General features: G+C 39.7%; 3 protein-coding genes across 4 annotated transcripts in view; all 3 read right to left on the bottom strand.

Annotated features, from left to right (window-relative positions):
* LRRC75A (leucine rich repeat containing 75A) overlaps positions 1–12,937 on the bottom strand; it is a 57,312-nt gene extending 44,375 nt beyond the window's left edge. The window contains exon 1 of the mRNA XM_026708495.2: positions 12,102–12,937. Within this exon, the coding sequence (XP_026564280.1) occupies positions 12,102–12,407 (306 nt within the window). The 5' untranslated portion in view covers positions 12,408–12,937. The remainder of the gene's footprint in view (positions 1–12,101) is intronic.
* A 5,105-nt stretch (positions 12,938–18,042) lies between these two features.
* On the bottom strand, positions 18,043–38,318 carry TMEM248 (transmembrane protein 248). Its single transcript, XM_026708731.2, has 8 exons — positions 38,233–38,318; positions 37,654–37,841; positions 24,303–24,479; positions 23,351–23,636; positions 22,441–22,591; positions 21,882–22,065; positions 21,485–21,628; positions 18,043–20,290 (listed from the first exon to the last, which is right to left on the bottom strand). Exons 3-8 carry the CDS (start codon positions 24,459–24,461, stop codon positions 20,270–20,272), a joined length of 945 nt encoding a protein of 314 aa, XP_026564516.1. The 5' UTR covers positions 24,462–24,479; positions 37,654–37,841; positions 38,233–38,318; the 3' UTR covers positions 18,043–20,269.
* A 3,817-nt stretch (positions 38,319–42,135) lies between these two features.
* Positions 42,136–61,659, bottom strand: NCBP3 (nuclear cap binding subunit 3). 2 transcript variants are annotated; one of them, XM_026708516.2, is made up of 13 exons: positions 61,436–61,659; positions 60,506–60,571; positions 57,311–57,416; positions 56,089–56,214; positions 55,748–55,873; positions 54,224–54,297; positions 53,680–53,788; positions 51,789–51,888; positions 50,773–50,879; positions 49,361–49,652; positions 45,786–45,943; positions 45,250–45,414; positions 42,136–43,964 (listed from the first exon to the last, which is right to left on the bottom strand). In XM_026708516.2, the coding sequence occupies exons 1-13, from the start codon at positions 61,616–61,618 to the stop codon at positions 43,729–43,731; spliced, it is 1,848 nt and encodes a 615-aa protein (XP_026564301.1). In that variant the 5' UTR covers positions 61,619–61,659; the 3' UTR covers positions 42,136–43,728. The 2 variants fall into 2 exon arrangements, with proteins under 2 accessions (XP_026564301.1, XP_087784717.1); XM_087928591.1 differs by lacking the exons at positions 60,506–60,571; positions 61,436–61,659 and adding an exon at positions 57,564–57,953.
* Between the last annotated feature and the right edge of the window lie 10,430 nt (positions 61,660–72,089).

Raw genomic sequence — 72,089 nt, 5'->3', positions numbered from 1 at the left:
TTTGGAGAGTATCGCAGGTTGAGAATGTTCACAATAGATGAATCATGCCACTGCAACATCACACCAGGATCTGCATATCACACCAAGAGTATACATTAGAGTGCAATATGAATTAGGTCTCTGACTATATCAGTGAATGCAAATAAAGTGGCTAAGCGAACTATTAGAAATTCTAGATTGAAAACTTAATTAGTCCTACAGATGACTTTTTCAATAGCAGATCTGATAGCCTGTTTACTAAATTCAGGTTTAATATGAACTAGCTGATAACCCGGCATTGCCCAGCTATTTATTTATCCCAATCCTGTATTAGACAGGAAAAAGAATGAATTATATCTACAGTGTCAAATCAAAGTAACTTTATTTACAGGTTTTTAAAAGTATAAGTAGAGTATACAAATTATAAAGGAAGCTGTAGGTGTAATAGCTCTCTCTCTCCTCCTATAGTGTAGTCAGGCCTCATGTTGCACTGTCTCTGAATGTCTAGATGTAGCAGCTCTCTTGCACAGTGTCACAAGTCTTCTATTCCTCTCCTCGGGGGTTTCTTGTCTACACCGGTGTTTCATTTTTGTAGTCTTTGATTGCACTTGGTCAATCGTCTGACCTTCCCTTGGAGACATCTTGGGTGTGGCTGTTTCCTCAACCACTGTGGTGAAAATTAGAGACCTAATTGCTCTGACCAACAGCCTTGGAAAAATTCTACACGGAATAGCTTTTGAGGTGATTATCTGCATTAGCAGGCACCTCCCCCAACAACTTGCCCTCTTTGCTTGAACCAGAGGGAGCCCCCTTGTTTTTTGTAAGAACTAATCCCCTTTATCAGAGGGAGCCCCCTTGTGGAGTACTGTGAAGCTGTTACTATGGCAACTCCACTGTGCTGTACAGTAGAAGCCATTTTAAGGCACGCACAGGCACACACACACACACACCAAGGAGTGTTAGGGGTGTCTTACCCCCCACAGTATTTTTTTCCAGAGGGTAAAGTCATCTGTGTACCATGTTTGGTTGAAATTGCTCAAGGCATTCCAGAAGTATGCTGGAACACACACACACACACACACACACACACACACACACACACACAATATAGAAGATTAACCCAGAGTATTTTCAATTGCCAAAAAATTTGCTCAGCAACATTTCAGGACTTCCACTAATATGTGGAGCAGAAGACGGGATGCAAGAAAACAAAGAGTCTCAAAGTTAAGTATGCATTTATTTTATTCCATCTGGAACCTGATTCACTGAGTTTCTCATAAGAACATCTTAAATTTTAAAACATATTATTAACTTCCTAGAGGCCACAACATGGATATAACAGAAAATCTCATTCTGGTCCTTTTTTTTATTTAACTATCATAGATGTTTAGAGGCAGAGCAGAATCACTCCACATATAAGGGGCTTTAGGAGAGGAGAATAGTAACCAATTCTAGAGGGATAGATATGTTTGTGGTGGGTACATTTGGATGACACAACAAGCCAGGCTTGTGCCTTAGCCTGGAATGTGCCAGGTTATACCCTCTGATTCCCCTGTGCCCAGTTCAGAGTTTTTGTCATTACTCATTCTGTAAGCTTGTTATTTACTGCACACCACTGTTGGGTTGTGCTAGTTTGTGTGTATGCACCACACATTCCTTTATTGTACATCTGTGTAGGGGAGTGGTATCTGTGTGTGTGTGCACATGCACAGAAATGCAAACACTTGAATACATCCTTTACTGAATGTTTGCATTTTTCCCTCTGAAAGTTTGCTTTTCTTTTTGTTCTTCCATTTGACTTTCATTTTGGGTCATTTTTTTGAGCTAGTGCCTGGGGAGGAAAAGCACATTGGCCTTATCTCTGAAATAACTCTGAACAAAGACATAATTGTTAGTTATACAAACTCTTCAGGATAATTGAGCCAAAGAAGCCAGAAATCATGCCTCTCCCTAGCCTTGTGGTTTCTTCCAACAGCCTCAATAGCTCTTTCTAAGTCATATAGGACAAAGTGGAAGATAGATGAGGGAAAACAGAACTTTCCCACCAGTACTTAAAAGCCTCAGATTTGTTTGCATATGAGGCATAGATGTATTATCAGATATAATGCAGAGCAAGGATGTCAGAGAATTCATGGTAACAAGCCATGCCATGTGAGGCAGGGAAGAATGTACTTTCGACATACATAGCAAAATCAGAAGTTGCCAGGTGGCAGATGGTGTTGTGACCCCACTGCACAAACCAACAGGAAGTAGGAAGTGCAAATGAAGATGGCTTAAGTACCCTTGAAACTTCTCAGAGGAATCCTCCCAATCCTCATCAATCCATCTATATATATATCTAAAAGTGAAATACCACTCATGCATCAACACAAAATCTTCAGAACCATAAAGCCTACAAACCTGAAATTTGTTCCTCTTGGCTTCTAGGTACTCACTAAGAAAGGATTTTTTGAAATGATCATCACAGCATTAGTATTTTGTATATTATTATTAACACGCTCTGATGCTAAGGAGTTCTATCCCACTCTGCACCTGAAAAGAAATCTGTTCCAAATGCAAAACACAGGCAGAGGAGAGGAGTTTCAGTTTTAGTTTCACAGCCCCAAGCAGCTTTAGTACAGAACAGTTGAGTGAAGCCATGCCCAAGATCCTTGCTGTGTCCTTCCTGCTCACACAGCAAATACAGTTTCAGTTTCCAAACAGCCCTCAACTCTCTCACACACTGACAGGATGTTAGCCAGATGAATACCGGTGGATGCTGGTAGGCAGAAGCAGATTTTTTTCCTTATTTTTCTCCCCAAAAACTAAGCCCAACCACATAGTCTCGTAGCGTATGAAGCAAGTTGTAGCATAATGAAAACATTTACTTAATCTCTAATTTCCTGACAATGGTTAGCTCCTATTCTTCCCCAAGTTTTCTATGTATCATTCTAGTCATATTGAAGCCAATTAGAAAACCAAAGTCCTCCGGTTCTCCTTGTAGTTTTTGGAATAGCCTTGGAGAACCCCAAACTGCTTAAAACAGCTAATATGATGAAGTTTATGACCACCACTTCAGATTCTACAGTAGCTGGACATAATAATATTTGCATTCATACCACCCACTCAATTACATTACTGAAATAGGTTCCTAAACCATAACCTCACAAAATAAACATCTGAGCAATACATTAAACCACATACATAACAATAACCAGAATAACATTAGTCGTGTTTAACATTTTGTGTGAAAACTTCTAGGCTTTACCTGACCCAATTAAGCATGTTGTGTGAATGCGGCCTACCGGCACCGTCTGCTAGCTTGTCCCTTCTTTTACTTAAGTATAATAAGGGGCTCTCCCACCTGAGGATGGAGATTGTATCACATTTCATTACAATCCCAAATCATTCTACCAGCAAGGATTTCTTTAGTAAGAGCTGCTGCTTATAGCTGAGCATTTCATGGAAGGCAGAGAATAGTATATGGTCTCCATTCAAACTCACAATGACTCCCCATTCCCTGCTACAAGCTTTCTCCTACATTTTAGGGAAATATCTCTGAAAAGTTTCAGGCAAGATAGGTGTGCCTACAAATCCCTTTTTTTTTCAGGCAGAGTTTAGCAGAATGTTTATCAAAGCAGATTTAGATCTGACGTAGAAAAAGGCATATGGTCCACGCAGTTCTGGGATTATATCATTTCACCAAACAGCTCGAAAATATAAATTCTTCCCAACACTGATTCTTTCTGGCCTGCCAAAATCTAATCTGCCTAGATAAAGATTGTTTAAAAACAAAACAAAACAGGAATTCTTCCAAATCTAAGGCGATCCTTACTGAGGTTCCGGGTCTCACACCACCATCTCAAACACATCTACTCCAGCAACTGCAGTGCTCCATAGTTTATCACTATCAATTCCTTCCACAGGCATTGAGAGCAAAGGAATGGACACAGAGGAGTAACAGGTAAAATCTCATTCATACAACTTCACTCACCAATCTGATAAGAATGGATTGTGATCCTTAAAAGCTTGCATGAAAATAAATTTATATGCTAAGATGCTCCAAGGGTTTGGGTTTGGGTGGAGAAACAGAGACTGCAGCAATTAACAAATGCAGCTACCTCTTTTAGGAACATCGAGGGAAGTTGATTCTTGCAATGTGGATCCAGGAGTGGAAAGGCACAGTTTTTGGGGCATCAGTGGAAAAAACTGGACAAAACAAGAAGCCAGAGAGGTCTGTTATATGTAAGGGGAGGGGGAGGAACTGACGGGCAATTTTCTAAGAGAAAGATCCTTTCAAGGATCTTTATCCAGGTCAATTGGTCACTTTAGCTGCAGAACCTTTTTTTTTAAGGGACTGAGAAATTCCACCAGATCTCCCTTATTCTCTGTTATGGCATCCGGGGAATGTCTGTTCAGTTTGTTCAGCACTGAAATATAACCTATTCCAATATTTTGGCACTAGGGAGAAAAGGAGTGGGTGGAGGAAGGATACCAAGCACTTTTAGAAAGACAGAATTTGAGGGGAGGATATGAAAATATAGTTACAAACCTTAATTTGATTTTTATTACTTATTACATAAAACATAATTCATGACACAACAGATAAAATTGCACTATCATTCCTATTCAGAATATATTCAAGTAAATAGCTAATAGGCCAATCCTTTACTCATTATTATGTCTTGTTTAGTTCTACTGGATTTATTCCCAGGAAAATATATTAAGTGAAGAGAAACAATCTCCAGAATTGCAAAATTAACTTATAGTTAATTAGTTAGTTCTATCCCCTTAGAGTAAATAAAGCTCAAATATTGTTGATAGGATAAAGAGGGAGAAAAGAACTTTACATAGATTTTCTGCTGATATTTTCTCAAATTTCTAAATCTGGAAAATGAAACTCTCAAAAGAAAAGGGGAAACTTCCCCATGTCCCTCTTTATCTCTTTATTCTGGCAGCAGATCCAATTATGTAGATCTGTTTTTCTTGCTTGGATGTTGCTGACAGAATGCTACTATCTTTTAATTTATGACTTTTCTTGCCCTTATCTTAATTGGCAAGTTTTCATTAAATGTATAGGTGATCTATACAGGGTAAATATGCTCACAATTTGAGCTTCTCTTCAGGTGACTATATTAGCAGAAAATCTATGTTTCTTGATCACAATATGTAAGTGGTTCCTTACTGGACTTCTGAACACTGTTCTAGGGTAACAGACTATAGATTTTATGGTGTTTTTATTAAATGATATAATACAGTTATTCTATCTAAGATGTTTTGGAGAGACTTTTACCATCCTGTAGAATCAAAATAGGTCTCAGATGAATCTCTCAATACAATCATTTAACCTACGTGTACCCAATTTTAGATTGGAAGCCTAAACTTTCTGCTCTTATTGTAGCATTTTTGCATATCTCCTCAAAACAACCAGTGCAAGTTAAGGTGTCAGACAAAGTGCAAAAAAAACTAGGTTGTAGTCCACCTTTAGGCCACAGAACCACACTGAGTAATCAGCTCTCTTGGAGATTTTTTGTTGTGTGGAAAAATACTAGGAAGGACTACAATGTACACCTGAACAAAAAGTGGGTTATAAATCTAATAAATGAAAATTTCATTTCATAGTTGGTTCCCAAAGCGACGGTTCGGACTTTGGCTGCACAAAATAAAGGTGTCTGTAAAAATGCACAGAATATGGTCTGTTAAGTGTCTGGAACTTGTATTTAGAGGAAATATTTTTTGTGAGCAAAGCATGCCAAATATAGTAGAGATAGGGCCATAGTACAAAATATTTATTTTATAAAATGACTAACCAGAAAACCATATCAACGAAACATAGTTATTTTCTGCAATTCTGTTCCGGATTTCATGCCAATCCAAAGTCCTTGTCCATACATTGTTAACACTGTCAATTAACAGTGCTAACAAGCACCTAGGAGATATTCAATTGGTGTACAGTTTCCAGGAGAAAGCCATGTTTTTCTGCCCTAAATGCCCATTTGGCAATTTCATAGAAAAGCATTTATCTAACCATATATTTTATTGTTTTTTCTAGATGTCTAGGTGATCACTTAAATATGGGCCAGCACTGTGCTGCAGCTACCAAAAATGCCAATACAGTTCTAGGCTGTATGAACAGACGACAGCATCAAGATCACGAGAAGGTAGAACATTTCTAAGGAGAAATTTCCTGACAGTGAGAACAATTAACGAATAGAGAAGCTTGCCTTCAGGAGTTTTCAAGAACGGACTGGACAACCATTTGATTGAGATGATATAAAGTCTCCTGCCTTGAGCAAGGCGGTTGGAAGTCCGAAGTCCCTTCCAGTCCTATGATTCTATGTTCATGTAGGTCCGTGGTGGCAAACCTATGGCACACGTGCCACAGGTGACACTCAGAGCCCTCTCTGGGGGCGTGTGCACCGTCACTCCAGCTCACCTCCACCACGCATGCACAGACGCCTCCTGCCAGCCATCTGGTCTTCGGGTCTTTGCCATGCATGTGCGGGGTGCATGTGCAGGGAAGGTGAATGCGTGGGGCATGTGCATTGCATTTTGGGTATGCACACACATGCGTGTGCACGCACTCACGTTGGGCACTCAGTGCCAAAAAGGTTCGCCATCACTGATGTAGATTACGGTTACCCAATCTATATTATGAATTTCCTTGTAGAAGCATAATAGAATAGGGAGATAAAATAGCTTCCATGAAAAACTTCCAAGGAAATGTACAAACTGTCCAGACACCACACACCCACACCAAACAGTTCCTGACTAATGTTCAACTTGCCACTGTTTTCCTTGTGAATTGCTGCATCCTCCAGACCTACATGCTAGAACTGAAAACTCCCATTATGCCCACTATGGCCTGCAGTCTAATCCTGGAGGCTAGCATTTGTACTTGTGGATTTGCTGAGCAAACATAAATCATCACAGTACAAATGACTGCAGGTCTAGCTACAGACTGAGTACATGTGAATATAGGTACATATGAAATCACCACTCATCTCAAAACTTTGCTCCTGTTATTTCTTCACTTAGGTTGAATTCTGATTCCTTCTCCTGGAACAGACATTTGTTCCTGTCTCTTTCATAGCATTGTTCCCTTAGTATTTGACTCATTTAAGTGCCTTCAAGGCTTCAACGGTTCCATCTTTGACTTTCTCTCCATCTTGTTCCTCTCTTATACTCCTCTAAGAGCTTCCAAATGCTTCCACTTTCACACAACTGATGAATGGGCTGGTAGAAAACCAGCCTACCTAGCAACAGCCAAGCTGGCTTTCTGATCTCCACCCCACCTCCCAATCAGCATTTCTTCCCAAGAACACAAAGAATTAAGGCACAAGATGGTGTGAGCATCTTGCGACAGGCATCTGGAAGATGATGGGATTTCCCTGATGCGTCTCACATTGTGTAACTGCAAAATGGATAGAGCCCACAAAAATCCCTGCCCCCGCTTTTAATTATTTTTATGCAGTCTTTTGCTCACCCTCCCTTCATTTTATTAAGAATTAATTTTTTATTTTCATCTGATTTGACAAAGAGCAAATTTGCACAATGGTATACAGGCTTTCCAACTTTCACAGTACATGCTCTGGGCTCGGCCTTTTAAACTCTTGCCTACCCAAGAGATGAGGGGAAACAAGTAGCCAGCAGCCACTGTGTCAGGTTCAACACCTTAGAAAGAGCATTTGTCCTGGCATTTGGAATAGACATTGCCCAGTTTATCAGCAAACATTGAGAATAAATGGGCCAACTGCTTCTAAGGGTGCTACTTCACATGGGTGGGGCAGTTTTTGCAAACTTTTAAACATTCCACACCTTGGAATCTCCAACAAATAAAGCAAATAATCCTATAGCTAGACTGTGTCACTAACAGCATTTGAGGAGCACTGAATACAGAGGTGAGATTTCAAATACGAGCTGGAAAACTGCTGTGCTATAATCAGTCATAATTTAATGCAATCACAGCAGGTATAAGAATACCTGAAATACATGAAAGAGTCTTCCCAATTGGGGATTATTCCTTCCAAGCAACAATCAAAACACCAGGAACCATAAAACCAAATTAAAGCAGCCGCATGGCCACTCTATAAAGGGAAAAGGAGCTTGCAAGGGGCATCTATGTATGGAGTTTGCTACAAGTGGGGGTGGGGGGGGCGAAGAATAAAATAAGATTAAAGGATACTCCCTCCCATATATACACACATATACTTTGAATTTTAAACAGCTTAGGTGAGGAGAAAGCAACTTAAACCTATGGGCACCAATTTGCCCACAGTCAGCTTCTATGGTATTTGTTAAGCTCCTTGCTCCAAATTATTTCTTTCTTAAATATTTCAAGTTTTAAAGAAATGGAAATTTGGCACATTGCAAAGTCCCAGCATTATTTCCAACAGACATTTGGGTCCCCACAGGAATTCTTAGAAAATAGAACCAATGAATGCCTGCAGCTTAGTGCTCTTCTTGGGAAGTGTGCTCATGTGGAAAATTAATGTTTTGTAGCTGGCCCCATTCATTATGACAGCCCCTCTGCAAATGCCCAAACATCTCTCCCTCATGGAGGTATTTTATTAACACATTATCATAATTCAACCATTTCCTAGCCTTCATCGCAATAATATTAACACATCTGTTGCAATCCAAAGTTTGGCTTTGGTCCCAATCAACCAGAATAGAGCTGGAAGGGACATTGGAAATCTTCCGATACAACCTCTTACTCAAGCAGGAGATCCTATATCATTTCAGACAGATCGCAATCTAGTCTTTTCTTAAAAACCTCCAGTGATGAAGCACCCACAACTACTGAACTTAAGCTGTCCCACTGGTTAATTATTCTCACTCTTAGGAAGTTTCTCCTTAACTCCAGATTGCTTCTCTCCTTGAGTAATTTCCATCCATTGCTTCTTGTCTTGCCTTCTAGTGCTTTGGAAAATACGTTGATCCCCTCTTCTTTGTGGCAGCCCCTCAAATACTGGAATACCGCTATCATGTTACCCCCCTAGTCCTTCTTCTCCATGAAAGGAGAAGTATTTCTATAGAATCTATCTTCTAAGGATCCCTGTAGCATAGTGTTTAAAGTGTTGGAAGACTTGGACTTGAAAGACAAGGAGGAAGTCTAGATTCAACTACAAAGTTCAGAAGGTGAGTGAACTGTCACTGCCTCTCAGTCCAATCTACCTCCCATGATAGTTATGACCATAAAATGAGAGGGACTTTCATGTATACCAAGTTCTCAAGGTAAAAGCGTTAGACATATGTAATAAAATACATAAAAGGAAATGCATTTATTCAAACCTCTCTCACAGCCTTAGATTAAGAAAACCATAAGCCTGCAACAGGTTCCAAGAAAGGGATTATTTTTTTTTGCATGTAAACTGAACAAGGAAGTAATTCTTAGGCTCAAAGAAGAATAATTGATGACACTCTTTCCAACCATTGGACCTCACAATCCAATCCCCACAATGGCCAATTCTCCCCAGACTCTTGGCTAGTACATTTCATTTCTGAATGGTGGTTTGCAATAGGTCTTCCATGGCTTGAGACTAGCATAACTGAGCAAGTGTTTATCACTCACCAAAATATCTGCACACTGTAATAATCAGTGGAAATCAAACAAAGTAAGACAACTGGAGGAAAGGGCCCTCTGAAATGTTTTTTGGGGGGTTGGAAAGTTCTTCTGGGGCAGTAGGCCTTATAGTTTTCCCACGTTCTAAACAGCCTGTTATTTTTCTAGGATTTTTTTTACAGCTTTTATGATTCTAAGTTAAAAACTCTTTTAAATGGAACTTGATGCCTAATGATTAAACAGATACATCTATGTAGTTTTCTATAACAATGTAGGCATGTTTTCCTATTGCCTTTTTTCAGACTGTTTTTCCATTTTAGTGCAGTCTGGAGGGGGAAAAAAATCTATCCTAGAATTGATGCTTTAAGAAATTCAATAAATAAGTCTTCCTAAGGAGCAATTTCCAAGCTGAATTCAAGAAACCACCCACGGAAAGGGGTTTTAATAGCCAGACAATCAAGAGATTTGGATGTCTCTGATACTGTCAGTTATTATGGTTCCCACCAAAACAGAGCTTATTTTGTTAATACCATCATTTGTATTCCCTCTCTGGAACATCCAATTCAGCTAAAGCTGGTGACCCTTTGGCTAAGATTTCCCAAAGGAACATAACAAATTAAAAAACAATTTTTGCTCTGGAGGAAAGCTGGAAACTATAACAGGAGAGGGACAAACAGTATCTATCTGGGAATTCTCAGCATCCAAAAAAGATAATTTCCATAAATGGGGGGGGGGGGATGGGACGGGACGTTGAGGTTAATTTTAAACAGGAGAAATTAATTGTATTAACCCAACTTAAATGAAATGTACTCCTGTGGGGCTCGGTGCACTGCAACGGTGCAAGGAAATATGCCAAGTAATCCACAGGGTTCACTAGGCCAGTCCAGACTCCCTTTAATTAATTCTCAGCAAATGTAATTCAATTACTGCCAAGAAACATCGGGCAGCAGATTTAAACATGTTGTTAATCTCTATATTGTAGCAAAAAACCAAAGAAAACAGAAAACAATTACACCAGCATTTGCATTTGATCTTGGCAAATATGGCATAAGATTCACTGGCCTCCAATTCCCGCCCCCATCTTTATAGCTGATATACAAATAATCTTCCATATTAGAGTCTTTTCCCCCCTGTATATTCACTTGCGAATCGAACTGGGCTACCTCTGCTACTGAAGAAAAATGTGCAATCAACACATCTAGATAAGAAAGAAAAACCTGAACATAGGGAGTGCCAGAATTTCTCTCTGTCAGATGCCGAACATAATCAATCAAATCCTTATAATCCTTGCTACTCTTTTCACATACCAGGTCAATTGATATACATCGATAGGTTGCATGTAGGAATTTCACTGAGCAGATTCTGCAGTCCAACTGTTTTCAACCCATCCATCTGCCAAATGTTACGCTTTAAATCTGGACACTTCCTTTATTATTGTTTTTAGTGCTGTGCAGAGGTCTGGATTCGAAGAGAAAAAGGTAATCCAAAGGACCCATAAATATGCATGTAGCATTTGGAAACTCTTCAGGTTCTCTTTTCCTTGAATCATGCAAACAGCTGTGGAGGGGAGCCATGTAAGCCCAAGGGAAAAATATGGCACCTTTAAGAAGCTGCCAACAGGTGCTACATGTACACCCACGGATGTTCTGAATCACTTCTCCCTTCAAATCTGGATCTCTGCACAGCCCTTAAGTGCCAGACAGGAAAAGTTTCCCAGATGATTCTTCCCAGGGGTCCCCAATCCCACCAATGGTAAGGAAACAATGACTGAGCTTAACCATGCTTTATTGTGCCACAGATTTTAGACATCAGAAAAGCTTGGTTTGCAACTTTTACTGGTTTAGTCAAAGAACTGGACTCTATCACAGCTTTGAAGAGAATCTTCTTTTCATCTCCTAAGGTGACTTAGCAGGAGTTTCAGCATAACTGAGACTGGCTCCTACGGTCAGCTCCAACCCACCTGGGTTTCTCTGCAGAGCAAGAAAATGCAAAAATGACTATGCTGTGACAGAGCTGAGAACTGAACGGGTGCAAAGATAGCTTTGAAGAGACTTATGTACAAACAATATTTGCTCACCGTGGTACAATATCCTATTTTGATCTTACCAAATGTGGAGGACATTCTTTTCAGGGACCGCCAACTCTTCTTCACTCAGATTAAGTCATTGAAATCCCCTTTGAAAATCCCTTCAAGAACTGTATCTCTTGGCTTATGTCCAAGAATCTTCCTGGCTCCAAGTCAAATGGAGAACTTTGCCAATCCGTCCAGTTTAGGATGTAAATTTCACATTGGCTAATGCCTCTCAGCCAGCAACTATCCCATCTTAACCATAACCCACTCCTAAATTCTCATTTCCAAATTCCTTCACTTCAGTGGGTCAAACCCCAATTCCATTTGTTCAATTAGAACAATTCTCTGGCTTTCTTGGTGAAGTAAATACTAAAAAGCCAAGCACCCTCAATATGCCAAGCAGGAACTAAGTAAGGTCCAGTCCATGCATCCAGACATCTGCTACTGTTGTTGGAGAATGTCAAACCCCCCACCCCCCCGATTCTTGCTGAGATCCCACCCTCTTACCTGGCGCAGGTGCTTCAGCAGATCAGTCGCCTCCTCGTGCCTGCCTTGTTTCACCATCCTCAGCATATCTTGGATCAGGACGATCCGGCGATGGTACGGGGGGAGGCTACCGCCGCCAGCCCCCTTGCCAAACTTTTCACTCGATCGTACTACGAGGGACGCCAAGAAGTTTCCGCGCTCCCGAGAAGGCAAAATCCGTCGGCGGCTGGCGGAGAGGGGACCCTGGGGGCTGCTGCCGCTGCTGCTACCGCTACCGCTACCGGCGGTGCCGGGCAGCGAGCAACCCTTGGTCTGTTTGGCGCCCATACTGAAGCAAAGCCCACCCTTCCTCTCCCTCTCCCGGCCTTCAGGAGGACATCCTCGGCTCCTGCCCAGAGAGAGAGGCTAACGGGAGCAGCCGCAGCGCCGAGAGGACAGAAAGGACGGCGTCTCCGAGCATCTCCTGCCAGCAGAGCCGAGGGATGGAGGGATGGACGCCCTCTCTGGCTCTTCTCACGGGGCGAGCTGCCTACCAGCCCGGCTGCTCTCGTCCTTCCAGCCTTTCGCTCAAGAACCTCCCGCCCGTCCGCCTGCTAGCTCCGGGCGCAACTTCAGGGAAACTGTTGCACATCCGGACCGAGCGCAGAATGGGCGTCGCCGGAGTCGGGAGGAGGTATGCGCGGGCCGGGCGAGGGGAATCGCAGCCCAGCCGTTCCGAGCCGCCAACGCCGAACGAGCCAGGCCGTCTCCCTCCTCCTCCTCTGCTACGATCCGCCTCGAGCTGCAGCTGGGCTGGGCCAGTCACAACCCCTTCCTGGCTGGTCGCGTCTCTGCCTGCCTGCCTGCCTGCGCGCTCCCGTCCTTCTGGCTAGCCTCCTCGCTCCGCCTGCCGAAGGGGGTGAAAATACACAGCCACCGCCCCCTGCTTTGCCCGGGAGCACGTGACGAGCTTCTCTCTCTCTCTCTGAGCACGTGCAGAGCGCGCGTCCTCTCTGGCGCGAAAGGAGCCGAAAAACGTCGCCGGTGGGAAGGCGGGGGAGGGAGAGGGAGCGACCGAGCAGGTTCCCAGCTCCGTTTCCGCCGCCAGCGAGGCAGCGAGCAAATGCCTTCTGGCTGCGCGCCGCTCGCTGTCTCCGATAAGTGCCGTCTGGAACAGCGGCTGCACGCTCTGCCTCTCGAACTCCCCACCCGAAGCCAATTTCCCACCGTGCGGATCGGACTGGCAAGGGAAGCGGGGTGGTTTGGAGCAGCGGAGGTTTCTGTCCAGCCCCGCCATTCGATTTAAAAAAAGAAAAGTATCCAAGAAACAAAACAGGTCGAGGCTTCCGGCGTCGCAAGGACGTTGTGATCTCTCCTAGCCCCAAGACTATGAGAGACACAACAGGGGGCCGTCTGCCAAGGGACCTTAAGACAAGAGGTAGTACTTTGAGTAGGTCCAGTGACTATGGAGATTGTCAGTCGTCCAGGTCGGGGTTGTCCCAAAGTGCTTTTTCAATAGGCAACTGGACTTTCTGTTTTTCCTTTGAAGACTTTTCGCTTCTCATCCCAGAGGCTTCAAAGAAAAAAATCCAGTCCTGAAGAAGCTTCTAGGATGAGAAGTAAAATGTCTTCAAGGAAAAACAAAGTCCAGTTGCCTTTTGAAAAAGCACTTTGGGTAAGGTCCAGTGAGTTCGGACAACCCCCTAACCCTGCGTTGCAGAAAAATAAGTACTTGTTGCATGACTTGTTAACGCTGAACCACTTGACTTAATTGCTAAGACAATTTTTGGTTTCCCCCAAGATAACTTAACCAAAATTACCCAAACTCATTTTAGCCTAGATTAGTAGATCAGGCTACTCACTCTGTGCATATCACCATCTATTTTATTCAGAACCTGTCTTTTCTCTGAATGTTGGGTGGGTGGCATATTGACTAGTTTTAGTCTGCTACAATCAGTTTATCTGGTAGCTTTGACTGAGAAATTAGCTAAAATCAGATAGTTTTGTGGGCAGATTGCTATTTCTTATCTCTTAAAACTAAGAAGTTCTATTTGTAGCCCTTCAAATAACTCAGGATGTTACAACCAAAGAGTTTTCCTTCAGAATATTGTCTACCATTCTTTGTCTCTAACTTAATGGTTTAATCTTACAAATCAGTGAGCCACCAAAACAACACTTTAACCTTTTGAAACCTTTGGGTTTCAAACTCCCCAGAACTGCTGGAGAAGTCTGCAGTTTTCCTGCAAGATGTCAAAAGTGATTTGATATTTGAATAAGCTAGAAATTAGGATGTGTTTTTTTTAAACAGATTTCTTCTAACTAGTCTTAGAAGAGTTCATTCAGCATTGCTGTGTGGTTTAGTGCTCTAACTATAGTGTTACAACAAGCCTTAGAGAAGAGGCTTCTCTTACTCTTCGGTTTCTTGCAGATTTGCAGTTTCTCTGAGGTTTGCTTTTAAAAATGCTATTCCAAATACCATGGAACCTCCTTTCACTTTCCTAGCCAGACTAATATATTGCTCATACTTATACACAAGAATCTAGTGAACTAACAGTTAGGACTAAATTGGTGTTAGACAAAGAGTTAATGGAATTCAGGGGCTGCTGGACTTGGATTGCTTGTGGGACTATAAGGACTCCAGGCAGAGTCCTCTCTCGATTCTGCCCCCACTCTCTGCCTCTTCTCTAACAAAGACTTAGCCAACCTTGAGTAATGTTAGAAAGCAGTATTGGACTTGGATAAGAGAATTACATAAAACTCAGCAACCTTTGCTAAATAGTGAGATTAAAAGGGCATGTGAACAAGCCACTGGTAAACCACTTCCGTGTTGGTCCCTGGAAACAATATGGCTGTGTTCATGGGTACAGAACCATATATTTCATGTTTATGAAACGCAAATCTTTATAGGACAAAAGCTTCCAGTTCCGGCATCTACTCCCCATTCTGATGTCAAATGTACCTGCAGAAATTACTTTCAGAATCAGTAAGAAACTTATGAAAATATTCAGAGGCTGACACAAAACTATAATTATAAACTGTTACATCACAATTAATATATGATCCTTTAAGATTCTAACTATGACAGTGTTCTGAGACTCAAATACAATTGTGTAAATATAATCAATTATGAAATTATACTGAGGTTTAAAAACATTAATGCCATATGAATTCCAGGATCCCAGAGGATTCTCCCCCTGGTTTTCAGAGGAACCTATGGAGTTGAAGTGAAATAAGACACCCAGAACACTTCCAGAGAAAGAAAAAGGGCAAATTCAGCCAGGAATAGTTTAAGAAACTTTATTAAGGTTTACACCATGAAAATAAGAAAGGCAAAACAGGTATTTTCCACTCTTTTTTGCATCAACAAATTGTTCTCTGGCAGTCCTGTGTAAGGTAGCCCATTCTTCCTAGATAAGAGAAGGTCAGATCATTTGACCTTTGAAAGGACTTTTTGAGAAATCTATCGGATAAGGTTGTTTGGATTTACTCTGAGTTGAACTTTATCCATCCACGTCCTGTGGTTATCTGTAATGAGTTTAGCCTATTTGTCCCAAGGAATGGACAGAATTCTCGAGACTATGAGTTGTATCAAATCCATGTCCTTCCAGGATGGCTCAAGGCCTCCCAGGAAATTATCTAGTCATGGTGAATTCATACTTCAATGAGGTTTACCTCCTTAGGAAATCAGTTCTGAGCTGTTTCCAACTTTCCCTTGGGCATGATTGTGGAGAAAATGGGTAGGCTGCAGCTTCAGAGTGCTTTAAATCCAAGGTTTTCTGGATCTTTGAGTATAGGATCAAAACAATATTGATCACCCCCATGGTGGGACTAGGGTATAGCCATCCTGACCTTCTTTTGATTTCTTGATGACCTTTGATACAATCAGTCATGGTATCCTTCTGGATGTGCTTGATTTTACGAGTGGAAGACATAATATGATTCCTTTTCTCCAAGTTGGCTCCAGATGTTCATGGGGAAATGAGAATCATTGACCCTTGCTTTGTGGGTACAAGTTCCTCACGACTTGATTCTTTGTGCCCACTTAACATCTACAGTACATCACACCACTAAATAAGGTCACTGGTATAGAGTTAGTTGTCATCAGATATAGCCAGATTGTCTAGCTATCTCAAGAAATATGGATCAAGAGCACCGAGAAAGTTATCAAGACTGAATAATTATGAATTTTGAGGCCTCTTGGATCTAGGGATTTTCTCTGGTTCTGAATGTAGTGCTATACCCCATTGGCCTTACCATTAATTACACTAGTAGATCTAGTATACATTTTGAGGGTAGTCCTAATCTCATAATTCCTCTTGAAAGATAAGTGGCAGTCATGGCTTGGGGATCTCCACATAAATCCATCTTATGCATCAGCTACTCCAATTTCTGGATCAGGAGGTTGTACTCAGTCCCTCATGTTTCAGTTCCATTGTCTGGATTCCCTTGTGCTGTATACTGAAGACACCTTTGAAACTACAGCTGGTCCAGAATGCAGCAGCATTAGTTATAGCGGTATCTTGGTATGCCCACATAGCACTGCTACTTTGAGACTACACTGATTGCCAGCAGGTTTTCAAGTGCAAGTCGCTGGTTATCAAAGCACAGAGCCTGATTATTTGCAAGATCACCTATTTCTAATTATTTGCACCTGTTGAATAAAATCTGATAAGCTTGGCGTGTTCAGAGTCCTGTTACACAAGTAATCTGGTGGGACTTAAAAGGCATGCCTTCTCTGCTGGTGCACCTGCACTATGGAATCTATTCCTCAGAACATCCAGATGGCCCCAACATTAATTTTTGTAAGGTTTTGAAGACTTGTTTATTGCCCCAGGCATTGGATGAGGTCTTGTGAACGTATCTGGATTGGTTTTGGTTGCTGGATTGCATCTGGCAAAATTTGGTTTTATGTTTTTGTATTATTGTATACCACTCTGAGTTGCCTTATCAAGGGCGCAGTTATAAAAAGTGACTAAATAATTTCCCAGGAGCAACAATATGGATTCTTTTTCTATAGCCATAACCAACGATCTCAGAAGTAGATGATATTTAGATGTCCACCATTTAGATGTCCAATGTTTGATTTAGCAAGTCCCTTGGATGAAACCGCTGAAAGAATATTACGAAGGTGCTTTATCTGGATCAAAGCCACAAGTGGATTGCAGAACTTCCAAAGTAGCAATGTTTGTTAATCAGGAGTTTATATTGGAATCTCCCATTTCATATACTAGGTTTTTCCTATTCCCCTGGGTCACCGACTAAGCAAATTTGGGACTTGGGCAATGTTGTCCAATTGTTCCAGACCAGGAATCATGCACTTTCTTGTAACCCATAATGCTGCAGGCAATGAAGTAGATGCTAAAACACTCTGCTTTGAAAAAATTCTCAACTGCATTGTGTATTTTCACCATTTATACCCCATTCTTCTGTGCACCAAAAAGGGACTTCGGATATCTTCATTTGTAAAGGGGGGTTGGTCCAATTCATGAAAAGTGTTTTTTTTTCCAGTGAATAATAAGCAAAACCTGAAAATTGATTTCCCATATATATCTTGCTGCAAAGTACACAGAGCTGGTCAGAACTCAGTAGGGGATGATAGCCAGATGTTTTAAAAAGAAATTTAATGTTTTTTTGCTATTCTGTGATTTCTATTGCATTAATCGTAGTTACTATTGCTATTCCTAATATTTATGTTTTGTAGTTCTGCTCATTTTAATCTTGTTTTAATCTAGGTTTATTTTTGTAATAATTTAACTATCATGTGCAGAGTTCCTGTCATGGCGTGGTAAAAAAGCACAACATAAACACTGAGAAACATTTTCATTTCTGTAATTGAGAAATTTGACATAAGATTTCCTTTCAACAAGCCTGACCTGAACTTCTTCTAAGGAGATTCATCTGTTTCTCAGCTATGAAGAGTAGACTATAACACGAACAAACAGAATGAGCCCACTCATACTCAATAAAATGCTTCAGGTTCCCATTTTGTCAGTAGGATTGATAATAAACTTTATTTTTGCAAAGCAATATCCACATCTTACAAACACAAAAAAATTAACCTAGGAGAAAAATTGCATTAACAAATCACTGACCACCAGGCTCAGAGACAAATTAAATGCCATTTTAATTCTGCTGAGAAGACTGTAACCTGCAGTGGGAGGCTAGGGGGAGGAACCAACATTGGGAACCTTCATATACTGCAGGGTTTCCCAACCTTGGCAACTTTAAGATGTGTGGACTTCAACTCCCAGAAGGCCTCAGCCAGCCATGCTGGGAATTCTGGGAGTTGAAGTCCCTGCATCTTAAAATTGCCAAAGTTGGGAAACCCTGATATACCGTTGGCCAGAGACCAACAGAAACGACAAGATTCTAAAAGAAAATAAAGAGAATCAAACTGATTCAAGTAATAAGCGAACATGAAAAAAGAAAAAAAGGCAAGATCAATATGATCCAAACAACCACTGCAATATTCCATTTGTACCCTCTTGCCTGGATTATTTTCACCAAAATCTTATAAGCCATTGTAGCCCTCCACCGCCTGAGAATCATTCCTGAACCGTCAGTAGTTCCTATCTAGAATGGACCATAGAAGCAAAAAGTAGAAATATAGTATTGTTTTTTCCCTCCAGTTCCAGAATCTATTTCCCAAGCTAGCACATTTAAAATCATTGGAAGGGAATTCTATTAAAAAATGCCACGCCGTCTTTCTTTATTTCAGCCCATTCGCTATTCAACATTAGAATTTGGACGTCTCCCCCACCTTGGAAATATATCCAGGTACCAAGCAAACAAATCAACTCAATAAGGAATCTTTTTTTGAACAAAAACAAGTGATGTGTTATTTGACGGAGACATTTGAAAAGGACCTCTACTGTGAGAATCATCATAGCAGAAAGTGCAAACAATTGCCAATGCGGGAAGATGCTGCTACCAAAAGAAGAAAATGGAAAAGTCATTAAGGCAATTAGCAGCGTTTTCAATGTAATGTCAAGATACAATATCCTATATTCCTTGAAAGAAGGAAGCTGACCAAAATTCTGAATGCTAAGAGTCAGGATGGGGGGTGAAGAGTTGCAAGGAGTAAAACTTGTGCATGTCCAGAGCTGAACAGAGTTCATCTGTTCTCCATAGCTCCAGACAGTTTGTCACCTTTCTTCACAAACAAATCTGCAGAAAAGTGCTTCAGGATGCATCAGGGCAATAGTTTGGCCCATCCAAAGAGACCACCTTTCCTTTTACATCATTAGACACCCTCAGAGCCAAATCGTAATTTTAGAGAGCAACAAGTAATCTATACATATAGAGAAGAGTTTCATTTCCCAATGCTTTCCTACATTCAAATGGTGCAAATATCTGGACATTCAAATACTTTGTGTTCCATAACCTGGAAGATTCTAGTGAAGGCAAAACTTATTCATCATTGATATACCGCAACTATGTCATGTAATTTATTAGTATATGCAACCCAACACAAAAGGTTTCTCTGCAGACAATAGTCCCAACTTGAGATCAAACATGAACAATGGATAATCAGTCTATTCTGACTTAGAAAGTTTACTGCTGCTTCAAAAGAAAGAATTGGAACACTGCCTTTCTTGTATTTTTTTTTCCAATCCAAAATGATGGGCATCATTATCTTTCTTAACTAGTATTAAAATGTGATTGAATGCTGGTTGTTTGTGTATGTATTTTTCTAAAAACAAATCTAGAAAAGTGGGTAACTTTTTGCAAGCAGGGTGAAAATGGGAAGAAAAAGCAACCCTCCCTCTCTCTTTCACACAGACATATATACACACACGCTTCAGTGGAACCATCAGTGACTTTGGAATTGTACCGTCATAGTAGAGATGTGCACTGTCTGGAATGCTGGATAGATCACTGGGAGAAATAAGGTGCTTTGTTTTAGACACCCACAAAGGCATCCATACTGTCCCAATGCAGTAAGACATCTTTCCAATTCTCATGTAGAGTCACACAGACACAAAACGTTCCAATGAAAACAGAAAAGGACTCCCAATAATCTTAGCTGCGCTGGCATAATCTGGTCCAAGGATACTCTTTATATAAATAACCATTACAGGCACTTTAAAAGTCTTTGGTTGGAATAATCCAACGTCTCATGATAAATCCATAACCAATCAGGACCCATTTCTGGGTTCAGCAGGCAATGATTGCAGACTTGGTCACTTTTGGAGGAAGGAGGCTATGGATCATGCTTCTGAGAAAGCAACCTGGAGTTGTGGGAGAGAGAGAAAAGGAGACCATATGGTCAGATTTCAGCTATCAGTTGTATAAGGTCATAACAAGTCACTGTGTGATCTGAACTGGGAAAACGATGAGGGAGAGATGACATATGGAACGCCTCTTAGATGGACTTTGACATATGGAGCTGCTATAAAGTTAAGCCAGATCTTGACTTGTCGAACTCCATAACTGTCTCTGTTGTCACCAGACAACACGATCCCCTTGAATAGATACATCCACATATACATACTCATACACACATTCTGTACACCCCATGACATATCTTATTATATTTGTAGAGTGCCTTGCTGAAAGCTGTGGTTTAATTTTGCATTTAAATATATTCCTTTCAGGAAACCAGAAAATGAAAAGAATTAACTCCACATAATATCCCCAAGTTCCATATTCCCCTGGAAACAAAAGGTGTCAGGGAACAACAGAATAGTGCTTCTTTTTTCATGATGTTTATAATTAGCCTCACCCATCACAGCAGACATTTTATGCGCATAGCTCCCTTTGACAGTCAACATTCCAGAAACGTCCTCTGGAATTGCCTAACAAAGATTCTTCGGATTTTCAGCCATGGGTACTTGGAAATGCTAGGTAGGTTTCAAATCCGCAGATTAATCAATGCGGTTCACAGTATGCTTCTAGGCAAGTCATGTTCTCTTAGCCTGCCTACATTGCAAGGTTGTGATGAAATTAAAACAAGCACACATTTGTAAGTCACCTTGTATTTTTGGATAGGGAAGAACATAAAACTGTTTGATAGAAGTCAAAGGTATCTAAACAAGCTGAAGTGAATGGCAAGGAACAAAAAAAACTAAATTAGTTGATCTTTAAGCTTCTTTCCAACTCTGATTCTATACAGAATTCTATAATTCTGTATAAAACACAACCAAAATAAAATAGGCAAGGGTCAAAAAATTGAGAAGCCCCAAGTAGTTTCTTGACAGCTATCTTGTCTTCCAAAGTCTTCTGCTGGTCTCCCTATTTTTAAGAGGTTAATCTATTCCAGAATATCGAGAGGGTGGAAGTGCCAGTGCATTTCAGCCAATGCATGAATGCACCATTAGGGCTTAGATGTGTTTATGAATAATTCCCAAAATGACAATAGTTGCTAAGGAAGCAGGGACTCCCTCCCTCAAGTTAGCTCCTCTACAAATAACGTTGGCGCTTACCTTTTCAGGACAGAACTCCGAGCTGCTTTGTCGCAACTTGATTGGTCTGCCTCTGATGACTGCGTAGCAGAACATGGTGATGACCATCACAAAAAGAAAGTAACTGGTGTGCATTAAATGCAGATTAATTAGGGAGCGGTCATCCTGAATGGAGAAAGAGAAAGCATTTCCTAATGCTGGAGAGAAACTACAGGCAGCTGCCTTGGGAAAGTGCAGGGACATTGCTGAGGCAGAACAATTCCAAACAACCCCCTCACCCCACACATACATTATGGCAAGATCTGGACAGTGACACAATGGACAGAGCATGTGCACTTCTATGGAGAACATGTCCAAATCTTGCTCATACAAGCCTAGTCACAGTTCACAGCAAAGTGTAAAAAAAAAAATCACTTACATCTGGAACAATAACCGTCAATTTGGGATTTAATGCATGATAGACTTTGCCAATGGCTCCCTTGTAACACCAGAAAGGGTTGTAGTCTTGGGCATATTTTGTGTTGGAGTCCCTTGCAGTTGTGACGATCTTGTACCAGAAAGTTGCATTAATATATGTTTCCGGAATACAGTGTGGTGGCTGACTGTAGAGCAACACACAATTTTGAGCTGTGTATCCAAGTCTCCACCATCTTTTCCCCCTGGGTCAACCATCCCCTTCCCATTGCTTTCCAGTTTGTAAGTGCATGCTGTCCTGAAGTTGGATTACTCCCTCTTTTCCACGTTCCTCCCTCCTCCATTTATCCCACTCCTGCAAAATATACCTATCACTATTTGGGGGAAACGGTGGTGAATAAACAGAGTTCCTATTTGAGACTTCTAGGAACACATAAATTCTTCTTTAAAAATTTAAAACTGGAAAAACTACCTCTGTGTCTCGTAAAATGGCAAACCTGAAGGCATGAAAAACTGCTGTGAAAAGCTTCCCCGGGAGGAATAAGGATTGGTTAGAGCCTTACACTGTGACTGGGAAAACTGATGCAGCGGCTGTAACTGTCATGCAAGTGGTGAAGACAACTTGGTCACAGCGGCCATGCAGAACGCAGTCATCTGAATTCCAGGCAGTAGGTAGAGTGAACGTGATGTTGATTTCCTCATGAGCTTCTCTACCTTTGGGGGTGGAGTGAGGGGAAGAAAGGGAGAAAGTATCTTACGTCAGTTAAGACTTTGTTTAAGTACAGGTCGCCCACAACTTATGAGCACAACTGAGCACAACATTTCTGTTGCTAAGTAAGAGAGTTGTTATGTGAATTTTGCCACAGTTGCTAAGTGAATCACTGCAGTAACATAGCTGTTAAGTGAATCTGGCTTCCCCATTGTCTTTGTTTGTAAGAGGGTCACAAAAGGCAATCACATGACCCCGGACACTGCAACCATCATAAATATGAGTCAGTTGCCGAGAAATCAAATTTTGATCACATGACCGTGGTGATACTACGATAGTCATACATGTGCAAAACGATCACAAGTCACTCTTTTCAAGGGCCTCTGTAACTTTGAATGAATTGTTGTAAGTTGAGGACTAACTATATTACATCATTTTAAACCAGGAGAAAGTTTGGGCTGTAAACAACTGTCAATAAACTGCTATGAAGTAGTTGATTCAATCCCACCTCAGCAATTATGGAATGACAAAATAATGACAAAATAATGGAAGTGGGTGCCCATACAAAAAAACCAAAAAAACTGTATGCCAAACTATTCAATAAAGGCTGTTCCTTTTTTATCCTTTTCAGAAAAATGATTTCTAGATAAAGAACATCCATTAAGAAGTGCAGAAATGGATCTTTATTCATTTGCTTTTAGCTATTCCTACTTTCTCCCACAGGGCTTCGGGCCCTTAAGTATAACATTTGAAATAAATGATACCTGAAAGTCCAATTTGGTGACCAAAAATGGTAGAAGATAAACCTGTGACATTCCGGGAAATGCCACCAAAGGGTCTGAGGGGGTCCAGTGTCAAAGTGATGGCAACGGAAGTATTGACAGGACCAGAATCTTCAAGGGTTTGTGGTGATGGAGTGGAAGGACGAGCTTGGCTGCTGGTCATGGCATTCTCTGGAGTTGTGGTGTCATTTATGAGGTGCTTTAATGTTTCATTCTCCGAAATACAGAAATCCAAATCATTAAATCGCAGAAGGAACGTGTTCCAGTCCTTAAACATAAAGAGATATATAGCCCTCACATACAGCCCTCACAAAGCCAGCATGTATGTTATATTAACAAACAGCAAAGTTAATTCAAGAGCGCCCAATCTCACCCAATAACAGCAATGATTTAAGAGATACAGCCATGTCAAGATGCTGCACTTCTGGTTAAATGAACGTCGCTGGGGCATCTTGAAAGAGATTACAACTTGAAACAACTACCCTTTAATTAGTTATGGGGAAAAGTAACATAGGAAAACGAAATGAGGCACAATGCTAAAACCATGAATTAAGATGCTATTAATCTGTGCAACAACTGAGGTGTGCTTCCATTTTTACAATTTTAAATCTGAATTGCTAAACAGTTTAAAATCAATTCAAGAATGGCACCAACAAAACAGATGGCCTTTACTTCTGAGGCAAGACTGACTAGCCTCATTAAAATAATGTGATAACTTAAACATTTGGAGTGTTCCTGTCTCAGTCCGAGGTTGTCCATATTCGTCAGACACTCATAATGAGGAGTCCTCCTGGTCATATATAAGCCACTCATTTGTCTCTTCATCTCTTGTGTCATCCTGAACTCCCATTAATTAAGCTACATAATTTGTTCCATTCTATCTACACATTCCTTCCTGGAGGATATTCAGATATAAACTTGATTTGTACTTTACCTCTGCCATTTCAGGGGACTTGATCTCTTTGATCTTAAAGAAATAACCCAGAGTCAGAAAGGCGATGGCCATTGCGCTGACACTGATCATAAAAACCACAAGAGGTGGGCGGCTGCTGATGTAAACCCTGAGGTTCTCCAGAGGGTTTATGTTGAACATTATTCTGATCAGGCCCACCTGCAGAACAGCAAGAGCACAAACTGTAAAAAGCATAACAGGAAATAAGGCCTTTGAGATAAGTAAGATGCGAGAGAGAATCTTCTGAAATCTCCATTACTGCAACGTTTGTTTCTGTTATTAAAGGTGAGGAAGGAAATTGCACTCTAGCAATCTGTGCTGAGATTGCTGGCAACTGGAAAAGAGGACGTCTCCTGCCTTGCAAGCTGTTCGGTACAATTGGCAGCAGCGAGCGTGTCAGCTGAGTCACAATGGGCACACATTATTTTGTCTGTGTAGCCAGAATGGACTGGATCCTTGCTCCAGTCCAACTGGCTGGGTTCATATTTAGTTAAAAAAACCTTTGGAATCTTTCCAAGGGGAATATTGTGGATACATCCACCCTCTTCCCAGGGCTCTTCTAAGGACATTACAGGCAGCTTGTTAGCTCACACTCAGCCAAGGAACAAATGCAACTCTACACACAAGCCTCCTTTATAGTTATGGAAATACGTAGGCTCCTTCCAAAAGTCCAGTCAGGACTCCATCATGCTTCAATCAAGGCAGAAACAAATAGTTGTCACATAAAGCGAATCGAAGCATATGTTTTGTTTTAGATTTAACTCAACTGAGAAATAGGGCATTTATTACTCTTCAGCATTAAAATTCTGCCCTACCTTCCTAGAGCTCAGTACTGGTATTATTTTAATCTGAAAACTAACATCTATCCTGGTTAAAAGATTCTGATAAACTCAATACCTCTCAGACAACAACAAAGTCAAACAGATCTGAAATTCCATTGCCCGCTTCCAAATCATGCAGCTCCTAGCACTGCCTGTCTTTCCTGAAATATGACTGAAAAAAATTGAAAGTTTTTTATTTATTTTCAGAAAGGCACAATATCTGTGCCTGATCCTCTTCCATTTTTGTCTCAGAACTCAGCAAAGCAAGCAAAGAAGCCCAAGTCTTCTTGGGCTTTATTATCAACTTAGCAGTTCATGGTGACTGATGTAAAAAACAGGAGGATTGATGAGAACTTCTGGTCTGGAGAGAAGTTTCGTTCACAAGCCCAAGAGATAAAAGTGTATTTAAATGTTTAATAAGAATAATTTCCATAGCTCTTTTTTTAAAATAAAGTTTTATTTGTGTTTTCACACATACAAAATACAAGTAAAACATCTTTTTTGAAAATAGCATGGTCCCGGATTGAACTTCTTTATACAGACACAAAACTCAATTTCATGCTCCTTTTTGTGTTCTATTCCATATCTTATACTATTTTACATTTTCTGTATAGTTTTTCCCCTCTTTTAATTTTCTCAATTTTATTTTGATTATCTCATCTCAATTCAAATCATTATATTTATACTTTTGTCTGTTCTGTTTCAATTTCATATTATCTTTTCTCATTAAACAAATTTTCTCTTGTAGTTACTAATTGGAGTATGACACCTTTATATCTTTTAATTACATCAATTCAACTCTTATTTAAACTTCAATATATACCTTAAGTTTATGACCTTCAATATAATACATAATACATAACTTCCAATCGAAGTCTGCTTGGCACATTCTTATAATACACACTATATTCTTTAAAAAAAAAAGAAAGATTGTAAATATATATAATTATAAACCCTCATTCCATTCCAGTTCAGTTCTATCATTAATAATCATTAAAACCATAACATCTTTAACACTTCTTTTCAATTAAATATCATACTTCCTTAGAAACATATAATCTCCATAATTAATTTTTCCCTTATTTCTCTTTACATATGTTTTATACATCATTAAATATACCTTTTGTACCATTTATTTATTGACAAGCATTCCACTGAATTACAATAGCTATTTTATCAGACATTTTAATCATACATTGTTTCATATTTTCTAAAATTATTTCTGCTTCTAATATAACCATACTATCTTATGTACCTTTGCAGAATCCCTTTTTCCATTAAGTTTTACCCATTATCTCTAAATAGGCCCTGTTTCTCTATATTTTGCTTCTGTCCTTTATAACTTCTTTTCCTTTCTTTCTTCCCTCTCATCTTCTCCCTCCCCCTTTTACCCCCTTGTCTCTCTAGTTCTAATTCTCTCTTCTGCTGCTTTCTGATTTTATACTTATTTTTCACTCTATTTTTTTTGAGTTGTTTTTCCCAATCTTAAACTTTCCATTCTCTTTCCCCCCTTTCCTTTTCCCCCCGCATCTAAGATTACTTGTTCATTAAAGATGGCTTCTTCTTTGTCGCAATCTTCTTGTTCTGCAGGCATTTCTTGTTGTTTCTCATAATTCCAAATCTCCATTTCTAAAAACTGAAATATGAAGCCAAAAGAACCTCCCCCTTCCTGTGCATCTTTTTTGTACTTTTTAAGTTCCATTTTCAGTTCTTCTAAAAGTGGAGCCATTTAAAAAAGTTTTAAACAACCACCCAATTGATTTTAGTCATTCAAAACAATAACCAAGAATCCAGAAATCATCAAGTAATCCAAATAGTCCTGAGTTATATCTTCTTATTTCTTTTTCCACTTTCTCTTCCTGGGGTTTTTGTTGTGATATTTCAGTTAGAATGTATCTTTTGGAAGTCTTGTTGAGATTTTGCTGTAAGTTCTTTTTTAATTCCAGGCAGTCTCCTCCCTTCCAGATCCTACCCTTTTATTCTTTTTCTCTCCTTTCCTGTTTTCAAAAGCTTTTAATTATCCAGAAATCTTTATTATCCCTTTGACTTTTTATTTTCAGCATTAAATGCCTATTGATGTCAAAGTGGATTTTTTCCAATTTCTTGCTTAAGTCTCTTAGCTGTCAGTATAGGAAAAGGAGAAAACCAAATCTTTTCCCTTTTCTCTCTCCTTCGCAGCTTAAAAATCTTCTTAGGGAACAATGTTATTGTTTTTTAACAGCTTCAATTCCAGGGTACCTTATTTGTTGCTTTTGCTGTTTGACCCGGTTAACCAAAACTTTCTCTTCTTATCTTCCTCCTGCACATTCTTTTCCAGTCGAGTTCTTCTTTGTGGTGGCCATTTCTGACCACTGCTGCAACCGCCTTCGGGAAAGGGAGTAATGGCCAGCTGGGGAAGAGAGATGCGGCTCTCCTCAACCCTGCTGGCAGTCTCCCCCCTCTTCACCACCTCTACGGGGTGGCTTAGCCCCGAAACCAGCCAGCTCGGGGCGGTCCAGGGGTGAGCACAGATCAAAGCCTCGCAGAGACGAGGTTTCGGTCTGTCACTGAAGAAGCTCAAACCGGAAGTCCCCTAATTTCCATAGCTCTTAAGGTATTTCATGTTTTCTTTTTTCAAAATTCATAATGAAATACTTTTTAAAATCCATGCTTTGTTTTTGCTGTCCGTCTTATAATTTCAGATAACTTCCATTGCAGTGGAGTTATTTGTTGCCAGCATAAATTATTTAAACACTTCAGATAATTTAAGCTTTTGAAATATGATTTAACACATATTCAAAAGAAAGAACAGAAAAGAAAAAAAGAAAAAAAAGGAATACTACCCAAGACAATTTTTTGCTTTCAGAACAGCAGAGATAAGAGCACCTTGCTCCTCAAATCAAAAAAGTTAAAACACATGACTTCCAAAATTTTATATGTAAGCAATGTACCAAAGAATTCTGGTTTTAGCAGCCTTTTTCCCTCCTAAAATTTCAAAAGGCAACAAAGAAGCCCTAAGGGAGAAGTTGTCATATAACCTGAGGCAATTTCGTGACAGAGCTATCACCTTTGAAGGCTGTCTCGATAGTTATTATATTCCCTTTCATCAGACATCCTCAGAGACTGCAATCCCTGCTGTCCAAAACACCTTAGCAAATTCTGCACTGAACAGGGGGTTGGACTAGATGACCTCTGATATATGCTGCCATTCTAAGACTATATGAATGACTCGTGGAAGAAATATGGATCAAATGACATTAAGTATAACAAATTTTCTATTTCCATGTTTTTATGGATTTCTTGCTTGAATTTAAAATATGCATAAACACATTTTTAAAAATAAAAACACTAAAGAAAAGGCTGTAAGAATTATACTTTAGCAAATTGCACACTGAGGCTAAGTAACTGAATAACAAGCCCAATGTTAATACCAAGGCCTTTCTTTGCATATGCAATTTCCTGTTTTCTTTTTCCACCTTTTCCCTTTCCATTCTCCTACCCATTTGTCCCAAAGGTGCTTTTCTTCAAAAGGCAACTGGACTTTCAGGTTTGTTTGGTTTTTTTTTGAAGATGTTTCGCTTCTCATCCAATAAACTTCTTCAGCTCTCCTACCCATTTCAAAACCCAAATCAGCCCTTTCTTGGCAAAACCTATGCACCTTTCCAGATAACAAAGCTACTTGCCTGGGCTAGGTGGAAACTCCTCCCTCAGAGTCTGGAGCTGTCACACCTTGCTGAACACCTTGTGTTCTCTGACTGTCACTGTCAATCATTAGCTAAAAGCAAACAGTTCAGTGAGACTCTTGCCAAGCAAGAAAGATCTGTTGAAGAGGCTGTCATCTGCCACCTGGGGCTTGTGGTGATGGCCGGGTCTTTTCTTGCCATGTGATTCTTTATTGTATCTTTGGTCTACCTTTCTGAAAAAAATCCCATCCTCTAGCCCCTGGAATGGCATCCTCCCAGAGACAAATACTGCCCCAACCATTTTTCAAGCATTTCAGGCTCTATTACCAGGCCTGGGGTTAGACTATGTCAGCAGAGGCTCTGTCAACTTTTAAAAATGTTATGTGGTATTATCCAAGCAGCCATGTTTCTTTAAAATATTTTTAAATTTTGTCAAAGGCCCAGAGTGTTTTTGGAATCACACAGCCTCAAAATTCAATCAATCAATATGTTCATGACAGCTAAAAGCAAAACAAATCTTCAAATAAAACAGACTAAACCACTGGCAAGATGTTAACAGATGACTGGGGGGGAAGGGAATTAGAACTCTATTTTAACTGTAGTTCTGAGATCATTAAATAAATCTTTATTGAAAGAAAGGTATTTATGCTTCAGAGAAAGACCATTAAGGAAGTAGCAAAGTACACTTCAAAGAATAAATCCTGCAAAGTTCTAGCATAGCCATTAAAGAGTCCCCTTTCTCTTTCATTTCAATCAATAAAAAAAATTAGGACAACAAATCATAAGAATGGGATGATTGGAAATGACCTTGCAGTTCATCTTGTCCCACTTTCTGCCCTGTTAAGAATCAGGTCTTTCTTAATGTCACATTGGAATAATTTTATCATCCAAAAAGTGATCCGGTTGGTACAGGCTTAGCACGCCAAGCTAAAAACCAGGAGGCTGTGAATTCTAGTCCTATCTCAGGCATAAAACCAGCATGGCAACTTTGAGCCACTCGTTGTTTCTCAGCTCAATTCATCGCACAAGGGCCGTTGTGGAGAAAATATGAGAAGGAAGGAGTATTAGTATGTAGTTGTTTGCTGCCTTGAGTTGTTTATAAAATAATAAAGGTGGGATATAAAGAAATATAAATTAAAAATTAAGTCAGTTGAGTGGCTTTGGGCCACTTTCTCTTAGGTCTTGGGATGAGGCAACTGAAAACCACTTCCAAAAATCTTCCCAAGAAAACTGCAGGAACAAATCTGGGTACCAACAAAAGTCAGTCATGACTTGAAAGCTAAAAGAGAGAAAGCAATTCATCATGCTTTTCAGCTGTCTCCTTTTCTATGTCATTCTTGATGTCTGGTTTTGCCGAGCTGTATCTTCAGCCCACATAATGTATTTCAAGTAAGTAGACTGAAGTCTCCCAGAATTAAAGGATAAATGGGAGCTGCAGAAAGCATTCTACAGGCCAATCTCTCCTTCCCTAAGGCCAGATGAGCATTCTGTGGAAATATACAATTTTGAAAGCACAAGCACCAATAGTGCCCACTGTTAATGAACACTGTAGATGAGTGTATCAAAATCCTGGCTATTTTAGTGCTGCTTGCAGGTATTTTAATAGCATACATAATACACACTAAACTATTTCCCCCAATGTGAAATCCAATGTAAATTGCCAGGCATCTGCTACAATATGTCACATAAACAGATTAATAAACTGTAGTTACATGGACAGTCTGCAAAATGGAAAAAACAAAAATTCCATAAGCTATCTATTTGTGTACAGAGGCAAAGGAACCTCAACTTGAGGATATTAAATTACTACAACATTGGAAAGCACATGAGTATGGAAGAGAAAATCTTATTGAATTTTTCCATCAGTTCTTATCCTTTGCATTCTAAGATAAATTAACTTCTCAAAAATATGCAAGCACGCTATCGTTCACTGTCCAAACCAGTTTGGTGAACAAGCAACTAACTAGTTTCAAGGAAGTGAAGTAGTGTAAAATAATTTCTTGTTCCCAGAGCAATACTCCAAGCTGGTCATCCACATCACCTGTAATATTAGGAAGATTTACGAGAAAAGAGACAAAGAGATCACCAATGAACAGATGACAGTGCTAAACCTCATCTCTCCCAGGATATACCCAACAAGATGAGCTTTTTCCCCTCAGGAAATGTCAATATATTGGACATGGGATTTTTGCCCTACCGCCTCATTTTGCAAAGACTCTGCAGGACCCATTAAAGCAAGACAGAAGCTTCCTCATTAATTTTGCTTGTCCAAAGCTGACTGGATAAGTCTCAAATGGCGATCACACCATCTCAGAATGCTGCAACCATTTTTCTCAAGGGCCCGAATTCTGATCAGTGACTGTAGGAATGCTGCAATTGTCATAAGTGCGAGAACCAGCTACAAGTCCCTTTTTCAGCACCACTGTAACTTCAAAAGGTTGCTAAATGAATGGTTGATATATAATGGCTATGTAAATGTTTTAAATAAATAAAATTCAGTCCGAAGGAGTTAGTGACTAGATCAGGGGTTGCCAACCTTTTGGACCTCAGGGACCACCAAACTCATAATTTTAAAACCCAGGGACCACTAAGTGGTTCTGTGGGTGTGGCCTAATTTGTGGGTGTGGCTTGATGGTCATATGACTGGCTGGGCATGGCTTGCATGTAAATATTATCAATATTTATATAAATATTGATTTTTTTTAATTAAAAAAAGAGCAACTTTTACCCAAAAGCAGGCAGGCAGATTGAGTTGCTCACAGAATCACAGATTCTTCCAGAGATCTATCTGCCACTGGCTAGCTCAGTCTCTCATATTTGCTTGCCGTGAGTCTGCATTGAATAATAGAAGCTTCAGTCTTAAGGGAGGTTCGGCTGGGCTTAAAAGCAGAGCCGAAATCTAAAGACTAGCTAGAAAGCAAGAAATCCAACCATTTCCTGCTTCCTAGCTAATCTAAATCTCCCGGCACAGCAGAACAGATGGTCGGAAAAAGGAAAAATACCAATTTAGCAGGCAAGTTTGCCAGGTAAAGGAGTGAGTGGGCGGGGAGGGTTTCTGTGGGCTGCATAGCCTTGTGTTTCTGCGCAGACTGCATTAATTGCTTTGGGGGGGGGTGTGTCCTCTGGGGGTGAGATTTCTCTGCGACCCACCAAAATTTTCTCATGGCCCACCAGTGGGCTGCAGCCCACCGGTTGGCGACTGCTGGACTAGATGGCATTGAAGAAAATAATATTTGGATCTTAAATCTTCTGGGCAGCTATTTACCTTAAATTGGATTCACTAACTCAGAGAAGATCACTACAGGCTATCAATACAGTTATGTAATCCCAGTAGCAATTGGAAAGAGATGTTAATGTATCAATTACAGTTTCTCTAGATTGTCTTCCTGGACAGCCTAACACAGAGTATACAGTATTGAAGTAATCCAATCATGTTGGTAAGTCTATTAAGGCATAGATAACTGAAGTTAAGCTATCTTGATCCGGACAGAATTATATCTAGCTTACCAGGGGCATTAAGCATTGAGGCATGGAGTACAATGAAAGATTATACACCTGCTCCTTTACAGAAGGGTTTTACAAATTGTAAGGTGTTTTCCTAGGTGAGGTGCAGGCAACTCGGGGGAGGTTTGAAGAACCTTTTAGCTGCACTGTTACAATAAATCCACCTTTCCCACACCTTCATTGTATTGCTTTCATTGTTCATTTGTGTTCATTTTAATGTTTGGATTTTTAGGGGAAATGTACACATTAAGGTTACATCAAAGGGAGGTACAATGGCAAAAAGTTTAGGAATCCCTGCTTAGAAGAAATGCTGCTTCCTACAGAGTAAATAGCCTACTTAATTCTCAGACTTAATAACTATCTATTGTATATTATAATCTCTACACCAAGCAATGTTCTTTTCATCACTCTGGTGAACACAGAATCATGATGTTGCACTGCAAATCCCACCCCACTGCACTACAAGCTCATGACACACATATAAAAGGGTTGGGGTTTGCACCACAATTACACAATACTGCTTTCATTAATCTGCCACACCCACAGAGGTTGCTGTCTGTATGTTACTGAACTGTGTGCAGCAGCTGTCAAAAAAAAGCCAATGCAGTCCTAGGCTGTATTAAAAAGAGGGATAGAATCAAGATCACATGAAGCGTTAGTACCAATGTATTATGCCTCGGTAAGACCACACTTAGAATATTGCATCCAGATGTTGAGATTCTAGAAAGAGTGCAGAGGACTGCAACAAAGATATTAACAGAACAACAGAGTTGGAAGGACCTTGGAGATTTTCTAGTGACTAGTCCAACCCCCAGGCAGGAAACCTTATACCATTTCAGACAAATGGTTGTCCAATCTCTTCTTTAAAAATTCCAGTGTTGGAGCATCCACAACTTCTGGAGGCAAGTTGTTTCACTGATTGTTTTAACTGTCAGGAAGTTAGGGGACTGGATTAGGGAACTGGAGGCTAAAACATATAACGAACAGTTGCAGGAATTGGGTATGTCTAGTTGAGGGTTTTCCAACCGGGGGTGCAAGACAATATTCCAGGGGGGTCCAAAAACTTGGGTTTAGAAGTTTCAAAATTATAGTGCAAATGCATATGCATATAATTATTTACTTTTATAAGGGGTGCAAGAATATATCGGAAGCATTCTTAGGGTGCAAAGTATAGAAAAGGTTGGGAACCCCTGGTTAACGAAAAGAAGGACATGGGGTGACATGATAGCAATGTTCCAACGTCTAAGGGACTGCCACAAAGAAGATGGGGTCAGCCTATTCTCCAAAGAATCTGAAGGCAGAACAAAAAGCAATAAATGGAAACCAATCAAGGAAAGAAGCAACCTGGAACGAAGGAGGAATTTCCTGACAGAACAATTAATCAGTGGAACAATTTGCTTTCAGAAGTTGTGGGTGGTCCAACACTGGGGGATTTTGAGATTGAACAACCATTTATCTGAAATAGTAGTGTCTCCTGCTTGAACAGTGGGGGTGAACTAAAAGACCTCCAAGGTTCTTTTCAACTCTGTTATTCTCTTAGTCCATATTCAAATTCACTTTGTCATGTCTATGCAACAAAATGAGACTGTGGGTCCTCAACTCAAATGAGGACCCGCAGTCTCATTTGAGGGATAGAATTTAACCACATCAGCATAATGATGCCATAGCATTCAAATCTCCAGACTTTTCAGAGTCAAAGGTTTCATACAGATATCAGACATAAGAACAGAATCTAAAAGCCCCCACAACACAAGCATCATAGATTCAAACAGATCTCCCACTGCCCCTCTCTGATGCAATTCTACAGGTAGAAATGAAATATGTGACATTAGACAAATACTCCAGGTAAATAGCCATGGACTACATAATGCAATGTTTGCACAAATATTACACCGTACATTCATGATACAAGCAGGGGGTCACAAAATATTGACCAATGGACATAATAAAGTAAGTGAGGTAGGTAATTGTTGGATAAATTATCAGCTGGCCAGGCAGGCAGTTTTGTATTATTGTATATGAAAAAAGTCAACAAAAGAGGGGTCCTTGGTTGTTTTCTTGGAGACGTTTCATTACCAAAATTAGCTAGCATTATCAATGCAAGTAAGGGGTAGGGTTTGCTGCCAGTTTATATTATAGTGCCTTGTTCTGCCAGTGTTGGTGGTATTGGTCTTGAAGGTTCTTTGATTGGGCTGTTTATTGTTAGCTTGTTTGACAGTTCCTTGATTGGGGTATTGCTTACTTCCTGACTGTTGGTCAGATGTTAATTTTGGAGTTAATCTAAACTTATCTGGGCATTGATTGCTGGTGGGGAAGTGTTTGGGTCTTTTTGTTCTCTTTTGTTGATTGTCTCCTTTGCATAATATGTAGACATTGTTTATGTCTATGTGTCTATTGATGGCTAATTTGTCAGAGTACTAGGCTTCTAGAAATTCTCTAGTGGATTTTAGACTTGGCTTGGTCTAGGATGGTCACAGTTTCCCAGTTGAAACTATGGCTGGGTCTGCCCATGTGTCATGAAATTAATGACTTTCATCGTATCTTCTGACTGCTAGCTGGTGTTCATGGATGCATTCTGCCAATCTTCTGCCTCTTTGTCCTATGTAACAGCTATGTGGTAGCTGTTGCAGTCATTACACCATATGTTGCAGATGCCTCCTTTTCTTCTTCTTACTGCACCAATGATGTTAGCTAGTTTGGCTAATGAAACATCCACAAGAAAACAACCAAGTCAGAGAGCAGTAAGGACCCCTCATTTCAATCCTGAACTACAGATATTTTTCTTTCTCTACATATGGGTGTCCAATGCTTCAGAAAGCACGTAAAAAGGAAAAAATTGCCTGCAGGTACACTTCCACCAAGGAACAACTTTTCTTCCTACATGAATGCCTCACAGCATGTCCAACCTATTGTATGAGATACAAAACTCCAATTTAATACACAGCTGGATGGAAAAATAGCCCAAGAAACTGGGCGAAAATGATACGGCTCATGATCACAGATGCATGCTTCAGATTATAAAAAAAGCTGGAACTAACCATCACACCAGAGTACACGGAGAGGCTGGTCACCCCTATCATGATTACTTCTCATAGACATGCTGGAAAAAGAAAAACCAAACACCAAACCAAACTCCTCAACCCCAGAATCAAAGAGGTATCAGAGCTTGAATGTGTGGTCAACATGTCCTGCCGTCCATTATCTATTGCAGAACATAATATTCCACGAAAAGGTCTCAACTATAACACAGATAATGCCAATTACCTGAAATTCTGTGAAGCCTTACAACTACTGGACTTCCCACAGGAGGTCCAGGAAAACATCAGACAAACCATCATACCACAGACCAGAAGAAGATCACAACAAAATCAAAATCAACAGAGGATAGAGCAGTCCTCAGAAACCAACTATCATCCTCCTACCAGCAGACAAAGGCAGAACCATGGTTATTATAGACAGATCATAATATATACAAAAAGTGAAACAATTACTAGAAGATAAAGAAACTTACATCCCAGTGAACACTAACACAAAACAGAAACTAGACAACTGGATCAAGAAAACTCTCAGTAACCACATCAAGAAAGGCCAAATTACCAAAGAACAGTGGTGGATAAGAAGCAGTGAAGTCATCCTCCTACGCTTCTAAGGATGCCCCAAAATACACAAGCCTGACATACCTCTCTGTCTAATTATATCATTAACAGGGATCTTACTTACAAACATCACAAAATAATTAACAAAAAAGCTAGGCACTTCACAAAGGAAAGGAAACAATAAACTCCCTACTACAGCGCCTTCAAACAATCAGAGATGTATCTATAGAGGATGATAAAATCCTGGTCTCATTTGATGTCACAGCCCTTTTCACATCCATAGACTTAACCAAATACACAAAAACTGAAACCCTCACGATTCTTATAAATCTCTGCCTAACTTCATACTTCATACTACTTCATACTACATACTTCCAATTTGATGAACAAACTTATCAATAAAGGTACATCTTTGGGATCACTACTTCAGGACTTATTGTGAAATTGATAATGGAACATCTGGAAATGATAGTACTCCCACAAATAGGACCCCAAATATGAATCAGATATGTAGACAACACCTACATCATTAAAAAAGGAGCAATTAGGGAACACCCACAAAACTAATCAACATCTTCAAAGGAATCTACTTTATCAGAGAAGAAAACAACTCGCTATCCTTCCTGGATATCCTGATCAGTAGAGACCACAATGGCAAACTAGAAGCACTGGTGTACTGAAAAACCAGCCACACCAATAAAATATTCTCCTTTATTGGTAACAAACCTAGCAATGGTTGCTTAACAAGAGAGCCTTTTCAACTTTTCTGAATCCAAATTCAGAAAATACACAATAACCAGGGTAAGTTTATATAAACATCTCAAAATACTGAACTGTTGCATCCTTTCCTCCCCCCTTGCATATGGAACCTTGCAAACTTTCCTTCACTCCTAACAAACCCACTAATCAAATCTATTTACAGATCTCTCTAGATTGCTAAATTCTTTCAGTTCCCTACATACTTCTTCACATCCACTGAAGTTACATAAAAATAAAACAAACCTATTTAGGTCACCCATAAGTGCAACCAGTTTTCCAAGACCAAGTCGGCATTACAGGTAGTCCTCGACTTAGGACCACAATTGAGGCCAAAATTTCTGTTGTTTGTTAAATGAGTTTTGCCCCATTTTACGACCTTTCGTGCCACAGTTGTTAAGTGAATCACTGCAGTTGTTAAGTTAATCCCAATGGTTTCCCCCATTGACTTTGCTTGTCAGAAGGTTGCAAAGGGGGATTACATGACCCTGGGACACAGCAGTGGTCATAAGAATGAACCAGTTGCCAAGCATCTAAATGTTGATCACGTGATCTCGGGGATGCTGCAAAGGTCGTAACTGTGAAAAACGTTTTCAGTGCTGTTTCAGTGCTGTTGTAACTTTGTATGGTCCCTAAATGAACTGCTGTAAGTCGAGGACTATCTGTCCTTGGTATACAGCCAGTTTGATGCAGTAGTTTAGGTATTGTCACATAAAGCAGGAAATGTTCTAGTCCCACCTTAGGTATGAAAAACCAGCTGGGTGACTTTGTCCCAGTCACTGTCTCTCAAACCAACCCTCACCGTGGGGGTTGTGGGGGAAATAGGAAGAGGAATGAGTATTAGCCACATTTGCCATCTTGACAATGTACAATATAACAGAAGGCAAGATAAACATCTAATAAATAACCAAACCCAAAGCTTCTGTTCTAGAAAGATTTTGATCTCAGGTCTGGCTGGCCCGTTGCCCATGAAAAGAACAAGGAAACAAATTACCAAACCCAAGTCTTCTGTTGCAGGAAGATTTTCATCTCAAGTCTAGCTGGCTCAACGCCTACCGGGAAAAAACAACCTAACCCTGCAGCACCATTTTGAAGAAGCTTCTGAGAACCAGGGGAAGCAATTCCTCCTCCCTTCTTGAGGCAGGGCTCCTGCGAAGAACCGCTTCAATTCCAGGCCTGGGGCTGCAAACAAGAAAGAGAGAGAGAGAGAGAGAGAGGATGCAGGAAAAGGTAAAGACCAGGAAAGACCCGAATAGGAAACAGGCGACATTGGCCACTCTCAAACCTCCTGCACCCCATCCCTTGGGAGGTCGGGAGGGGAGGACCTGCACCAAAACGGACGAAAGGAAGCCCCCTTCCGTATCAGGGAGATGTGCCTCGCCCCCCCCCCCCTTCGAGGGGCATCACGAGTGGAGCAGCCAGGTTCGCCTCTCCCTCCCTCCCTCCCTGGCAAAGGGAGCGCCATGCCACTGAATCCCTTCCCCCCCAGGGTGGGCTTTCCAACTCTATGATCACCGGACGAGCCCTCCACCACTTCCTTGGGGCCTGGGCAGGTTTCTACTCCCTTCCTCACCTGCGGCCGAGCTCAGGGCGGAAGCCGCCGCATCCCTTGATCCTTGCCGCTCTGTTCACCCGAATAGCGGAAGCGCCGGGCGCCGCAAGGCCTGCCAGCAGTCTTGCCAACAGGGAAGCGACGACGACGGCGGCGCCGCGGGGACAAACTTCGTCCACCCACCTCCGCGCCTTGGCAACCCTGCTCGCCCCGCCCTCTCCCCTCCTTCTCGGGAATGGAGATCAGAGTCTTGACGTCATCAGCCTTTGAGAAGTTGCGCGCGGCCTTCTCAAAGTTCTCCGATCCACAACCTTGGCAATTGTAAAGCCAGGCTTTCAAGTTGCCGAAATTGGAGACCCCTGTTCATGCCGCTCAGAGTCTGGGCAAAAAAATAAAAAAGGTGCTGACTGGCGAGTCACAACCTAGTACAGGTAGTCCTCCACGTACAACAGTCCACTTAGTGACTGAAGTTACAGGGGCACTTATTTATTTATTTAATTGATTTATATTGCCGCTTATTCACCCATGGCAACTCGAGGCTGCTTACACAATGTAAAACCATATTTAAAACAAAAAATAAACAATAAAAATTAACAAAAAGAATCACATAAATTGGTAAAGTACAACAGAACAAAATTTGGGAAAATAAAAAACAAAACAAATAAACAAAAACCAACTCCCACCCCCCACCCCTGCCCCGACGACAGTAGATCACACTAGCCACTTATGACCATGGCAGCATCCTCATGGTCACGTGATTTACATTTGGATGTTTTACAACTGGTTCATATTTATGCCGGTTGTGTGTGATCCCCTTTTGCAACCGTCTGACAAGCAAAGCGTATGGGGAAACCAGATTCACTTAGTGTGACTAACTTCACAACTGCAGTGATTCACTTAACAACGGTGGCACAAAAGATGGTAAAATGGGGCCAAACTCACTTAACAAATGTCTCACTTAACAGAAATTTTGAGCTCAGTTGTGGTCTTAAGTTGAGGACTACCAGTAAACATGTCGGGGACTGGGTTCAGTTTGTCTCAGTTCTTGGAAATGTTTGGATGTGATTTATAGCAATAGCACTTAGACTTAGAACTTAGACTTAGAATAATTTTATTGTCGCTTTGAATGTACACTAATTGGCATATATTATAATGAAATTTCACTGCATGCAGCTCTCAAAGGGTTTCCACCTCTAATATACACTTAAACTTATATATACCACTTCACAGTGTTTTACAGCCCTCTCTAAGCAGTTTACAGAGTCAACCTATTGTCCCCAACAATCTGAGTCTAACCTTGGAAGGATGGAAAGCTGAGTCAACCTTCAGCCTGGTGAGATTCGAACTGCAGGCAGTCAGCAGTCAGCAGAAGTAGCCTGCAGTTCTGCATTCTAACCACTTTGACACCAGGGCTTTTACACCATGTGCACAATTATTAGGCAAGTGAGTATTTCGACCATATCATCATTTTTATGCATCTTTTCCACCTCCAAGCTGTAAAAACTTGAGTTCTTAGTGTCAGGATTCCGGCACTTAACCCCATTTAAATAATGAGTCTTGAGCCAAACTTCCAAAACTTCAAAAGGATTTATTGGGAGTTAAAATGTCCGGCACTGCTTGGGTGTATCGTTATTCATATTCTCCAGTGGGACACATCCATAGCCAAAAGTCATCAATCATGCTCTCCAGTTAGATACTTCGGTTGCCTAGTTACTATCTTTGAAAACATAGTTATGGCTTTATTCCAGTTATCAGAGACAGATGCATTCATGTTAAGCAAATTATATGGACACCCCATAAGCAAAACATAACTAATTTAATTATTTCTTCCACTATATCTTCTAAAACTGAGGCCTTATTGTTTTTAAAAAATCTCATATTTATGATTTGATTTTCATGAGCTGTTTCCCTGGATGCTAACTTTTATATATTCCCTTTCACTCCATTCTTCAATATATTGCCATTAATCTAAGTATTTTTTTCTCTTTCTTTGACTATATTCTTCACAACTTTTCTCTCTTATACATTAGATAGTATTTGTTTGTCCTTTTTTCTGTAGCAATCATTGTCTTTACATGCAGGTTTTTTTTCCTCATTCAATCTTTCATTTCATTTCCCAATCATGTTTTATTGTGATACTTCATAATATATAATTCTATCCACTCTTTTCTGAGCAGCTTTCACATTACCATTTCTTATATCTGTTCATTAATTCAAAAAAGATGCATAATGTACAACAAAGCCTTAATAACTAGAAAAGTTCAGTTTTGCTTATTTTAATTTGTTCAGAGTGTATGTTGAAGAGAAGCAGCTGGTATGATTTTGTTAAAGCACTATGGTAGGACTTCATGCCAGCACATAAAAAGTTTAATATTTTAAAATGTTTTTAAAAATCCTCTTGGCTATTTTTGTATAAGGCTGATGTTAGAAAGCACTGTGTGTTGGTTACAAGACCTATGTTTTTCCCAGTCCAGAGAAAAATGAGGGAGCAAAAAACATTTTTGCATTCCCATTATTTTTCTATGGCAAGTCTTGCTCTGTCATTCTGATAAAATGTTCTGATTAGGTCATTTTGATCCATCTTTCTTATGTTTTTTCTCCCTCATTCCACATACATTAAGAGCTGTTACCTATGATTTGTTCAGCTGGAAGTGAAACTTATTTCATTTTTAAGGTGGGAAACATACCTGAAATGTACTGTTGAAAAATTGAAGCAAAATGGAAGTTTGAAGACACACCTCAGCATTAGCCACCAAACTGATCTTTGAGAAAAGCCTGTGAACTCATGTTATTTCACAAAAAACACATACTGTTTGAACTAGATAGTCCTTAACTTACATTAAACCATTTAATGACCAGTTATGATGGTGCTGAAGTGATTTTAAAAGTGTCCAGTCCTCACATTTATGACCATTGCAGTGGAGTCCCCCTCCGCCTGTGGTCAAACAATCTAAATTTGGATGCTTGTGAGCCTTGGTGTGCAGTGGTTAGAATGCAGTACTGCAGGCTACTTCTGCTGATTGCTGGCTGCCAGCAGTTCGGTAGTTCGAGTCTCACTGGCTCAAGGTTGTTTCAGCCTTCCATCCTTCCGAGGTCGATAAAATGAGGACCCATATTGTTGGGGGCAATACACTGAGAGAGCTGTAAAGCACTGCGAAGCAGTGTAAAAGTCTAAGTGCTATCGCTATTGTACAGTTGCAGTGTCCCAGGGTTATGTGATTACCATTTGTGACCTTCCCAGGGACTTCTGACAAGTAACATCAATGGGGAAAGCCAGATTTATTTAATTGCTGTGATTCACTGAACTTATTCTTCTTCATACTAGTATTTTCCTTTAGACATGTGGTCTTTTTCGATCAACAAATACCATTTTATGAGATCAAATGCAGCAACTGGGTCCAACTGGATAATTTTAATATCCATATTGAGTCCTGTCACCTCTGCTTTAGTCTTCTGCAGGGGAACTGCCATCAGTGCTAAAGTGGTAGGTGGTATAGGCAACAATGTGAAGATATGACTAGACATTTTTCTGCATTTTCTGTTATTGGTGCAATATCCATGATTTGCTTAATGACCGTGGCCCAAATATCTATTTGTCTTGTTTTGTAGAGCCTTTTTTTACCATTAGTCTATATTGTATAGTAACAAACAAAAGTTAAAATGATAGCTTTAAAGTGTGAACCTGCATTGTTGGACTTATCAATTCCACATGTTACTGATTTACTGACTTGAAAGCACTCCTTTTTACATCAGAATGAATAGGCACATGCACTCTGCTTGTGGATCACAGTAAGTCTGGAATTCTGGTTTATCACAACGTGACAGTTTCCTTCTTTCAGCTAGCTTTATGGCTTTCAGCTCTCCAGATTATTTTGCAGTCAGAACTGAAACTGATTATCAGATAGCAGAGATGTTGAGATATACTAGAGTTAGTATCAGGATTTTATTTGTAATACAAATCTTTGTTATATTAACACTCTCTCTCTCTCTCTTTGTGTGTGCGTGTGTGTGTATACAAATAATTTGGTTTTATATGAGGGAAAGTATGCACTTGAACAGTTGATAAACCAAACATCACATTTACTTTGTCATGTATAATCTTTAGAATCCACATTTAAACAAATAAAATCAGTACAAAACAGGAAAGTCTTCAAGACCTTTTAACTGACCCCTTCCTTACAAGGTTTGTTCATGGAAATTGTTTCTAAGTCATGTACTGCTCTTTTGTGTCATAAAACTCCAAAGTAATGATCCAAAACCCCCAAGTTGTGGAGAAGAAGGGGAGAGCTCCCATTTTATTAAAAGGAAAAGACGGAAGACCCAAAAATGTATTAAATATTATGGCACTAAAAAGTCATAATGCAGAAGTCTAGCAGGCTGGGAAGAATGTTTGCTACATGTCTTACTGGCCAGAAACTTAAAAAAAAATAACCCTCAGTTTCCTGCATTGGAAGCAGCGAGGATAGGGGAAGCTGCCCAGATAAAAGTTATCACTTACCTGTCAAGGTAAGAGAGTCAAAGAAACAGTACAATTTAGGGGATAGGGAGGACATTCTACTACAGATATCTATATCATGACAGCAATAATGATAAAACATATGCACACCTCCAGTAACGGCTATGATTCACCAGAAACTAATAATCTCTTCTGCTCACCTCAAAAAGCCTTATGCATAGGCTTTTATTGGATGCTATGCCAAGATCCATTAATCCATTTTATATACATGCACACGTGGATGAACGTGCGCATGCACATACACACACTATATATATATATAGTGCATATATAGTTATATATACAGTATATATATAATGCATTCTGCATATATAAAACCACAATAGTAGCTGTTACTGTAACCAACAAAACTGCCACAAATAGATATGTGTGTGTTTACATCTGTACATGTATGTGCACCCACACACACATAAATCAGTGTGTACCCCCACTGAGCATTATACATATGGATATTCTTTTAAAGTTGTTTTTCCCATAATGAACAAAAAGTACCATTTAGGATTTCTCATCTGTTCATTTTAGGCAAGAAATTTCTCTCCAATATAGAAAGCCAATTCTAACGGAATCAGATGGAACTGCTGACACCAACATAGAAAATATTTTCATTGTCCTTTCTTGGATTTACATTCATGGTCATTCTGGAGAGGGAGAACCAGAAGCAGAGCCAGCCCTAATGGCTAGCCAGAGAAAAACCAGAACGGCAAAGTTGATCAACCCAGAAAGTTCTGAATCGTTTTTTGGAGTATCAGAATCTTGTTTCATCTGAATGGAAAGATACAAGTCTTCTACAAAACTTGACTGCTTCCTAAGGGGACCACACACACACACACACACACACACGCTCACACACTGCTAAAGTCACCTCTGCCATGCAAGGACATCTCATATTAGAGATTTCCTTGAAACATGGATCGGATGTTTGGCAGAGGAAGGCTCCTGGGCCCAGGCCAGACAGTCAGTTTGGAGCCATAAAACAGTCTCCAAGGATGCACTAAAAGCCATCATGATTCTGTGTCTGAGCCTGAGCTGCTCTCTTGACTAATTTCAATCTGCAGTGACGGCAAGTTATCAAGTCTGCTTTTCTTCTGACGTGACTGTTCTTTTTCTTTAATGAGAGCCCCCCAAGCCCGCTGGAGCTCAGAGTCGTCATCTTCTGCTGATGCTGATGCTTTTTCTGCTCTCTCTGGGACTTTTTCCTGTGTCTTTGATGCAGATCCCAAACGTGTCTGTAGATTTGCTGTCATTGTACAAAGAGAAGAATGTAGTAAGAATTGTATGCAGAGAAAAAGTATGCTCTCAGACAGGTATTAAGTCTTCAGTGATATAATCCAAACTAAGGTTTTACAATCACAATGTACTCTGAACAGTAAGAATGAAGTATTGGGCATACATATGGCTTCTCCTGGGATAATACCTCATGTACTTTGTATTTCAACCTACAGCTGTTAAAGACTTCCAAGAGTGGTTTACATAATATCCACCATTTTTTAACATTTTCCCTCCCTATCCTTACCACTATATATTAATTCCCGCCTAAGTCATTGATAACCTTCCCCCCCATCTCCCACTTGTATTTACCACAGCGAGAACTTTAGGATCAGAATTTTTCATTCTGTATTTCAATCCAGATAAAATGGTAAAATGCAACTCTTTCTTTAAACAGTGAAGCACAGATCTCTTTTCAAGGTAGTGCTAAAACATGGACAGCAAATGGGTATTACTATCCCTAGAATCTCTCTTTGAAGAGTCAGATGTTAGTAAATGAATTTTTTTTTACCATTCCTTTTGAACAAGATTAACCCCAGGGCTCTCAGCCATGAGCAAGGGACACCAACATTCATTCTATTTGTGTGTCTGAATTGGTATGTACAGAAAATGCTATTTTTTCCAGTCAGAATTGTTTTATTTAAATCCAAATAGCTTAAGGAAGCCTAAGGAACTCGAATAGCCAAGAAAACCCAAGGAATCCAAATTGCCAAGGGAGCCAATGACTCTAAGTATGATTTCCCCAAAGTTTTCAGTGAAGGAATTGATCTGATGTACAGAATTAGTAACTTCAGCCATATTGTTTTTTATAAACTTTCTTCTTGAAATAGATTTATTTATTGTGCAGAACTAATTCATCATACTCTAATCTTTCAGAGAACCAAAAACATTTTATAGCTAGTCCTCAACTTACAACCATTTGTTTAATGATCGTTCAAAATTATGGTGTTGAAAAGTGATTTACAATCAGTCTTTGCACCTATGGCTGTCACAGTGTCCCTGTAGTTGACGAAACAGTGACTGTCTCAATTAGCATCAGAGTTCAGCAAAGATTTCAACCTATACTTCCCAGATCACTGCTCAATAACGAAGCTATTACTTCCCATACTGTCTCCCACAATGGAGAGTTCGTTACGATCTTTATTTTAAAAAAAGGAAACAACTAGTGCTGAATTACATGCTCTTACACCCTTTGGCCATCACTGCTTCTAAAAGCAACAGAAAAGTTGACTGACAGAACACTGCACAGAACTGACCAGATTTCTTCTCTCTGGTATCTGAATAAAGGCCTTTCCCTTCTTGCCTGGGGATCCCTAGACGACTATGAACATCAGACATAGGCTCACGATGAGATGAAGAGATGCTGCTGGGCTGAGGTGCTTCTGGTGAATGCGGCCTCTTGCCAAGCCTCTGTCGGACATCTGGAAACAATACATGGATAATCGCACATTTAATTTTACTCTGCTTACTAACACTCATCATCCCGATGAAGAATCTGAACATAAGCATTGTTATTAAGCTGAGCACACCAGCGGTAGTACAGGATTCAAGAGCCTGATGGAAAGAAGACTGGGAGCATGGGTGGGGGTATATGTATACACATGTATCAGGAAGGTGAATGATCCTGAAACTTCATAATGGCGGGCCAAATCAACTATGCCATCTCAGAGGCATCTAGCATTTGATGTTGCTCATCCTATTTATTCCGAATTATACAAGTAATACAATGTTTCAAAACAGCTCCACCAAAGCAGAAGTAAATCGGGACAATCAACAGCAAAGGATCCCTTACCTGATTTCACAGAGCTCAGGGGCTGATGCAGGCCAGGACTCCCATGTCTTTTTTCTTCCAACAGCAGTCTCACATCAGTAACTTTCTCTGAGGCTCCTTTGCTTCCAATACGATTCTTGATATTGCTGGAAGTGACGCTGTCTGCTCTCATTGAATTTCTACATTAAAAAAAAAAAATCTTCCATGAATCAAAATGGAAACTGCAAGCTCTACAAATTCCATCAGAATGCCTCTTCGTGTAAAAAGTGTGTGGTTTAATGAGAATAGGTAAATCTGTACTTCAAAATCAAAGTTCCAGTTGCTCTGGAGTGAGAAGGTGCTCCAATCTCTGTTCTGCTGAACATCTCAAAGCCAGGAAAAGATCACTAGCTGAAGTCCTTAACACCAGGGAAGACTAAATATTAGCATGAGTAAGAATTTCCCAAACATGATCATCCATGTGAGAGGAAAGGAGCCTCAGCACTACAATGATATGTATCTTGACCAAAATAAGATGTTTGAGTCTTCCCAGGCAATTGTTCTTCTACCCATGTCTCACCATCTCTAAGAATGAAAACCTTAAAAGTTTTCTGAGATGGATGTCATTCAGAAAGTCTTAATTTGGATATTTATTGATATTTCACAAACAAGGAAACTGGGAGAAGTCTGAAGTCTAGATGAAATAAAGCATAAACCAAATTCATATTTTAAGGAAGCTGTGGAAAAAATAACCATCAGAACCTGAATAAAATGAAGTCTGAACTGGGTAGGTTTGGTGTGAAAAACAGTTTGGAGCATGGCTCAGTTTAAAAACTATTTAAATTGACCTATTTTTTTTGTTTTACAGAATCCATGTGACTGTTCTCTTTTCCATAGAAAGGTGCATGAAGTACAAAAATAAAAGTTGGTCTAAATAATGAAAAGTTTGCTGAACAAAAACAAATCACAGAAAATTTGTATGCTGTTAGAAGCTATTTTAGGTCTGGAAGAGTAAAAATGATGCCTCTACATTCCTTCTTATAAAACTGAATTATAAAAATGATTCCATTCACTTTTACATATAGTACTTCATTAGATCATGGAGGACCTAGAACTTGCTAGAACATACTGAGTATTTAAAACTAACAATGAAGAAATAAAATCAACAATAATGTGCATTACTATTGCTAAAATATGGAATTTCAGGCTACTGTAAAATCAGAACATCAGAATAACAGAGTTGGAAGGAACCTTGGAGGTCTTCTAGTCCAACCCACTGTTTGAACAGGAAACCCTATAGCATATATTATTATTTAGCTTTCATAACTGTATAGTAACCTAATATTTAATATAGAAACAAAGTTTTATTATAACATACAGACCCCATGTGAGATTTGTTTGAGCTTTAGAAACAATGGTATTAGTAATTAACTTTATTTCTGCAATATGTCAGTGAGAACCAGGTCGTATTATCTGATTACAGCTTTATATTCTGCTTTCTTTTGCATATTGTTGGAATTATGTTTATTTTAGTTTTAACTTTTATGATATGATTTCTGGAAGTTCTGGGAAAGGTGTATGGTCTGTCGTGACAATCCAATATGGAGGCTTTGATACCATGGACAGAATATTTGGCATAAGCAAACGTATGATTTGATTACTGGTAGGAAACCAAACGGTAGGAAAGTTCAGATGCATGAAAATTGAGGAACAAAGAAATTACTGATGTCTTCAAAGTCCAGAAATATAGGAACATAATCAATCCAATATACAGGTACTTCTTGGGTTACAACTTTTTCTTCAGTAACTGATTATAATAAAACAACAGTGAATGAGGGGGATTTACGGTATCTCCTCAAAGTCACAGCATTCCCATGGTCATGTGATTATGATTTGGGTGTTTAGCATTTGCTCCTGCTCCTTTCTCTCCTGAAGCACCCTTGGGGAGCGTGGGAATTTGTACTGTAGTGCCTACCTGCACATATTCCATAATGCCCACCCAGAGCACCCACTGGCCTGTCCATAACACTTGTCTTCTGGACTGCTTGTCTGGGAACTCAGTTTCAGCATTCGGAGCTGTGGTGACAAATGGTTAGTATAAAATATTGCAGACTAACTCTGCTCATAGCCAGGAGCTCAATCCTGACCAGCTCAAAGTTGGCTCAGCCTTCCATTCTTCCAAGGTCAGTAACATGAGAACCCAGACTATGCTGGTCAGACAGTATATAGTTAATTGGGAATTGGGAGCTGTCCCCTTAAGGGAATGCCTCATGGTAAATGTAGTTAATGCGTCATGAGAAATGTAGTTCATGTCATGTGGTCACATCTGTAATCCTGACTGGTCACTAATTGACCCTTGGTTGGGTTGGGGGAGTTTCCTTTATTGCTTGGACCCCAGCATCGTGCTGGTGTCTTTCCCTTTGCTGCATCGTTATGGGATGAAGATAACCATATTTTCACGCTATGAAGACAACTATGCAAAGATTGGACATTAGATGAATCTCAACATAACTGTGAGTTATACCTTGAGGATGCCTATTACAATCCAATAAAGAAACTTTGTAGGGAAGACTTTGTAGAGTTTATCTGTTTTTATATTCAGCCAGAAAGTTAAAGACAGAACACAGACTGTTGGGGGCAATATGCTGACTCTGTAAACCACTTAGAGACTGCTAAAAAACACTATGGGGTGGTATATAAGTTTAAGTGCTATTGCTATCTCTATCCACGACATGGTTACAAAGTCCTCATGTAACAGGGTAAATGGGGACGACTGCCTCTGCTAAGTGATGTGGTCAAATGAAGTTGCATTTTGTGACAGCATCATTTAGCAACAAAAATTCCAGTCCCAATTGCTATAGTAACTGGAGGACTATCTTTACTGCCACGTTGAAAATATCCCTGCGTAGAAACAACAGCTAATAAGAATCTAAAGTAGAAAGCCAATTAAATTTGGGATCGTGAGATGTCACACTTATGTCATCAAGACATACAAGCTTCTATAAAGTGCTAAAACAAACAAGAAGGGCTTCTTCATGGATGCTAGAAAAAGATACCGAAACTGCAAACCTTTAGTTTCTCCAAAGATGGAGAGGTAGACCTTTTTATTTTTTCTTAGAATTTAATCTATCTGATTAAAGAAACCCTGTTCCCTTCACATCTTCTTTCCTTATCTGTCTTAATTTTCTAAGAATCTTGAGCTTCCATTGGAATGGTGTTTACATTTAAATATTTAGAATGCTTAAGTGTTAACAGTGTGAATGAAATAGGCAAAGAAAATATATTTGAATATACACTTTCATCTTTTGAATTTAACATCATTTTTTCCAAATTTGCCTTACCCTCAAATAGTTTCTGATTTATCTCTTACTATAATCTTGTTTCTTGTAATCTTGTTAATTGCAATTGTTTCATTTATTCTGCTTTAAATTGATCGTTTTATTTCATGTCTGTTTTTCCATATCACCAATGTGCCTATAATCACAACATACTTAGTTTGAACCAATTTTCTTCATTTATGCAGTTTTAATTTGATGGTCAAACCTCATCAGCTCACCAAAGTAATCTGGGATTAAGAGATAAAGGAACCCAGCCTTTTCAATGTAAACCAGCCTTACCTAATGCTCTTCAACTGAGACTCTACTTCATCTGCATACATAGTCATTTTCATGCTTTTCTTGGGGGAAGGAGTAGAGATCATCTTCAACTCAAGATCATAGTCCATTTCATCAGAATCAGATTCGCTAGCACTGGAACGCCGAGCACTCCGTTCACGAGATTGCTTGTAAGCCTGCAATTCATCTCTGTATTCCACAACTACACGATCATCCTCATCCATATACTGATCATCATCATCTTGGTCCTCTTCCTCCTCTTCCTCAATTGGTTCTTCAGGCACATTTACTAATCCTGGAAGGCAAGAATGATCTTTCTAGAAAGGCTAGAATCGCACCCAACATTTTATGTGTGAAAACAGTTAAATACAAAAAATAAAAGCCTTTCATTATGTAGGATGGGGAGTACTTTCAAAGGAAGCCAGACGTGACCTCAAAAAATAAGAATTCAGTAAATATTTTGCTGGTTTAGTGCAACTTCTCTATCCCAAATGACTTCTATCAATACTTTAGAAACCTATTTTGCTAATTTCCATGTTGAAGAATTGTATATTCCCTGTGTCATGAATTATGATAATAAAGAAGAGCTTGTCTATTATGCCAGTAATGATTGTGGCAAGTTAATATGGGAATAGACCATCTTCTAATGAAGAGAAAAGAAGATAACCTCTATTGTTGTTTTTCTGTATACACAATGACATACATTAAAATGAAATTACAGTGCCCGCTCTCAAAAGAAAAAACGCCATCCACCAAACAATGTCACCATCCCAAAGATAACAAGGTTTCTTAGAAACCTTGAAAAAGAGCTTAAAGTGCAAGATTGGTCACCAGATGTCAGTATAAAAGTCTCAGTGTAGGTTTTCTATATAAAGAAGTAAAGCTTGTTCTCTGGTTTTTGTTTTTGTTTGCTTATACATGCCAACATTCCTGGTTGTTTTGTTTTGCAAGAATCAAATTCTAAAGGCTGAAACAATATAATTAGTTTTATCTGAGTTTGGGGCTGAATGATGAGGCCAACTCCTGCCTTAAAATATTTATCTAGTGTTTTTTTCCTATTTGTGTTATTTGCTCCATATGATTACTTGGACTCTTAAACTATCTTGGCCTATGTTCCAGGAACACTTTCTGTTGCTTTTAGAAAGAAATGAAAGCACAGACCCCAAATCCAGTACTTCCTTCCTATTTTGAGTTCACAATGCTATTCTATAATGCAGATAACTGGTTTTACTGGAGAGTCCATACACATGCAAAATTAGGTAGCAAAGCCTTTGGGTCAGAAGAAAGAAAACTGCACATATGCACACATTCATACACCAGTTTTATATACACACTCCGGTTTTATAATGTACAACAGATCAACTATGTTGGAAGTAGTTGTAATTTGCTTGCATTACAAATTTTTTTCCACTTACCTGAATGATGATGTTTATAAGGGGGTGTCAGACCAACATCATCCCCAATGAGGGTTCTTTTTTTAATTACATCCCGATGAAGTCGACGTGAATGATACCTCCGCTTCCTGCGAAGACAGATGATTTATAGCTATCACGTGCACCAATATAAGCTTTTTCTATAACCTTCCACTAAAACTGGGCTTTTAGATATAACCAGCAAATTTTTGATCAAGGATGATTTGGCTGTGCCCCCCTCCATTTGTAAATGAACCAGAAAAATGATGAACTTTCACTTTCTCTTCTATCACTACCATGACAAAATAAAATGAAGCTTGGTTATGGTTATAGTTCAGTGTTCTGTGAGAATCCAACAAGCGTTCTAATGGGTCATATGAACCAGACCACTGTGTTATACCGTAACACTATAACACAATTTACATTTGTTTAATAGCATGTTATGAAAATATGCTACGTTAGCTACGAACATAGCAATTGTATTTTGTTAAACCAGGATTAGCCTTAGCATATTGTGTCAACTATCACAACTAAGAAACCTGTTTTTCCCACAACCCATTCCCAGATTTACATATTGATTTGGTCTTGCAGATATACTGGCAACTTTTCAAACTACAATTCAAAATTACATGGAGTCTAGGAAACTATTCTAGATATTTCCTGCATCCAAGAATGTTCCTATTTTCAGTATTCCTGAGTATTTATTTCTCGTGTTGTCTGCTGCGGTTCTTCTGCTTGTAATGTCTTCTTGTAATCAAGCATGTACCTAATTCCACATCCCAATAATATAGTAAGATGGGCCTGGACTAAAGACAGCCCTAATGAACCTAATGCACTAACTGATGCTGCTATACAGAATGAAGAGCATACCGAGAAGATACTTCCCATACATCTTCCTGGCCTTCCTGGAGACAGAGATGTGGGAAATGAAAGATACTTTCAAACAAAGAAATCAGGCTAACACAATAGCTCATATTTTAGATAATGTAATTCCCAAGGGGTATCTCTCCCCAGCTCACCAGGAGTTGCTCAAGATGCCTTTCATGCCTCCATAATTAGGATTTCCATATTTCATGTAATACTGACTTCTCCTGGCAGCTCCAAGCTCCTTCTTGTCATCTGTAAGAGTAGCACAAATGCTAAGTGGATGCAGGGACACTCTACACTACTGGAACTCTGAAACCAATCACAAATTCTTTTCATAGTGGGAATCAATTTCAGTGGCTAAAATGTAACCCTAATCCTTTTTAATGTTGTGGGGCTTTTTGTTTTTTTAACTCAAAACAGATGGGTTAATTCTGTAGAAGCTTACTATCTAAACATGAGTGTTATTTCTCTAAAAATATTTTTGAAAGACATAGAAAAATAAAAAACCAAAATCACATTTCACTGCTGTGGGCTCATGCAGTCCACAGATAGCTCTGATACCTGATCTACAAAGAAACCTATGAATCTGAGAATGGAAATCATTAGGAAAGATTAAAAGATGAGATGAAAACCTACCTAGATAAAACTTTTTCTGATATACTTGGTGACTACCGTATTTCTCATAAAATAAGGCTGGGTGTTATATTTTTTTGAGCCCCCCCAAAAACGGCTAGGCCGTCTTTTTGGGGGTGACTTAATTCCCCCCCTTGTATCCTCATCTAGAGCGCCCTGCGGGCAGCCTTGCCACCAGCCGCTCCTAACGGGTGATCATGGCGAAGCGCTGAGAGCTCCCTACTCCCACCAAACACCTTTGCTGCAGTCCCAAGACCTTTGGCACCCGCCGTTGTTGCTTTCCCTTCTGCCCATTCCGCCACGCCGTTTGGAGCTGCCGCTTGTGTTTGGAGTGCCGCCGCCATTTGGAGCACCACCACGTTTGGAGCTGCCGCTTCCGTGTTTGGAGTGCTGCTGCCATTTGGAGTGCCGCTGCCATTTGGAGCACCACCGCCACGTTTGGAGCTGCCGCTTCCGTGTTTGGAGTGCCGCTGCCATTTGGAGTGCCGCCACCATTTGGAGCACCGCCATCATGTTTGGAGCTGCCACTTCCGCGTTTGGAGCTGCCGCCGTGTTTGGAGTGGCGGCAGCGCTCCAAATGGCGGTGGTGCTCCAAACAGTGGCAGTGCTGCAAACGCGGAAGCGGCAGCTCCAAATGCGGAAGCGGCAGCTCCAAATGCGGAAGCGGCAGCTCCAAATGCAGAAGCGGCAGCTCCAAATGCAGAAGCGGCAGCTCCAAACGGCAGCAGTGCTCCAAACAGCAGTGGTGCTTCAAATGTGGAAGTGGCAGCTCCAAACGCGGCGGCGGCATGGCCAGAAGGGAAATCAACAGCGGCGGGCACTGAAGGTCTTGAGTCTGCCGCAAATGTGCTTGGCAGGAGTACGGAGCTCTCCGCGCTCTGCCATGATCGCCCATTAGGAGCAGCTGGTGGCAAGGAATTGCTGCCCGTGGGGTGCTCCTAACAGCAAGTCCCCCCATTTTGCATGTTTTAAAATAGGCCTAAATTTGGGGGGAGGGGCTTAATTTCATTTTATGCCTAGAAAACATGCTGGGTCTTCCTATTGGGGGAGGTCGTATTGTTGGGGAAATACGGTATTAAGAGATGGACTTCTCTTCAGTAGCATCCTTGTTATGCAGAGCCTTCCAGAGAGGATCACATGACACCCATACTTTGACCATTGCAGCAACACATTACACCTTATTACCAAGTTTTTTAAATTATTAAACTATTTTACAGATTTACATGTGCTTTTAATTCTTTTAAAATTTCTATGAAATTTTTGGTTAATTACTATATAGATGGGAAATAGCTAATTCATTATATTTCCGGGTTCATGAAATATTTCTGTGGCCCATAAATCAAGACAAACACTGGGCCATAAATGTGGACTGCGTTGTAATGGACTCTTTGTATAGATCAAGCACTTTACCTCTAGTGGCAAATCTCATGAAGAGCTTGTTGCCTTTGGCCAGTTTACTAGCTGGACGAAGGTCATTACGCAAAAGGGAATCTTCTTCCACTTGGGATAAAGTGTCCAGCTGTAAAAAACAACAACACATTTCAGGGTACTATTTCAGGAGTGACCATAACAAAAGAGGGCTTGATAATGACAACCATATTGTTCTATTTCAACTCAAGATCTCTCAGCTTGAAGAAACCAACCCACTTTTTGATTCTGCGTTCACAGATTTTTTTATTCAGTTCAATGAAATTTCAAGATAATATACATGTCTTTGAGAGGAGCACAAAGTTCAGCTTAAGGGGCTTGTTTTGGTCTAATACACAGCCCATCACAATTCCTATGTTATAATTACATTTTATTGGAGGTTGTCAATCCTTCCAATGGCAAATTAGATTGTAGATACTCATTAGTCGTATTCTGCTATTTATTTCAGATTTTCACAATATGGGCACTCTTCAGATATACAGAACATCTCCCAGAATCCCTCAGCTAGCATGGTAATTGCACTAACCTCTGTATCACTTGGATGATCATCTTCTACCTCACCTTCTTCTGTTTCATCACCTGAGCTTTCCTCTTGTTTTTCTAAAATAAACAAAAATATATTTTACAATCATTACCTTCTTGTCTATACTTAGTAAACAGTGCCCTATGGTAGGTGATAATCCAGAAGTGCCAAAGACAGAAGTCATGAGATGAAGCAGGATTTCTCCGTAACAATTAAACATAGCTGACTTTTTTGCACTCTAATATTGATTCTCCAGGTTCCCAGCACTAATGCCACGTAGGACTCAGAAAAGGAAAAAAGGGAGATGAGCCTCACAAAATAAGCCACACTTCTTATGAAAGAATACATTTTCTACCTAGTGCCAAGTAGCTCAGGGACAGAGAACCTGATTTGCATGCAGATAATATCAGTCCAAAACATTCAAAGTTACAAACTTTGCAGACAGTAATGCCATTGGCATTATTAGTTGGCTTGAATCCATGGAAGAGCATAGGAAACACTCTTGCATTAGGGAGAGCCATTATCTATTAGTTAATGCCTGCCTCACTATTTGCTCTAGTCTGATCAACTAAATATTGGAGATCACGTGTTCTACTAATTAGGCACAGTTCTTTCCACAGCATAAACAATACAGATACTCTTTGACTTATGCCACAATTGATCCCAAAATTTCTGCTACCGAGACATTTGTTAAGCAAGTTTTGCCCCATTTTACAACTTTTCTTGTCACAGTTGTAAAGTGAATCACCACAGTTGTTAAGTTGTTCAATGAATCTGGATTCCCCATTGACTTGGCTTGTCAGAAGGTTACAAGTGATCACATGACCCCGGGACACTGCAACCATCAAAATACGAGTCAGTGCCTGAATTCTGATCACATGACCATCGGGATGCTTCGACCGTTGTGTGAAAAACTTTTTTCAGTGCTGTTGTAACTCTGAACTGTCACTAAATGAACTGTTGCAAGTCAATGACTATCTGTACAGCCAAACCAATAATTCACCTCAACAGAGAGTCGTGTTACAAACTTATTAAAAAAGACTAAGGAGATCCAAATAAAAATATTTATTTATGAAGAGAAGGAGCTGAACCAAAAGCAAAAAGTTAACCAAGAAATCTCTCTCTCCCTTCTTTTTGCTTTCTATTTGTATAAAAATGGAGCAAAGGCTTAAGTCTGATTAACATTAAGTCCCTGTGACTGAGTTGATTCTTCTGAACATGCCCACTGTTTCACATATTCAATCTCCTTTATTATGATGATCAGTAGTTTTCTTGAAAACCCTTTTCAGCCTTGTTATCTAAAGCCTTTTCACACTAGTAATGAAAGGACCTTCTATAAATGAAATATATGTACAACACTTAGAGGTAGAAGCTCATACTATGATCTCTACAAGCAAAACTATCACTGGAACTGCATAGGTGGTTTCAGCAGTGAATTTCAGAATCCCACTTAACACCAAGTAACATGTGCCTAGGTGTACCATACAAACCCAAAGTCCTGTGGCTAAGGAACAAAGTGTCTTTTACCTTTCTTTGTGGAATCTTCTATTTTCTTACAGTTTTCTTGGGGTTTTCTTTTTGCCTCACTAGGCATAGAACTCATGTTGATGAGTGCTCGTGTCGCTGTTACTTCATCAAGCCAAACCACATTGCCTCAAAAGAAAGAAAAAAGTTCAATTAGTTTCCAAACTACAAACACATAATGAAAAATACAATAATCTGTCTCAAGTGTGAGAGAAATGTCAGAAAGAAAAACTTCCATTCCTACTATAAGTTTAACAGAAAATAAAGATGACAATCCCCATAGAATAAATCATCTTTTTACTTAAAACAAATTTACTGTAGTTTATTTGGTGTCAAGTACTTACAAGATGTGTCATCCAGCCACTCAATGTGAGCAGGGGGATATTCCTTGAAATAGGCAAAAATATCCTGAGTGCTCATTTCATCAACACCATAAATATATATGGTATCAAGTCGCAATTTGGGAATGGCTGAAAGAAATTCAAAATCTAGTCTAAGTGTCAACAACTAACAAAAGAAAAAAAAAGGCAAACAAAACAAAAATATTAGGCAACAACACAAATAAATCAGCTTCCCATCACTTTTTTGAAAGTTCAAGAAAGCACAGTACAGCTCAAGAAAGAGTGAGATTTATCTAGATGAAAACCTGGAAAAAGATTCCTTTCATTCCCCTTTCCATAATCCACCTTGGACATTCTTTCTCTAATGCAGGCATAACAAGGTTAAAGGGGTGAAAGTAGGTCATCGTTCTTTTGAAAACAGTGAATAATGTACACTTTAAAAATCTATTCAAATATAAATCCCATTAAATTCAACAGTTATTTGTTCTCATTTAAGGATCATAGGACCAACAGTTGCATAAGAAAGAAATAAGACTTTAGCTTTTCAATGTGAGCATATTTCCATGTAAATATGTCCTGAAGTTCACTTCTGACAACTTCCACTATTATACCATCCTAGATGGACTAATGATTTGATTCAGTACGTAGCAGATAACTATGTACTATGCATAGCCAGAACTGAGAATTGTGTACTAAAATCCCCAAGTCTAACTTTTCCCTCCCTCAGTCGCCTCCCATTACCCCATGTCCTATAAAACTCAGAGAAGATGTTTTCAGAACAGTCATTGCAGACGTAGGCTTGGTATGCAGCTGCATTCTGTTCCCAGCCAGTTGTCCTTGAAGTCCATCTCAGATACAGTGAAGTTTTGTTTCCCGAAGCACCCCCTCTCCTATCAAGTGCCCTCCCACCCCCAGGTCATGGCAACTGATAATGAATGGTTGAGCAAGCGTGAGGTGGCAGCTGACATACTGTTTCTACCCAAAGTGCCTGATTCCCAAACTGCCAGCACAACTGCTCTACTTTACCAATTCATCTGCTGAAATTAAGAAATGTATCATTTGAATTCTTTCCTCATCTATACAAAGTTATCCACTGAAAAATACACTCCTTAAGGAGGATCAGTTGTGCATTTCATCCAACATGAAAGACCAAAACCCCCATAGTTTTACCAAGCTCAGAACAAATAGGAAGATTTACTTTTCTAAAAAGCACAGTTCTCAGTACCTTTCTTCATCATATCTCGATCCAGTGTTACATTTCTTTGAGCAAGATTGATTTCCCCACGAAAATGAAAACGTTTTGCTCTCTGCTCCTTCTTCTCAATCGCTTCCTATAAAAAGGAGAAAAGAGGTGATGGAACATCTAAGTGACTGATAGTAACAGCAGCTGATATCTGCTTTGCAAAAAACAGAAAAGACACTCATATTTCTAAAACCTAAATTCGTTTTTGTGCTGCTCTGCAGTATTACAACATTACCTGTATGGAATAGCAGCAGAAATTATGGTCTGATGCTTTATGCAGTGTAACTGGAAAAACAACTTGCTCCTTCTATCAAGTCTCCATGTCATGCAGAAACATTTGGCCCTTTCTGACAGAAGGGAATAATTCAATTGGGAAATAAAGTCCAGGCCACCATTAAAAAAAGCTTCTGAATAAATTTAGACAGCTACAATTTTTCACGTTCACAGCAGGAAGATAGGTAGCTTCCCAATTAAGAAAAATATGCAGAAGCCCAATTGTTTCAGGATACAAAATCTTCCCATTAATTGCTTCTTACGATATCAGCTGCATTCAATAGCTTTGCTAAAACTGGGGCTGAGTCCAGAGAGCCATAGCCCAGTCTCTGCAAATAATTATTAGAGTAATAAATCAGAGAAGCTGATAATAGATGATAGGAAAAAACAACAATTTCCCAGTGTAGGCATACTGAGACCAAGTTCTTGTGTCAAATGTTATTTTCAATTATATGAATAGCACAATCCCATTTAAATATTGGTTGTATTGGGGAATGGAAATATATTTCTTCAGGCTCAGAGTTATGTATGGAGTGCAGTCAACTATGAAGGGAAGCTCACACTGAGAGATTCTAGAGGGAAAAAAAATAATGAAAACTATTACATTTGCCATTATATACTTATTAAAGAACATAGATAATTTACAAAATTGCAAATAACACATTACTTGGATCCTGCCAACCTCCCCTATTTTTAAAGGGGGAAGACCATGCTGTAGAGTATGCCTATACCCTGGAGTGAAACTCACATAATATACGTTCATTCAAAAATACAGTAAAACCTCCATAGTTGATCACCTCTCTACATTGACCACCTCCCCCTATGTTGACCTAATTTTCATAGATGGGACATACTATATGTACACAATAGAAAGCCAACCTCTCTATACTGACCACCTCTGCATATAGTGTATCTTGACCACCTGGACCTTGACACAGTTTACTCTCTATAACTTGACCTATTGAGTCCAGTCTGCACCAAGGGCAAAAAAAGTGAAATGCAGAATTGGTAGCAATGAATTTCTTTCAATACAAAAGTTTTGACTTTGATTTGGCAGTGTAACAATGATAATTATGAATTTATTTCGTAATACAAATTGCACAAAGGCTTAATTTTCTCCCACATCAATTATTTTCCCCTTTTCAGGATCAATTAAAAAACAGCCATTGGAAAATGAAACAAATTCACACAAAACACATACATATGCAAGCCGTTTTATTCATTTTACTGTGCAGCTGCCATCAAAATGCCAACAAGTGTGTGATTTACAATGGATCTAACCATTATGAAACAAAGAAAAACACAATTTTAAAATGCAACAAACAATGTTTAGGTACAATTACAAAGGACTTGTATGAGAAAAAACCCAGGTTTTACTTTTTTGTCTTTTCTCCATGCAAGTTGAGTCATGATGGCAAAAAAGAAGGAACTGAAAGAGCTGACACAGGAGGAGAAGGTCTTTTTTTTGTTTTCTAGAAAACAGTAGCCAAAGAAAACCATTGGAACATTTTAGTGTCAGCAAGGCAACTGTTGAGCTCTGGTCTTGGACCTTTGAGAGCAACAGTAAGCAATATCAAAAACATAAGGATGAGTACCAGGAGATATACGATAAAGAAAGTGGAGATTTACAATGGAAAAGGAGAAACACTTTGCTGGATGAAGTAAATGAAGCCACATTACATTGGTTCAAACAAATTAGGGTTGTTAACACCCGAATCTCTGGGCCAATGATCCAAGAAATTGCTAAAAAGTTTACAAAGGAGCTCAGGGTATCACATTTCCAAGCATCAAGTGATTGGCTTGAGAAAGTTAAACTACGACATAAGATCTCCCAGAAGGTATTGTGTGGTGAATCTAAGTTCCAGTAGAAGTTGTTGAAGAGTTTCCAGACTTCCTCAGTGGCTTCAAAGATGATACCTTTAATGCTGACAAGTGTGGACTCTTTTTCAAGGCGATGCCTTGTTATGAGGGGTGACAAACGTTAAGAGACAAACGTTTTGCAGTCCTGCTATGTGCTAGCTTAACTGGAGAGAAGCTAAAATCTTTGGTGTTTGGTAAATTGGCAAAGTCATGGTCATTCAAGAATCTGCATCCCAAAGACCTTCCCGTCACCTGGAAAACTAACACATCTACATGGATGACTGGTGCTCTATTTGAGGAGTGGATAAGAGGTAATGACTGAGAAATGAAGAAGCCTGAAACAATACAGAAGTGCTTTAAGAAAGCTGGATTTGTTACAACCCAAGAGCAAGATGTTGCCTACCTCCCATGGCAGAATTTGAGAGAGCAGATTTTGAAGATTTTGTTGCAATGGATGACAATGTAGCAACCTGCAATGAACCTGACCCAGAAGCAATTTTCCAATCAGTATTGACCAAGGTACAATCCAGTGGAAAAGTACTGGAAGCAATTGAAGCAGAAGAATTGAGCACACAGAAAATCCAGATATTCCGAAAGAAGCAGAGATCAGTCACTTGATAATGGAGCTAGTCATTTGCTGTGAAAAAATGCCCAGGTATGCTGAGTTGGTATAGCCAGCATTAAGAGTGTTTTCTTCATTTATGTTCATACAAAGAATAAGAAATAGACTAAAATTGACTTTTTTTTCCAGAAAGAATGATCAAACCATGAGGAAACATATACATAAATGTATTACAGTATTGTATGAATGATTTTCCTATGTTTGTTTCTGCATGACATTCTCTAATTGAAGTTGTACAATAAAATGATGCACAGTTACATATCAGTACAGTTGTTCCTTATGTTGATCACATTCCTTCAGTTCCTTGGGTGGTCAACTTTCAGAGATTTTACTGAATGTATATGTGTACATCAATGAATCTGAAATTTGACATTTTCCAAGTTTCCAAAGTGAATGAAAAGCACAGCCCTGTCTGTAAATACCTTTGAAGTCACATCTATTCCAGTGATAAAGCTCCCAGCTTTGTTTTCATATCTTCTGCTAGTATCCTGAAATAAAACAATCATTAATATAACTACTGAACAAACTGCCTTTTTGTAGGGTAGTGTCCCCAGTTAATGATGAAAGTTATAATATACTTTCCTAATCTGAAGTTCTCCTAGAAACCCTGTTTCAACCTTTGGTCATCTCTCAATTCCCAAAGATCCAAACCAATTAACAAGGGCCATCCAAGCTACAAAAAATAAAAAAAAATAAAAAAATCAGTTGCTCTTTCTTGTTTTTCTGAGGCTTCCTGTTAATTGTAAACTGAAGTAATGTACCGTGTTTTTCCCCCTCCTTTTTTGAAGCCCAAAGTAAAGGACTGGTAAATGTCTACCATTCCTCACCAGCCTATTGGGAGCGCTCCCTCCAAAAGAGCATTGGCACCTGTGAGAAAGCCGCCATCTCCATCATGTCCTCCATACTGGGCTCTTTCAAGAGCCCATGAAACATCTCAAGAGGGAACCTCCTCAGCTACACTGCATTTTCTGTGAAATGACGAAGCCCAAGTAAATAACCAGTAAATAGGATTCCCTTTTTAGTGCAAATCTGCTAAATCTCGGGAAAGCTTCTATCTGGGGCCAGGCAGCCGTGCACACAGAGTTGCGGGGCAGAAGAAGAAACGAGGGAAGAAAGCGAAGAGATCCTTTAACCAAGGTCGCCCTGCCTGTTTGTCAACATTCGTGTATCTCGGGTGATTCCATTCATCCCTGATACAGCGAATTCAGTCTCTCTTTGGTCATGGGGCACGCAGTCTACACATGCGCAAAAAGCGCCCTGCCTTTTTAAGCCTCCGGATCCTGGTTTATGGGTCTAAGGGCCTCCTGTGACGCCCCCCACACACACCCTGCCCGTTTCCCCGGCTCCGTTACCGGCAGCAACTCCCTCAGCGAGCACCCCACCGGCACGGCTAGTTCCTCTGCTGATGCCGTAGTTATCTGAGGCGAGGTGGTAGCGGGGGCTCCGGTCTGAAGCAACAGCTCGCCCTCCTCCACTTCCATGGGCTCCGGCTCAGACGCCTTCACCGAAATACGGAGGCCCCGTACGGCCGCCATCGCCCCCACAGGCCCTGCCGCCGCCGAAGGAGGGCGAGACCGGAAACAGGAAAAGTAAAGGCGGAAATCATAGAGATATGATGTCCCGGCTGTGGAGAGCACCACTCGAAGGAGGTGCTGCGCCCATCAGAGGGGCGGACCGTGAAGGGGACTGGAGAAATTATCCTTCGCCCCGCGTCGGGAGACGGGTTTTGATGCTATCCCGCCTCGTGGTTGCCGGAAAATAGGAAAAAGTACCTTTTTAGGTTGAGTGAACCTGATAATTATTGTTCTAAATTCGTACAATATATCGAGCCGTAAACTGAGCAAAGAATTTCCAACAGCACATACAGATCCGGACAGCAAAGCAGTTATTTTTGCAGTCTAAGTCTATTAGCTCTACAGCTTAATATGTGAAAGACGCAACTAGGTAATTAAGCGCATTACATCAACATAATCATCGTTTGCAATCACGTGACGTCCATTCATCAAATTCCAAACTCAACAAAAGTGTATAATGATTAAATATGCTGCTGTGCAGGTTCAACATCCTCTCTCCCCTTTCCATATGCCAGAGTCAACTTGATTATGATTATGAATAATCAAGAACCTTCAAGTCAATTATTGGTGAGTGCCTGGATTACTCCTGGCAGTTTTCTTGGCAAGTTTTTTTTAAAAGTGATTTCCCATTGCCTTGTTCCAAGGGCTGAGAGAATGACTGGTTCATGGTCACCTAGCTGGCTTTGTGCCTAAGGCAGGATGAACTCATGGTCTCCTACAGCTGTAATCACTGCAGCAAATTGGCTCCATTCACAAATTGGCTTTCATGTAGTTCCTTGCTTGTTTGCAGCTTGGTCATGCAAATTAAACTTATACAGCATCTCATTTCAAATACACAAATAGGGCTGATTCTTATGGTTTTAATGTGGAACAATTTCAAGCTACAATTGGAAGATTCTCTTGGAACCATTTCCCTTTCCACTCAATGTCATGAGTGGATGGGAAATGCAGCAAACAATTGTTCTTAAAATGTTAATGGGTGAGCTCAGCCAACTATGGATGGATATCTGAGGTCCAACTTTGGGTTTCAAGTTTCCCAAGTGACAGGTTAGCGGTGTTGAAAAAGTTATCCATGCTAGTAATTTGTAGTAGACCTGTATTTCTGAACACAGGTGTAGCACTTTTCTGGAAATCAATGTTCAAAAACAATTGTTTAAAGGAGGGATTCGGAATGAAGTCTGACAGAACTTTCCCATTGTATCAGGTTGCTTCATCCCACATGTATCCATTTTTATCCCATGTGTATCCTTTTTCTGTTCTTGAAACCTTTAAACTACGTTTTTGGAACATGGATTCTTCCAAAAGAACATAGACACATTTCCAAACATAGACAGAATGACAAGTCACTGGCACAAGGTATGTTGAGCACTCTGTCCTAGAAAGGAATATAGACCGGACTCTTGTTAAATGCAGTCCAGCTACAATATCCTCCAAACTGACAAATGCTCAAGGAAGCAGCAATGCTGACAGCTGGCAACACTCAGAAGTAGCCTGTAAATTAGATAAAATAGCATAGGAGTAGACAAAATATGTCACTCTATCCAAAGAAATAAAACCCTAAAAAGGGCCATGTGAAACTGCTTTTCAGCAGAAGCAGCAGAGAATTTGTAATTCATTCATTTGGAACAGAACTACCAAACTCAGATGGCAGAACTCATTTTTCAATAAGGAGAATGATCAATGCCAATTTTAATTTTGACTTGCTTACACAGATAGTATTTTGTTAGCTGAGCAGTTCTGGGAATGGCAATCTCAATGCATTTAAGAGAGCCCCTTCTTCTTGTGCCATATCTGTCATTGGACGTTGTTGAGGTAATTCCCCGTTAGGAGAATGAGCGCATACAGCAAGACGTATTTGAGAGGAGTGTTTGAATACTACACACAGAGCACACAGATACACTGTACAGTAAATGTAGGTTTTTACTTCCAGAAAGTTTAAGCAAAGTCCAAAATAAGCAGTCCCAAAGTCATTCACAGGTAAAATCAGTCCATTTTCATCCAGGGATAATCCAAATATCAAATTCCAGTGTTAAAAACAGTTCAGTATCAGACTTACATTAAATCCAGTAATATCAGTCAATTAGAAGAAATGGAGCAACGGCAATACTTTCCAACAGAAGGAAACAGATACCGAGACACACTCTCTTCTGAGATTAAGACTAAACAACCCAGGTTTCTGGCTCCATCTTATGGCTGTTTGAGAAACCACACCCAATTGCATGCTCTTGCATTCCCTTAAAGATACAGTTTTAAAATGTTTATCCTGGTTTATATATTTCTAACCCAAATACCTGTTAGGTGACTTATATTCCTAACAGATGTTGGCAACCCTATTTTTATCAACAGCCACATGAAAAAGTGTTGTTTAGTTTTGTTCAAACCAGTCCTTTAGATTTTGAAGCCATGATGTTCTTCTTCTGCCTGGATGTCATTTGCCTTCAATCTTTTCTTGGAGGATTAAGTGAAGTATGCCGTATTTTTCTGTGTGTCACATCACATGTCCAAAATATTCTAATTTTAACTTTTTTATGTTTTTGATGATTTCCCTTGGCTTTACCAGGTGGCTTATCATCTCCTCATTTCTCATTTTGTCAGCCCAACTTATATGTAACAGCCACATTTCAAATGCTTCTAGTCTCTTCAAGCTGCTGCAAATTATCAATAGAACAACTACTTGCCATAAACATAGAAATAGTCCCAGGAAAAGTGCTCTTTTCACTTTTATCACAGTGACATTCAAGTTCTTTGACAACATGATTGTTGGGACTTAAGATACAAAAAGAGATTCAGTTACCTTGGGATTGAAATTATATCGTTAATTTTGCAGACTGTTTGAATACTTAGTAATCCTTAATAAACTTGGACAAAATATGGGGTATTTTGGGAGGTTTTCAAATGATATGTTGTTCAAAGATATGTGGGCTGCGGTGATCCCAGTGACCACTGGATGGCAACAAAGAGGATTTTCTGAGTAGTCTGCTTTTTGTAGATTTGATCTGGTAACCCTAATTAAGAGCAACAGATTTCTTATTGACAGAGTTTTTCTTTAGCTTAAGTGCATGATGATATGATTTCATTTGGAAATATCCAACTCTAAAGGAAAGTGCCTGCTCCAATTGCTGCTCTGGATTTTCTTAGAAAGGGGAATAGGCCACACAGCTGGGACTTGCATCTGCTGGACCTTCTACTCATAGACATTTGTCTGGCTCTTGTTCTTGGCTCCATCCCAGGTTTCTCTGAGCTTTGGGCTAGGAAATGTTTGTCCCACTTTCTCATTCCCCTCCCCACTGAAATGTTTTTAGCACGATATTTTAAGACTGTATGGCGATACAGCCAAGCTGCTGCTGCTGCTGCTGCTCCTCTCCATAGAAATGTCACTTCTTCAACTTGACTCCTTGCTACTGGGAAATGGTTAGAATTGGGTGAAATGGCCTTTCAAGCTGGCAAGTGCTTTGTCTTTTGAGGTAAGCCTTCAGTGATGATGTTTGTTCAACCGGGCTTGAGGATGGCCTAGCCTGGAGATTTCCACCCTCTTCCTTTTGAAAAAGCTGCTGTGGCTCCAGGGCAGACTTTACATTCTTCACCCCTTCACCATAGCAATTTAGGGACCCCTTATGCTGCTTTCATCAGGTCCTGTTTATATGTACACTTGTACACATGACCTCTCGCTTCTCCTTTTCATCTTGGCATGCAGGCTTTCTTCATTTGCTTTGGAGAGATACCAGCATACATGCACTAAAGTCCCATTTTCCAGGAAGCCTTCTGTTTTTCTTCTCTGTAGCAGTGCCTGCCCTCCAGAACGAGATTTCCCCAGAGATTTGAAAAGCCCCCTACTCTCTTTTTAATCCAGGCCTTCAACAAGGGAAAGGGAGACTCCTCACTCCATCTGTTTGCCATTTTTTTTCTTTATTTCTTATGTTAATTTCTTTGCTTGATAATTGTGAGTCAAAGTCATTGAGAGTTGGGCAGTACACAAGTTTATTATTATTATTTACTCCCCTCCCCTTTCCACATTATCCTCATGAGAGCACCCAACAGATGCTATTTTTCACTAGGCAGCCTTGAATATCCTATTGTCCAAATTAGTATTTTCTATCCCCGGATGCCTTCTTTGTTTTTCCTTCCCTCTCTGCCTCCTCCCTCTTTCCCAGGGGATAGCCTTTAAGTCTTACATAGTCCTTCGCATTTTGAGGATGAACATGCCCTGATGAATGCCAGTCCGAGGAGATGCATCAGACCATTTTTCAATTAAATGGTCATATGCTGCAGCACATAATGAAATTAAAGCGATACAAACAATAAAACTGCTGAGATAAATTGCAGCGCTATTGTGGAAGGACAGCTAGATTAATCTGTGGTTATGAAAATTAGAAAGCATCTAGTAGGCCAAACATTGTATTAAAAGGCATACACTTCAGCGAGCTGTAGTTCATTTCATCAAATGGAGTGGCTTAACTACATTGGGATGAAATGGGGAGGGGGAAGGTGGGAAATAGAGTGGTTATGAAAGTTGTATGAAGGTCAAATTATGAATGAAAAACTTCTGGTGACCTTCTACCGCTGCACCATAGAGAGTGTACCTCTGTATGGTCTGCCAATTGCACAGTGGCAGATAGGAAAGCACTCCAGAGGGTTAACTTCATTGCCCAGAAGATCATTGGTAGCCCTCTCCCCTCTTTGGAAGAGCTTTGTAGCTCCCACTGCCTTAAGAAAGTTCACAACATTCTCAAAGATCCATTTCATCCTGGGAACCCTTTTTTTGAACTATTACCATCTGGCAGATGGTATAGGATAATAAAAACAAGGACAAATAGGCTGAAAAACAGCTTCTATCCCAGGCCAGTCACTATATTGAATTCTACTGTATAGTGTGGTGTTGGTGCGGTGTCAGGGGTTTTCAGTTCAATGTGTGGAGTGTGAAGGATGTGTGTTTGTATTTATTTTCATGGTCATGATGTGCACTGAAGATGGTGTTTGATTTCATTGTATGAGGTGCAATGACAATAAAGTAAACTTAAACTAAACTAAAATTATAGGTACATTATCAGTTAACAATTATAATGCAGGCAGTCCCCAACTTATGACCAAAATTGAGCCCAAAATTTATATTGTTAAGCGAGACGTTTGTTAAGTAAGTTTCCCCACATTTTACGACCTTTCTTGCCACATTACTTAAGTGAATCATCTCAGTTGTTTAAATTAGTAACCTGGTTGCTAAGTGAATCTGGTTTCCCCATTGACTTTGCTTGTCAGAAGGTCACAAAAGTTGGTCACATGACCCCGGGACACTGCAACTGTCATAAATATGAACCAGTTATCAAGCATCCCGAATGTAAATCATATGATCATGGGGATGTTGCAATGATCATAACTGTGATAAATGGTCATGTCACTTTTTTCAGTGCCGTAACCTTGAACAGTCACTAAGTGAACTGTTGTAAGTTGAGGACTATCTATGTTAAAAGCCCACTGAATTTGTTCTGAGATATCTGTGCAACTCTTTGATATATGTAAACTCAGTTATCTCATGCTCAGTTGTGCTGATTTGGTTTGTTTGTCTGTTCCAAACTGCTACTTTGAGATCTGTAATAGAATTAGATACAGGTTAACTGAGTTGGAAGGGACCTTCACCTTGTAGGTCATCTAGTCCAACCCCTGCCCAAGTAGGAGACCCTACACCATTTCTGACAGATGGCAGTCCAGTCTCTTCTTTAAAGCTTCCAGTGATGAAGTTCCCACAACTTCTGAAGGCAACTTCTGTTCCATTGGTTGATTGTTCTGTCAGAAAATTTCTCCTTATTTCTAGATTGAATCTCTCCTTGATCAACTTCCATCCATTATTCCTTGTCTGGCCTTCGGATGTCTTGGAAAACAGCTTGACCCTCTCCTCTCTGTGACAGCCCCTCAAATACTGCAACACTTCTGGGTGGTTAAAATATTCTGTTATTACTTGTTTTAAATCCTGATGTCAGTTGTGTGTCCATTAATTCTGTTGCACAAAATCCAGCTGGTATGTCCTAATAGCATCCGGAGGGATTTTGCTGGCACATGTCACACTAGAGCAGTGCTTTTTTAAAAAAAATTATTTATTTTTGTCAATTGCTTACAAGATAATAGGTATAAGTAAAAACATAGTTATGAATACATGGGTACATATAAGAAAAATAAAAATAAAAGAAACAATAGGACAGGGATGGTAGGCACGTTGGTGCGCTTATGCACACCCCCTACAGACCTCTTAGGAAAGGGGTGAGGTCAATAGTAGACAGTCCAAGGTTAAAGTTTTTTGGGTTTGGGAAAGAAACCACAGAGTCAGGTAGAGTATTCCAGACACTGACCACTCTGTTGCTGAAGTCGTATTTCCTGCAATCAAGTTTGGTGCGATTAACTTTGAGTTTGTATCTATTGTGTGCTCTTGTGTTGTTATGGTTGAAGCTGAAGTATTCATTGACAGGTAGGACATTGCCATGTATGATTTTATATACTATATTTAGATCGGAACGAAGGCGGTGTAGTTCTTGAATTTCTAGGTCTAGAATTTCGAGTCTGGTGGCATAAGGTATTGTGCAACAAGTAGAGGAGTGGAGAACTCTTCTTGTGAAATATTTCTGGACTTTCTCAACTGTGTTAATTTCAGATACGTAATGTGGGTTCCAGACTGATGAGCTGTATTCAAGTATTGGTCTAGCAAATGTTTTGTATGCTCTAGTTAGTAGTGTAATATTACCAGAGAAAAATCTATGTAGGATTAGGTTAACACCTCTTAATGCCTTTTTGGCTATGTAGTTACAGTGGGCTCTAGCACTTAGATCATTAGAGATGGATATTCCAATGTCCTTTACAGAGTTTGGCTCATCAACAAGGTCTTGACTATTCAGCTTGTATTTCATTTTCTGATTTTTTTTGCCAATATGTAAGACAGAGCATTTATTTGTTGAGATTTGAAGTTGCCATTTGTTTGTCAATTCTGATACATAGTCCAGATCTTTTTGAAGGGTAGCAGTATTGTCTGTGGTATTGAACAGCTTTACATCATCAGCCAAGAGAACGCAGTTGCTCTTAATGTGATCACAGAGGTCATTTATGTAGTGTATGAAGAGAGTTGGTCCTAGAACAATGCCTTGGGGGACACCACTATTGACAGGTACAGAATTTGATAGGACACTCCCAATTTTGACCATTTGTTGTCTGTTTGACAGGAATGCTTCTATCCAGTTATGCAGGTGTCCAGAGATACCATAATATTTTAGTTTTAGGAGTAGTTTGTTGTGTACCGCTGAATCAAAGGCTTTACAGAAGTCCATGTAGATTGCGTCTATTGCTTTGCCCTGATTGAGTTGTGTAGTCCATATGTTTTTGCAGTGTAAGAGTTGCAGATTACAGGATAGTTTTTTCCTGAAACCAAATTGTTTATTAGAGAGTAGGTTGTTTGTCTCTAAGTGGAGGATGATGGATTGGTTAATAATTGATTCCATGACTTTACAGGTGACGCAGCATGAAGAGATTGGTCTGTAATTTTCAACTAGGCTTGGGTCTCCCTTTTTGAAGATGGGGATGACTGTGGCTTGTGACCATAGTTTTGGCAAGGAGCTGGTCCTGAAAGATTTTTCAAAGATTATGCTTAGAGGTTTGGCTATGGCAGTGGGTAGCTTTTTTAAAAAGTAGGCACATATTCTGTCTGGTCCAATAGATAGAGATGGTTTTAGATTGCGCAGTGCTTTTTCAACAATGTCTTCTGTAAAATCGATATGTATTAGATCATTGTAGTTATCTGTGGTTCGATTAGGAAATACTGGGCATGATCCATTGCTGTTTACAAATACTGAGCCAAAGAATGTGTTAAAGAGGTTGGCTTTAATAGTGTTGTTTTTGCAGTCTTTACCATTAGGTCCTTTCATGGGTGGGATGGACCTTGAGTCTTTTAGTTTGTTGTTTACAAAATTGTAGAAAGCGCAGTTGGAATTGGTGCGTAGAAGGTTTTCTTCTTGTTTAATGTGATAATTCAGTGCATTCTGTTTTTATCTGGTGGCATAGATTTTTGTATCAGCTTTTGAAGTTGGCAACGTGACCAGATTTGTTTTTCCACCAAAGTGATTTCTTTTTGGATTGAAGCTTCCTTATTGTTATGGGTAATTTGTTTTTTCTGGTTTTGGGAGCTGTTAATGGTACATATAGTTCCCAAACGTTTCCTTCATTACTTCAAACTGCTTATCAGAAAATTTTACCAAACTTTGAGTACTGGTATTAAGCCCCTTCCTGAACAAATGGTTGTAACCTGAGAACCACCTACATTATAAAAACAGTATCACCGAATAATGCTGTTATTTCAACAAATTTCCATTGGTAATATAATCATTTACCATCTTAAAAGTAATGCTTAGGGAGATTTCTGAATATGTTTTAGCACACATGGCAACCTTTAAGTCAATTTTACCCAATTCTGAGTAATATATGCAGATTTCAGAAGCCTTTCATTAGAGGAAGAACACAGTTATGACACCTGTAGCCTGGTGTGGAAAATTTTTGGATTGATGGTGATGTTGGAGTAAATATTGGCAAAGTACACATTTGGAGTTGTTTCAGGGCTTTGTTCTCACATTAACATATCCTATTGTTTCTGGTTATTTGCAAGGATCTTTTTCTGGATGATTGGCTGTCTATATGCAAGTATGGGTCTGCTACCAAGTGCTGGGCTATTGTCCAGTATAGTTTATAGCTTATTAATAATGTGTTTTGAGTTGTGTGAACTATAAGCTATAAGCTGCCAATCAGTGGTAATTTGTGGTTCTGTTTTTGAGGTCTGTTTTTTAATTGGCCCTCCTGGGGAAATGATCTGGCTCTATTCATTTGTACACGGATTTCTCTAGATGGGTAGGTCAATCTCCTAAATGCCCAGTTTAATTTCATCAGTTGAACATCCTTGTCAGAACAAACACAATTGCAACAAATATCCTAGCTCTAGAGTCTCTAGACAATAGTGTGCTTTTGTTAGACTGTATTCCCCTTCCTCATGCTGGGATTGAGAAAGCCAGTTGTTTTCTTCTGTGAGGATGTGGCTCATTCAGTTCCCCTGCAGTTCTTTCCTCTGCCCCCACGACTGCTTCATCCCCTGCCACAGATGCCTCCAGCGGAGCCTTCCTTTATTTTCTTTTTTTTATTCATTCATTCGTTTGTTTGTTTTGTTTGTCAAGCATGTATGAGAAAACAAGTATAAGTATGAACCTAACATATAAACATATAAGTATAAACGGATATAAGTATATACATAATAAATCACATTAAACAAGAGGAAAACATATGCACCAAGTCCAGCCGCGCTTTCTACAATTTTATAAACAACAAACTAAAAGACTCAAGGTCCATCCCACCCCTGAAAGAACCTAATGGCAAAGACTGCAACGAGAACACCATCAAAGCAAACCTCTTTAACACATTCTTTGGCTCAGTATTTGTAAACAGCAATGGATCATGCCCAGTATTTCCTAGTCGAACCACAGACAACTACAATGATCTAATACATATCGATTTTACAGAAGACATTGTTGAAAAAGCACTGCGCAATCTAAAACCATCTCTATCTATTGGACCGGACGGAATATGTGCCTACTTTTAAAAAAAACTATCCACTGCCATAGCCGAACCTCTAAGCATAATCTTTGAAAAATCTTTCAGGACCAGCTCCTTGCCAAAACTATGGTTACAAGCCACGGTCATCCCCATCTTCAAAAAGGGAGACCCCAGCCTAATTGAAAATTACAGACCAATCTCTTCATGCTGCATCACCTGTAAAGTTATGGAATCAATTATTAACCAATCCATCCTCCTCCACTTAGAGACAAACAACCTACTCTCTAATAAACAATTTGGTTTCAGGAAAAAAACTATCCTGTAATCTGCAACTCTGACACTGCAAAAACATGGACTACACAACTTGATCAGGGCAAAGCAATAGATGCAAATTACAGAGACTTCTGTAAAGCCTTTGATTCAGTGGTACATGACAAACTACTCCTAAAACTAAAATCTTACGGTATCTCTGGACACCTGCATAACTGGATAGAAGCATTCCTGTCAAACAGACAACAAATGGTCAAAATCGGGAGTGTCTTATCAAATTCTGTACCTGTCAGCAGTGGTGTCCCCCAAGGCAGTGTTCTAGAACCAATTCTCTTCATACACTACATAAATGACCTCTGTGATCATATCAAGAGCAACTGCGTTCTCTTGGCTGATGATGTAAAGCTGTTCAATACCACAGACAATACTGCTACCCTTCAAAAAGATCTGGACTATGTATCAGAATGGTCAAACAAATGGCAACTTCAAATCTCAACGAATAAATGCTCTGTCCTACATATTGGCAAAAAAAAATCAGAAAATAAAATACAAGCTGAATAGTCAAGACCTTGTTGATGAGCCAAACTCTGTAAAG

The sequence above is a fragment of the Pseudonaja textilis genome, chromosome 1, assembly GCF_049901715.1.
Source record: "Pseudonaja textilis isolate UNSWEBS1 chromosome 1, rPseTex1.2, whole genome shotgun sequence".
Lineage (NCBI taxonomy): Eukaryota > Metazoa > Chordata > Lepidosauria > Squamata > Elapidae > Pseudonaja > Pseudonaja textilis.
The sequence above is the reverse complement of the archived record's forward strand: the minus strand, read 5'-3'. Positions and strand labels throughout refer to the sequence as shown.

What these genes read in the sequence shown, in the direction of transcription:
- NCBP3 (XM_026708516.2), bottom strand. Translation starts at nt 61,618, where the DNA reads ATGGCGGCCGTACGGGGCCTCCGTATTTCGGTGAAGGCGTCTGAGCCG. An exon ending in TCGAGATATGATGAAGAAAG is followed by an intron (nt 56,215 to 57,310) that starts GTACTGAGAACT and finishes AATTTCTTTCAG; the next exon opens with CCATTCCCAAATTGCGACTT. An exon ending in CCTGAGCTCTGTGAAATCAG is followed by an intron (nt 45,415 to 45,785) that starts GTAAGGGATCCT and finishes TATTGTTTCCAG; the next exon opens with ATGTCCGACAGAGGCTTGGC.
- TMEM248 (XM_026708731.2), bottom strand. Translation starts at nt 24,461, where the DNA reads ATGTTCAACATAAACCCTCTGGAGAACCTCAGGGTTTACATCAGCAGC. An exon ending in AGTCCCCTGAAATGGCAGAG is followed by an intron (nt 23,637 to 24,302) that starts GTAAAGTACAAA and finishes TTTATGTTTAAG; the next exon opens with GACTGGAACACGTTCCTTCT. An exon ending in TCACCAAATTGGACTTTCAG is followed by an intron (nt 22,592 to 23,350) that starts GTATCATTTATT and finishes CCACCCCCAAAG; the next exon opens with GTAGAGAAGCTCATGAGGAA.